General features: G+C 42.4%; 1 protein-coding gene across 1 annotated transcript; it reads right to left on the bottom strand.

Annotated features, from left to right (window-relative positions):
• Window positions 1-10,210: 10,210 nt before the first annotated feature.
• On the bottom strand, window positions 10,211-58,985 carry ABCD2 (ATP binding cassette subfamily D member 2). Its single transcript, XM_050907154.1, has 10 exons — window positions 57,964-58,985; window positions 56,414-56,594; window positions 51,969-52,090; window positions 48,691-48,859; window positions 45,439-45,533; window positions 43,917-44,062; window positions 25,330-25,475; window positions 18,082-18,166; window positions 17,268-17,393; window positions 10,211-14,652 (listed from the first exon to the last, which is right to left on the bottom strand). The coding sequence occupies exons 1-10, from the start codon at window positions 58,900-58,902 to the stop codon at window positions 14,442-14,444; spliced, it is 2,220 nt and encodes a 739-aa protein (XP_050763111.1). The 5' UTR covers window positions 58,903-58,985; the 3' UTR covers window positions 10,211-14,441.
• Between the last annotated feature and the right edge of the window lie 3,508 nt (window positions 58,986-62,493).

A 62,493-nucleotide genomic window follows, 5' to 3' on the forward strand; every position in this document is an offset into this window, starting at 1 on the left:
AGACTAAAATCCTTCTGCATTAATAAGAAAGTATCCAGCACTCATATTCACAAAAAAAAAAAGGAAAATTTAGATTAGCCATATCCTGAAGGCTCAGAAATCAGAAGCACAAAGATAACAACAATCCAGTATCTGTTGTTTTGTAAAAATATCACTATTTTTAAGCAAAGTTGCTTCAGGTGTGGCATTAGCAAATATGAAACCTTGCTCCATTCTTCTTCATGTAAGTATCAGAAATGTTTGAACTCTGTCATTGGAAACAGATTGTGCAAGTTGTCCCCAGCACGTAGCACCTAGTTTTAAAGCATGAAGAAACAGGTTTTGAATCGCCAGGGAAACAGTACTGAAATATCTCTTGGTAAGAACAGGCAGGGAAACATTTCATCACGTTCCGTAACTCGTAGGTCCAGCTGGCCGTGGCACATGTGGCAGCACTCCTCAGAAAACATATTTTCCACATTTATTTACACAATATATGTGGCATGCCTTGACAGCCATATCAAGGCAGTGTCTACTGGATGCAGAGGGAAGACTATGCCGAAAAGGCACAAACACAATAAAACTTTACCCACATATTTCCCAGGCTGCAGCAACTAGCAGTTTAGGAACATTCTGGTCTTGCCATCATAATCAGGACACATGTTTGATAATCACCAGGGGACATACCTAAAGATGTACGTGGGTGTAACTCAGTGCTGGCAACGTTGAGTGGTACTGCATCCACATGAGGCATAACAATAGCTCTTAAAAATCTTAATTGCAGTGGTAATAAAGAGTAATTTCACATCCATGCGAGCTGGCTGGCGATCCACCAACAGCCTTCACATACTGCTTTGTGTCTCACTGTCCTGGTTTCGGCTGGGATAGAGTTAATTTTCTTCTTAGTAGCTGGTGTAGTGCTGTGTTTTGGATTTAGTGTGAGAATAATGTTGATAACACACTGATGTTTTTAGTTGTTGCTGAGTAGCGCTTATCTTAAGCCAAGGACTTTTCAGTTTCCCGTGCTCTGCCAGCAAGCAGGTGTGCAAGAAGCTGGGAGGGAGCAGAGCCGGGGCAGCTGACCTGAACTAGCCAGAGGGGTATTCCATACCATGGAATGTCATGCCCAGTATATAAACTGGGGGGAGTTGGCCGGGAGGGGCCGGTGCTGGGGCATCGGTCAGCAGGTGGTGAGCAACTGCATTGTGCATCACTTGCCTTTTCTTGGGTGTTATTTCTTTTTTTCTGTTATATTCCTCTTCATCACAATTATTACTATTATATTATTATTATTATTCTTGGTTAGTAGTGTATTTTATTTTACTTTAGTTATTAAACTGTCCTTATCTCAACCCACGAGTTTTATCTTTTTTTTTTTCCCCTCCTCCCCATCCACTGGGAGGGGGAAGCAGCTGCGTGGTGCTGAGTTGCTGGCTGGGGTTAAACCATGACACTCACCCACACAACAGCCACCCAGTTTGGCTATTCTGCTACGCTGGGGACAGAGTCCCCTCCTCAGGGCGATGGGGAGCTGACTGCTGTGGGTACTTGTGCCAGCATATGCCACACACAAAGAATTAGGTGGCCCTTGCAGTCTGTCCCTGTGCCCCACACGCTCATCATGCTTATCACTGGACCCAGGTGAGTGGCCTGGGACAAGTGTCTTCTAGCATGACAGGAGGATGCTGGAAGTGCTGGTGTCAAGGCAGAGAAACCATAGCATGCCAGAAAGGCATTCCCATGGTCATGGTTCGATGTTGCCAGAGGTTCCTGAATGCATCTGGTGTCCCATAAGGACCAAGAGTTTAAAGATATTCTACAAATAGTTAAAAAAGCAGCATTTAAATTTTCTTCAGCCCATACAATGCTGGCTAACATCCCGTGGTCCTGAGGCTTGAAGGCAGCCTGGCTCTAACGATTTGCTAGAGGTGGGCACCAGCTCCCCTGGCTGTGGGCAGCCTCTTCTGGGGTGGGCATGAGGTCTCTCTGCAGTGGGAGGAGTGGTTTTCCAGCTGCTCCACTTCACCCTTTCGGTTGGTTAGGAAGCGGGTCCCTGGCTGGCAGTCCCACCCCTCTGCTCTAGCTGGGGAGCAGCTCCTTAGTCTCACTCTTGATTGACTTCATGGCAGCCCTTGCACAATCCCTGGAACTACTGCCAGACATCTCTGTTATGTGAACACCCCCAGAGCTCTTATGTACTCAGCTTGAAACAAACTTCAAAGATGCGCTGCTTCTGGTCTTCCAAAGAAAGTTGCTGCTGCCCCCAGAGGGGAAGCATTCCCTGGCTTCCCTCCGCCCTGGCTCTCCCTTTCCTCTGCCTCACTGCTCACTTCTCTCTCCTCTGAAGTGCAGCTGCCCTTTCAGCCTCTGAGCCTTTAACCTCACCTCACCAGTGTGAGACAGGGACTAATGTATTCCTCCTTCCCCAGTTGTTTCCACCACGGCAGGGGGCTTTAGCAGAGAGGCAGGGTGCATTGGCAAGGTTTCTTCACCCAGAAGCCCTGCAGAAGGACACCCCGCTATTGCTGCTGGCCTCGGCCCCGCTCTTTCGCTGCGGCCAGGAGGATGTGACGTTTGGGGAAGCCGGGCTGGCAGCTGTGTTTGCAATACAGAACAAACGATTAAGCTGGAAGGGGTCAGGGGGACTAAGCTGTTTTCTCAATAAAGCCAATTCTCACCCTTTTTATCACAAATCTCCTAAAGCAGCTGGATTTTCTCCCCGCCCTGGGAATTCCAGTTCTGTGGAGGTAAGTAAAGGAGAGAAAGCCACAGCTTTTTTAAAAAAATAAAATAAATAAAAAGCAACCTATTTCTAGCTTCATGGCCAGAGAGTAAAGCCTGAAAATATGAACCACAGGCAAAGCCAAATGCAAAGCGGTGTCGTGGGTGCGTATGCCAGCTAGGTACTGCCAGTGTTGTGGGGCAGCCCCCTGTCCCGGGGACCTTCCCCATCACCTCCTCTCGAGAAAGCCAGCCCAGGGTGTAAGCAATTGTGCTCAAAACTCAGTGAATAAATAGAAGCACAAGTACAAGGGGAAAAAACCCTAAAATTTTCCAAAAGATCTGACTCCCTTATTTCACCATGGAAGGACAGGGTTGGGAGCATGTCCCTCTAATCCTGTCTGTTGTCTTCAAATACTCTGGTCCACGGACAGACAGGCAGCGTCAGCGATCCCTGCAGAGGAAACCTGTCTGAAAGTGAGCTCTGACAGTCTCAGATCTGCTTTCTCTGGAAGCCCAACCTCTTCAAAGTGCAGGAGGGAAGCACCATCTGCCTGCTGGATCAGAGGAAGAGTGCATGAAATTTAATTAAGATTATTTTTGCCCTCCAGCCAGGTTGTTTAAAAGTTAATTTTAGCTCTCCTACCCCTTCAATTAGACTTGTAAGCTAGAGGGAGCAATGCACCCTGAAATATTGATTCTGCCTCTCAGATGGCGGTGACCTACATTTGCTGGTGCTCAGCCCATGAGCCAGTGCCCGGGATTGTTGCTGCCCTGCTGCACTGCACACGGGAGGAATGATCAAGGTGCTGATTTGGATTAGAGGCAGAGTTTAATGTGAATCCTTTAATTTCTTTTAAATGCATCATGATTCATTATCTCAGGCAGGATCCCATATCAGGTGCATGAAGAAAGCTTTGTGAAAGGCAAGCTGAGGTTGTCTCATCAAAGCTATGCCCCAGGCAACGTGAGAGCGCTTCCCAGCCTACTACAGCTGGTTTCTGTAAAGGCAGACAGCACTGGTTCGAGTGCTGGAATTGACTGGAAGGAAACTTAAACACGTTTCATTTTTTTCCCCAATATTTTTTCTCCCTCAGCTTATCAGTCATGTCAGTCCTACCCAACAAGGAATAACTAAAGGCCAAATTCAATTCAGCTTTCATCTACACCTGCAAAGCTTACATCATCTTCACTGAAGGCTTCCTAAGCGTGGCAGATGAGTATTCGGCTAGTAAAACGTCAGCCTGGCAGAGATAAAGTCGTGAAACTCTTGGGAAATGCTGTGGTTACTGAGCCCTGCCCATAGTAGCGCTGATCAGGATGCAGATCTGCTCCAATTAAGTAATGCAGCATGCAAACAATGGGGAAAAGAATTTAGGAAGGAATTTAGGATCTGTGAATAATTTTGACTTCAACTCTCACCAATTATATATTCCACAGTGTATTGCATAGTCAGTCACTCTCAGGAGTTGCTGAGCACCTTAAAATTATATTCATACAAAACAAACACTTAAGTGCCTTCACAGGGTTAAGGGTCATGAATGCAGTTGTTATTTTATGCGTTGTGCCTGAAAGTAATGGCAATTTCTTAGCCTGCTAATAGCAAAAGGAGTTGCATATGTCATCATCAGAACGCACTCACTGTCAATAATCTTTACAGAGGATGCTTGCCAATAAAACTACTCTAGGTATCCCGCGAAGGGAGCAAGCCTGGCTTAGGAGCAAACCTTGGCAATGCTACGCTGATATGAGTCTGCAGACTCAGCAGTAACGTGGCTTCTTGCAAGTTACTCTCTAATAATCTAATCAGCGTCATTAAGGAAACCTTTTAAGAACAGCTAGAGATGCCTGGTGACTCTAAGCCTCATGGACCAAACATTTGTTTTGTCTAGTTTCCCTGACATGCCCTGCGTTTCACTGGGAATAAATTTGGCTCCGCTACTTAACATGGTGTTCAACTCGGCATCACCTTTCTTTCCTGCCAGAAGCCCACTGGACTGGAGTTTTAGTAGCGCTTTCCAAACAGGATTCCTGAGGCTTAGCATTACACGTGGAACAGGAAATCTGAGCCTGTAAGACTGCACAAAAGCCTCTGTATTTGTGCCTGAATCTGGTGCTCAGCCAGCTGCAGGAGAAACTGATTGAGGTAAACGAAGCAAGACAGAGGTGATGAAGAGCTCTCCCAGGTCGTAAGTATTCCTGCATGCTGATGAAGTGCATTTGTAGTGAAACTCTAAGACCGTAAGGTCTCCATGGCATGCAGCAGAGCTGTGTTCTCACCCCCACCCCAGCCCGCTGTGGATGAGGACTCAACTTCAAGTGCAACAAAGCAAATAGCTTCTGCTCACACACGCCTCATTCTTCAGGAGAGTGTGCGGTCATGCCTCTTCTGCCTCCACCCACAAGAAATCCAAAAAAACTTGAAAAGATCGTGACAGTCAGATGGGATTAGAGCACAAACCCAGATTACGGCCAGTTTAAGACCTGTTTGGGCTGGTGGATGCAGACAGCAGAGGTCTTCTGCCCATGCTCCAGGATGGCACAGCAGGAGCCTGCTCCGATCTGGAGGCAGCCCAGTGTTGCATTTAGGGCAGCCCGGCACTGTGTTCAGCCCAGCACTGGGTAATGCAGGGCAGCTCCTGCGTGAAGAAGTGCCTTTTCAAGGTGGGCAATGCTGGCTAAGCGTGCTTTCGTGGGTGCCGGGGCGGGGCAGTTTGGGTCTGTCTGTACTTGCCCACCTACAAATGCAGGAAAAGAGCTGGAAAGACTCGTCCTTCATGGCTCCAGGTATTCAGGCCTTTCCTCCCAAACTCCCAAGCGGCTTTTCTCTGCAATGGCATTCAGCACGCTGGCTGAGTTGTCCATGAAAGCACAGAGCGCTGCAGCCCTATTGACTCCGGCAGCACTGGAGTTCCCGCTTTCATAATTACCCTTTGGCCAGGAGGGGCTGTTTTGGCACTGCCTAACACAAGCCATAGATGCCATCGAACAACACCCTGTGCCAAACAGGCACTTTCCGCTGGAGCACCCCTGCACCCATCAGAAGCAAAACCTGTCCTGGCTTCATTCGAGCCTGAATTTGTCTACTTCCAACTTCTGCATCTCATTTATGCCTTTTGCAGCAGCATAAGGCTGTGAATTAGCAAAGTAATCACTCGTCTTCAAGCATGGCTTTAACAAAACAAACCAAAACGCTTTGAACACGGCCTTACACTTCACAGCAGGCTAGGCAGGTATTGATGATACACCCCTGAACTATGTCCTAGCTACGAGCATGCTTTGGCCCATCTGATCTGGTTTTTCTTTAACGTGCCCCTGGGAACTCCAGCCTCCACTGGAAACTTTGACAGGCAGAACAGGAGTTAAAGCCAAGAGAGTGAGAAGATTGTTTTTTAGGAAATAATCCTTGGTTGGAGGGGAAGGGGTTTGGAAAGGTTGGAGCCCATGCCGGTGTAGTAACCTCAGGTTCCCAGAGGCACTCAGCGGGGCAGAGGAGCGGGCACTTCGGTGGTGTCCCGTGGGGAGCCGGGGCATGCAGCCCTCACCGGCACAGCTCCGTCCTTGCGGAGCAGCCCAGCCTCAGAGCAGGGCAAGCAGGTCACCGGAGACTGACAAAGCCAGATTGGATTGATTAAGGGAACATCTAGCAGACATTTTTTAATACCTTTAAAACTGATGATGCCACCAGGGGTTTTTTCTTGGTTGCTAATTAAAACCTCTCTCAGACAAGCAGTTTTCAGCCCATGACTTGAAAGGAATTGAACCTCCCTTCAGAAGTCCCTGGAAGTAAGTCCTTACAAAGGAAGCATTCTCCCAGGCTGGCATACCTTGCCTCCACTTTCATCTTGGAATGAAATGCATTAATAACTCTTTCTTTACCCATAATAATGTAAGCAAGAAGAGCCTAATAAACAGAGTCCTCATCCTCTGATGCTCAGCAATGAGCCATATGGCACATACGCAAGTGAAGATTAGCGATTAGACAGGGGTTGAATTCTCTGTAACATGATTACAGTATAAAAATGGGCTAGCAAGAGACTGCAACAGCAACTCCTTGTATGCTCATTTTGCACTAGCAAGGAAATGGGGTTTTTCATAATTTTGCTTCTGTGGCTGCCATTTCCTACTGGATATAAAGGGATTTTTGGTTGAACAGCAGAGCTCAGACAAGGCATGTCATTATTTAAGAACTGATTATATTTATGAGTTACCTATAAATACTCCAGAGGACATTACGAAAAGCAATTGTGTGCTTCTGATGACCGCTTGCTAGGGCTAAAAGAGGATTATTTGTTTTTCACAAATATGATCTGTATAACTTTTCCACCCTGGCATTGCAGGTATAAACTGATACTGGGGATGTGTTTGCTCAGTGCAAGAATGTTCTATTATTGTCAGCATACACCTAGCAAAACCCAGCTTTATCACTACTAGTTGTTGCACTTTAGTACCTTACATTAGTACCTTGTTAATTACTGATCACTTCAGTTGTGCAGACATTATTTCTTAAGACTTTTCCTACAAGTGTTTGCTGACTACCTATTAAAAAAAAGCAGATGCATTTGACAGTACCCACCACCCTGCTCTCTCTCTTCTACAACTTGCCATCAAAGGCAGAGCCCTCGTGGTGCCAACCCATGAGGATGCGGTCTGTCTCGCTGGGAAGCATCTGCAAAGTCTGGCCATGAGATGCTTGGGGACTTCTGCTCACATGCATGTTTGCGCCGTACATTTCCCGGGGAGGAGGGCACCAGCACCCAGATGTCTCAGCGCTGCACCCATCCTAGCAGGGACAAAAGTGGGCCAAAAGGGTGGGAAGGAAGACTTAGTGCAACCTGTATAATTGTCGTGGTTTAAGCCCAGCCAGCAACTTAGCACCACACAGCCGCTCACTCAGTCCTCCCACAGTGCGATGGGGGAGAAATCGGAAGAGTAAAAGTGAGAAAACTCATGGGTTGAGATAAAGACAGTTTAATAGGTAAAGCAAAAGCCATGCGCACAAGCAAAGCAAAACCAGGAATTCATTCACCACTTCCCATCAGCAGGCAGGTGTTCAGCCATCTCCAGGAAAGCAGGGCTCCATCACGCAGAATGGTTACTTGGGAAGACAAACGCCATCACTCCGAACGTCTCCCCTTCCTTCTTCTTCCCCCAGCTTTATATGCTGAGCATGACGTCATATGGTATGGAATATCCCTTTGGTCAGTTGGGGTCACCTGTCCCGGCTGTGTCCCCTCTCGACTTCTTGTGCACCCCCAGCCTCCTCGCTGGTGGGGTGGGGTGAGAGGCAGAAAAGGCCTTGACTCTGTGTAAGCACTGCTCAGCGATAACAAAAACATCCCTAAATTATCAGCACTGTTTTCAGCACAAATCCAAAACATAGCCCCATACTAGCTACTGTGAAGAAAATTAACTATCCCAGCCAAAACCAACACAATAATAAAGATGGAGATCTCCAAACACACTGGCACAGGAAACACCAACTGATAGAGAAGTCTTTCATAAACTTCACGTGTTTATAGCACAGTGTGGCTATAGTTGAGGAGAACATTTTATCTGAGATACAGGACAGGAATATTAGAATTGCTGAGTGCAATTTTTTTGGTTGCTTTAAATATTGAATAGGTTGGGTTTGCTTCAATATCTTGCTTATCATTTATGGCGAGAATAATTTCCACTTCCCAAAGACCTAAATCTTTATGAAAAGCATTATGAATCTGATCTATTTGAAAGGCAGCTCTAAAACACAACAAATACAAACTCTCTTTCAAAGACATTTCAATCTAAATAACTTTTATGACAATTGGCATGCTAAAATTGATCAATAAATGAACATTTTTGTTTCTCTTGTTGTGTTATCCTACAAATGCTGTGTCAGGGCCAGCTTGTCTCTGTATGTTTAATGACAACAGAAGAAAAGTAATGTGCTATTGCATAATTATTTTATGTCCAAGACAGGTTTCATTATTCCCTTTTTCCAACACCTGGCTCCTCCCATGGGCTCTTGTGGACTGGTTTTTCCCAGACCTCATCCCAGCCTGGTTTCTCACCAGGGGCTCAGCCCCAGGACCTAGCTGGCTCCTCAGCCTGCATCAGCCACCATCCCAATGTCTTTCTCCCTTTTTAAATTGCCTGTTTAAAACCAGATTGTTCATACACATCAAACTTGCGCTGGGTGGGTGCAGTACTTTTAATAGGTCACTGTTACCGTCTCATAGATGGTCCCACTTACATGAGGTTGAAGACACTAATTTAAAAAATACAAAGCAGGGGCTGCAGAATGAGCCATCATCAGAAATAAGGCCATAGAGAGACAGCCTAAGGTGTTCTTCCAGATATTCCCCACTTACTAGAAAATTTCACCTGTGGGAAGTCTTTGAACACCTCTGCTCTGAATATTTCCTGAGTCCTTTTTGCTCCCGTGATACGAGCCTTGCTGTCCCATCTCTTCTGGGAATGCTTAACCCTTGGGCAGAGGCTCAGGGCTCCAGCACTTCACAGCGAACACATGGCACCAGTCCTCTGGTGGCCTGATCAGAAAGCAGGAATGCTCTCCGAAGAGCAGACACCAAAGCATGTCTTACCAAAAAAAGTGAAACTCAAGTGCAACCTCTCAGCTCTCAGCTCACCTCCCCCACTACAACATAGCCTGTCTCCTCCTGGTCTGATGCATGAGCCCCAGTGTGGTCCTACAGCCCCCCAGAGGCCCCCAAAAATGCATTTCTCATGGCTCGTGTCCTGGACTTTGCTCTCTGTCAGTGCTCTCCCTCTGAGTGGGTGCAGTAGCTGGAAGTGAGGCATGGGGGACAGGCCTTCAGTCACCCATAAGGATCTAGTTCTCAAGTGACCACCATCGCCATGGGCTCCTCAGCTGCATAGTCCAGGTCCCGTACCACCACACAGTACCTCACCATCCCCTGCCACGCAGCTGGGAAGGGGTTAGACACAAGCCAGCTCTGGGTGCTAAGGAGTCAATTGATGTCCTCATACTCCTGGTAGTCTGAAGGGCTAAAGAGACTGTATTTTTTATCTTAATCCCTAAGAAAAAACTCCTCTCCTTTTCTAGGCCAACATGGGCACTTGCTTGTAATATTTGTGACATTGATGCTTTATGCATAATTTTATCTTACAAAGACCATAACAACAACCTTTGGGAGTGATGGTGCTGAGGCCACCTGATGTTGCACCACTGACACTGTCCTCTGGCACATTGCTCGGGGCCCAGCCTCCCCGCAGGACTCCCCAGCAAGTGGCGGCAGCTCTTGCCACCTTCCTGTCATGCATCAGGTCCACGCTGAAGTGGATGGGCAGGAGACATGAGAAACCTCACAGCAGCCTTTGACGCCAGCCTGATCTAGGAATGAAACACTTGTTTTAACTTGCAAACACGCAACATCCACCCCAAGCTTTCCTACCCCATCACAGAGGGATGGGAAAGGGCTCCCAGAGCACACACAGGCAGGTCCTGACTGCTTTGTGAATGATTCATAAGGAACACTGTAAACTCAAAGTAAATGCAACATGTTTTATTTGAGGTTGGAATAAATTACAACTGTAAAGCATCATTTATTGCTTTATAAATTGTCTGCTCTTAAAAGGCATTAATATCAAACATAAACAAAACAAAAGACACATTCGATTAGCAGTTCAGTTCTCTTAAGCTTCATGAACAGCTCAGTAGGGGGATTTCATTCTATATATGATTGAAATCTCTGATCACAGGCTCATAAACTTGACTTTGACATGCATTATCATAATTCAGCCATATTGAGGGGACTGTAGATGTGTTCATTTGCTTTAGGATATAATTTTTATTGCAATTTTCCCTAAAATATCCCATTGAATACCCAGTCCTTCATTCCTCAGTCAAATAAAAATCCTCCTGGTTTCAAAAAACACCTGTAAAAGATATGTAGGGTTTTCTACCCCTGTAGAAGGAGGGCTTCCAAGTCTAAACCAGGAATGAGTCTGGTCCCAAAACTAAGTGAAAAACAAACTCCTCCTAGGTTAAAATACTGAAATCCCATGCACAAAAAAATGTGTCCTCCCATTCTGAAGATTCTTGCAAAAAATCCCAGCATAATCTGAATGAACTGATGTGGATAATTCATATTTTTATTGTACAGTTACTCCATGCCTGAGACTGGTATGAATTTTGCTCAGCACCTGTACTCCTCTAGGATGTAGACCCAGGCAAGTCCAGTCTGCCCGGAGCCCTGGGGGCTGAGGGGATGCCCACAGGAGGCTAGGTGCATTGAGCACTTTGCAGTATCCAGCCGTGAATGCATAGATGCCATGACACAACGAGCTGGATCTGGCTAGCTCCAGCTAGATACGACAAGCAGAAGGAAGGCCAAATAGTCACTTCCTTGGCCTCCCGGGGAGTCACAGCTCCTGAATGCCAGAAAAAGAATGGACATTGATGAGCAGCTCTCACTGCACCACGAAAAAGGATTCCACCGAGGCATCCTGCCCTGCTCTGACCCTCTCGCACTGCAAGGGCCCAGTGCTCCCTGTGCCTCGGCTCCAGAACACCGTCTCCCTGAGCTATTCCCTGAGCAGGGAGTGTGCACCTCCGCTCTTGCTTTCCCATCTGGGTCCAAAGCAGCACAAAGTGAGCTGGCTTATGCCCTGTATTACACCAGAGGTGAAACGCTCCAGAAACAGAACCAGAGACTCCTGTCTCAATTAGCCCTTGGAACAACTCAGAAAGTTTGCAGAGAAAATCTCCAGGGCAGCTTCTCTTCCAGCCACAAAACTAACTTTAAAAATAATTAAGCCACCAGTACAGAAAATCCTTCTAAAACTGGCTCAGTATTACTCAGAAAGTTCCTATTTAGAGAAGGGTTTCTTCTCATACTAGCCTCTAATGTTCTTGTCATGCCTACAAGAATGTCAATAGCTGAGTGAGATGCTAGGATATTTTACGCTATATTACTGAATGCGAATGGTTAAGTCTATTACTGGATCCAAGAAATATATATCAAACTTCAAGGAAAATACTATTACATTGATCCTGGTGCAATTTCAGTTTTCATTAAAATTTCATCGGTAATGTACGTATCTTTTGTATGTTTTATGCATAATCTCATTTAAAAAAACAGCAAACAAACTTTTTTCTTCTAAACGCGGTTTCCTCAGAAGATGTGTTTCTGTTGTGCCATGAGGGATGGCCAGCTTCGATATCTGCAAGGTGGTACAGCAGATTTCAGGCGCTGCACTTGCCCATAATGGCTCCCAACAAGTCAAGCGCCATGGCAGAGCTTTGGTGGGAGGCTGGGAGCGTGCAGGGCCATACCTGGAGCTGTGCCGAATTGGGCCAATTGTTCAGCACTTTTCAGTGTCCTCCTCATTCAGGGCCTGGACAACCCTGGTTTAGCTCCCAGCCACATGGTAAAGTGCTTAAAGGAGGGGTGGGGAACACTAACACCCCTTCCTCCACCTCAGCTCCTGCCTTGGGAGAGGCTTGCGGAAAGGTGGCTTTGTGGCTGCTTTGGCTGCAGCTGGGACAAGGGCATGCATATGATGCATACCTGATTCATCACCATCTTAAAGAAACATAACTCAGAAATGTGCAAGCCTTTAAAATCATCAGTCATCTCATTTATGCTCACCGAGAACAGATTCTTGGCTGACTTCTTTTTTTCCTTAGCAGTTCTGAAATTTTCTTTGAAGATGAGAAGGAGGAAAGCTAGCCTTCAGGGAGAGGGACAAGCAGAGACACTTGCAAATTAAAATGCATGCACATGTCATCCACCACAGCAGTGACCTCCAGTCTGCACTTTACAACACAACATATTATCTTGAACCTTAATTTCTCATCTCTTTCAAAGGTTCCCAAGAGCATTCCTTTCTGTGTCAGTGAGATGTCCCAGGGGACTCTACAGAGAAAACTAATGAGAGGAACAAACTGTTGTCACCAGGACAAGTTACAGGGTTACACTCAAGCCACAGACTCTGGAGGAACAGGACAGGGAGCAGACTTATTCCATTTTCTGGTGCAAGTGCCATACCAAGCAGCAAGACGAGCACACAGTGAGAAGGAAGATGGGTTAGTGCACTGGACTGGGATTTGGCAGATGGAGTTAATTCACTGTCCCCTTGTTCTTGAAGCGATCAGAAAAAGGAAACAGTTTAAATTAACTTCAGGGTGCTCAAACGTTCCCAGCTCAGCAAACACCCCCAAAATATTTCTCCTCTCTTACCAGTTCTTAACAGCTTATGCATTGCTCCTCTCAGACTAAGCACACCAGACAGAAATCTTCTAAGGAATCACACTTCTAGGAAAAAAAAGAACCAACAAACTTCAGGCTTGCTACATCTCGGCTAAGGCTCATTTATCCATCTGCAAAGCCTCTTACCCCTCCTGATCTTCATTCCCAAGCTGCCCATTTGCCAGGCACTTGCATTCAGAGAGAGCAGGTCAGGAGCTCTTAAATCCATTCACACCTTTATTTCTAATTCACCAGCTTTTGCCTCTGGCAAGGCACTCAGGCCAGCACTGTCTTAGGGGTTTCTGTTTAAAGCACCTTCTGACTGACCGGGGACCAGGTTCCTACTGAACTGAAAAGCAGATGGGACAATCAGTGAGTGCATCTGAAAGCAAAGCTGTTAACTGGTGTGTTTACCCATGGGGAGGGCAGTGTTCAGCCACTCTACCAAAATATGGCAGGCATATTAATTAGTGGTTACAAAATGCTCTAACTTTTCACAGACCTTTGTAAGTGCTGAGCATTTTAATTGGCAGGACAGCCATGCCTGAGAATTCAGTGTATTGTTAGAAACTGACATTTTCCTCTCCTACAGTCCTTCATGTCACAAAGTGTCTCATCGAACAAACAAGCGTCTATATTGTGATTTTACCAACGGAGGAACTGGGTCAGAGATGGACACCGGCTGGATCAGACCCATGGAGCAGATGAATGACTTAGTCAAGCAAAAACTAAGTCACTTGATGCCAGGCCCAGTGCTCCATCCTGCCCCAGAGGCTACTAAACAGGGGACATAAATAATCCCCCAAAGGAACCGACATATCATGAAGAGCAAAGAGCCTCTGAAGCTATACATAATGGCATAAAGTACAGCACAAGTATATTACATATTTAGCTCTATCCCTGCTTCTCTGTCGCGAGGGCAGTGGGTTGCTCGGACAGTTGTCTTCTGGTCAGCCTACTACGCTATTTCCTATCGAAATGCAGGTAAAGGCGTGTATGCGATTCAGTAGTAGAACAGGAGTTTGGTTTTACATGGGCTGAAAGAATGTTTCTTATACCCAAATGAGATTTTCGCATGCATCTGCATACTCACCCAGATGCTGCCTCTGCCGTGCTCCATGCCTGAGTTTCATGCCAGGTTTGCTCTGCGTAGCAGGCATATCATACGCACAGTGACCTGGTACAAGAGCACATTCTGCAGGCCAAGTTTCAGGCAAAAATTCACCTACAAAACCTAAGTGCGTTGGTAGTTCTTTGCAGTGAATCGGGCTTTCACTAGGAATTAACATAAGCTGCAATGACTAATCTTATACTTTGTGCACTTGCTTATTTTCTTTTCACAGTTCAACCACTGTCTTCCTTAACACTAAAACGCTAAAGTCTTACATAGCATTTAGAGCATTATTTTCTGCTGGCTGTGTTTCTCTATGCTCTAAGCCTCTATCACAATGCATGCAAAGGATAATGGCTGAATTTGTAATGCTTTTAACTAAAAAAATACTTTTAAAAACATAAAACATAAATTATTTATTCTTCTTTGTCCATTGTTTTAAGCACTGAGTCTTCTCCCAAGATTTTACACAGTTCATTCAGTCTCTGCTGCATTTTAGGAATTCCTGCAAGTTGGGATTCCAGTCTCTGTTTTTCCTCACTCAGTGATAAACGGATAGCGGTGTCCAACTGCTCAAAACGCCAGCCACCTTGTCCATCAAACTGCAGCAAGTGAGTGTGGTACTTCCTGCAGTAGGAATTAAAACATTAGTAATGGCTCAGGGAACAGATGGTTCATTTTTGCACGCAAATTTGGATGTCTGTGTCTCTTTTCAGTGGTGCCTCTCAGGAAGCTGAGAGTTGTCCAGTTTTGGATCACTGGGTAAGACTTTTTTTCAGTGACTCATAATCCCAGGACACTCTTTTGTAAGGGATTTGGGTATTTCAAAGCCTGTCACCAGGACCTCCCTAGGCCATCTAGTGAAATCCAGCAGCAAGGTGCCAGCTGTAAGCTATCGGCACCACTGTGGGCTCCCCGGCTGGGGCAGTCATTGCCTCAAGCAGCCCACACGGCCGGGCTCGCCGAGGCGCTCACCTGCACTGATGCTGGTAGGAGTGGGCAGCAAGGCTGTGGAGGGTCCCCTCTTCATCTGCTGTCCCTGGCCAAGGTGGTGGCCTCCCTCTTTCTGCCTCCCTCTCAGAAACATTGTCTGTGGCTACAGTTGCCGTCACTGCAACTCCACCGGACTCCTTTTTCTCCAGGAGCTTTAACAGCAGCAGCAGCAAAGGATCCCTTCTCCCCCAGGAATGCTAGTCCCAGTTTATTTTATTTACCTCACTTTCTGAGAGACGTTTTACCTCCTTAGCAGAAAATACATTCAGGCAGGCACGGTGCACCTGATGCTACGGATAAAACTCTAGTTTGTTCAACTTACACCTCAGTTTGTTCCTCTGCATCTTATAAGGTTGGCTAAAGAAACATAATCATGGTCCTAAAACATGGTTTTGTTTGCAAGGGGACAAAATTAAAAAGTCTGTGTTGGAGTCACAGATCTTTCAGTGAGTATGAGGGTGTGTGCACCAAAAATATTCAAAGGTGTACATGTGGAGTTTGTCGAGACCTGACAAGACATTTATCAGGAGGTGCAAGAGGAAGAGCAGAGAGTTCCCTCAGAGCTGCCGGTATGACTGTGTAATTTATCACTATAAATTACAGAAGATGAGACGCATCATGAAACAGTGATTATAAATCCCACCCAGGGAATGTGACAGTTTAATAAACTCAATAGCTTATGACATGGGACTTAAAAGAGATTCAACTCCAGGCTTATATTCACCACTTCTTGCATATTATTCTTTGTGACACCAAATGCTTAACCTATCCCTCTATTTTTCCCCCACCAAAAAACATAAAAATCAGGAAACTAAGATAGCTGATGGAGACGTCCAATATTTGTGGTCTAGGAAAGTAGCCAATATGTTGATTAAAAGAGCAAATATTTCCCGGTATAATTTTGAGGAGGACAAAACAGCATGTGAACCCAGTTTTTGTCTATGCAGTGCAGTCCCTGTGGAAGCATACCCAAGTTAAAGACATTTGATGCTTATTTCTAAATACTCAGCACTTCCATTTACTTCTCCAGAACCCCACAAATCACCAGATTTCTGATAATTTCAGTAATACTGTGGAGGTTACAAGAACAATCCCAAACCTTCCTGAATAGCACTAGTACTAGGAAACAAGAAATGTCGGTAGGAAACTGAACTCAAAAGATCTATCTCACAAGTCCTTTTGCGTAACTTCCCTCTGCATCGTCATTATTTATAGGTGAGATGCTCTCAAATACCTGTTTTCTTGAGCAGTGGTTTTAAAATAATGCCAAACTTTAAAAAATTTAAAGACTACTTTTCTTTTTAAGTGTAATTTAAATTATTTTAAAAACAAATGTCTACGTGACATTTCTTTCTTATTAGAATACCCACTTTTTCTTAACATTTAGGTCCTAATCGAACAAAAGCCATTTCCACTGTCACCGTCTACACAGAGGAAGGAGGAATGCTGGGGAAACCATTCTTTTTCAGAGAAGCAGACACGGATACAATTTCTTTCCTTTGAGGCAACAGACTGCTAATGGATTTTTTGTCATCAGTTTAAAAAAACCAAACAATCTGACAGTAGAGATCAAGGAGTTCAGAACAAATAGTCTCTGCTAATGTCAGCTTACACCTTCTTGATCTCCTTTTGCCCTTTAAAGTAGTTGGTTGTTTTATATATTCAGTAACTACATTTTTTTCTTTTGAGGGACTCTTCCACACTAAGTACTCCCTCACTAGAATGAGGTTTCTCAGAATTCCAATATTTCTTTTTTTAATAGACAATCAAATTTTGAAAGCTCACAAACCCTGCAGATAGAGGACACAACTGAAGTTAAAACACCAGATGTATTATTCCTATGGAAGAACAAAGAGTAGTTTAACCACTTGCCATGTTTCCCATCTTCTCCCAAGCACTGGTAAACTCCCCCAGGACAGCTCATGTATCTTGTCACCCTTACAGAATAATCTGGTGATATCTGTTGTGGCTGCGGTGTGGTGGACTAATTAATTGCCTCTTAGATACCTGCATGTTGCTATTAATAGTTAATAACTGAAACACATTTAAAAAAATAAGAGGGAGGAATAAATACGTGTCAAAGAATGAAAAAAATCAATGCTAAATGCATTTACATCGCTATTATTGTAGGCAAGAAAGTGCAGTAGATATTGATTAAACAACTGCCCTAGTATGAAGAATAAAGGCCAATCCACTGCCTGTCAGAAAGCTAAAAGCAAGGACCGTGATAAATCCCTGAACATACTTACCAAAGAGAAGGTCTGTGTGTTATAGAAAGCAGGGATATCCCAGCAGCTTTTGCAGCTTGGAATATCTTTCCTTCAACATCAATGCTTACAGCACTCGTGCATTCGTCCAGCAATGCATATTTCGGCCTTTCAAAAGTAGATAAAGAACATTACTCTTCTATGTTTTGGACAGTGTTCCCATGTACGATGTTTAATTGAAAGAACAACAGAAAGGAGAGAGCTATTTCTGCCAGACAGTTGTCTCTCATCTGTGGCTGGAACTAGCTAGCAATAACATAAAGTTTCCATGCATTATTCAGGTGCAAAGCCAGCTTCCAGAAAAAATGGGTTTTATTTCCTGGTCCATCTGAGCACACAGTGATCTAACTTCTATGTTCTAGGTCGACCCAGTATTATTCTGTCCTGTCATCAAGTCATGCAGTAGCTACAGCTAACTCAGAAACTTTCTGTCCACTGCTCTGTATGGACTGGGCTGCCTTTGTGTGCTTGGCTTTCAAACTCCCATAGCCTCTGCAACAGTCCATCAGACTTCTGCAATATTTGTAGGACAGATGCAGAGAAGATGTTTGTGCCCAAGATGTTAAAGAAAGGAACATATGGATGTTGCCAAAAGCAAAGCTTAAGTAAGAAGCATTGCCCAAACTAAAAGCAGAGCTTGTATGAATAAACGACAAGGTCTGCGGTCCTATGCAACTGTCTAGCAGTCTTGCATATTGCATGGAGATTATAGTCTACTACTCAAACTATTACAGCAAACCTGCAAAACTCTTCCTCATCTTCAGATGCTACTTAAACAACAAATCAAAATGCTTACTTATGGTAAAACATTCGAGCCATGCCCATCCTTTGTTTTTCTCCTCCTGATAAGACATCTTTCCAATCCATGACGGCATCCCAGCCTTTTAAAAAAATGCAAACAAAATGCGTCAGGACAATTTAAGTTTATGAAGGAAATGCAGCTTCACTGGCAACATCTCTGCAATCTGCAACCAAAATCATAAAGAGCATTTCCATTGCAGAAGAGACAGCTTAGGGTTCTGGATCACATCTTCTGAAATACCTCAATGCCTTTCAACTGGCACTCAATTGGAAAAATGTCCCAAATATCATGTCAATTTTGAAAGTGGAATTTAACCTCCTTGGTCATGTAGGTATTGTCAAAAAACTTTACTTACCATCTCTTTGAAAAAACGTCTTTTACCTGTATATAACTAATCATTTTTTTCTGTTATGTTTGTTTTATAGAACAATTTGCTATTCCTTCTTGAAAGGTGTAAGTGGAAATTTAAAATCAAATTCAAAGAAATAAAGTGTAAAAAACATAAAGAGCAGTGCCTGACTCCACTCACTACTGTAGGCAAAGAATAACTCTGCAAACTCAACAGAAACACAGATGCAGACACATGGATGCATTCTGTGTACACAGACAAGCAGCTAACATACAAAACTGCACACAGACAGGAGGATTTTCTATGCAAACTTCCTGCTACCTTGTATGTAGAAATGACCCACAACTGTTACAACACTGTGTATCCTTATTTAATGTTCTGCATGGCCTCTAAATGATTTTTTTCTTCATCACTTTCAGATACTTGCAACAGGAACGTGATTCATTTTATCTGCGATCTCTTGGTGGACTGGTGTCTCTGAGTACTCTGGCATGATTCATTCCCACTAAGGAAAAACTTCAAATACCTAATTACCCTATTGAAAATAAGTTTTCAATCAAACAATGCAGATGGATAGAGTAGCAAAATAGATGAGTTTTGAAAAGGGAGAGTGTGGATGCAGAGAAAATCTGGTAAGATATTTGTCTCAACAGATCATCTATTCATGAGACAGGCAGCTGGAGCGGGGCTGAATGAGGAAGAGAACATTTTCCCAAATCAGCCCAGAAGCACTGTAACTAAAAAAATTAACAACATGACCAAAAACCCTTTTCTGCCACTGCCCAACTGAAAATAAACATTTGCCAGAAAAGATAAACAAGGTCAAGCAAGCAGGGTGGGCAGTGTCATTTCTGACACCTGACCAAAGGTGAGACAAGTGGGGCTTGTGAAGGTGCAGGAGGCTGGGGAGTGCTTGGTCTGTGCTTGGTGCTACACCAGGGCTCGGTAGGTCTGAACAAAACCTCAGTGAAGCATCTAGTGAGAGGCTATGTGACTGAAAACAGGAACTGATAATGCTAGAGACTGAATTCCAAGAATTTTCTATACATAAAATTGTAAAATGTCATGATTTTTTAATATATGTGTATACAGTTAGATTTAAAAAGCAGGGCTGCACACAGCAGAAATACATCACCTTTACTCATCCTATTGTTTTGCCTTAGTTTCCTTCCATTCTTGTTTAAGGATCCCAGTGGGCACCCCCCCGGGGGCACGTACAGTGCTTTCTATCAGCGGGCTCCCAGCAAAGATGGACTTGTGTAATTATTAACTGAATCACCGTTTGGATGAACTCTGGTAAAGGGAATAGAGACACAGAGGCTGCTGCTGATGAGCAGTCCTGGTGCTGGGATCACACAGAGAGCTGGAGTGCTGTTCCAGCAACACCTTCAGCTTCCAAAAAAGACTGTAAAATGCCTGGAGCATTCCTTTTTGGCAAAGGGTGCTACGGGCAAGGTATGGGAATGATCCTTCATGAAAGCCATAGAAACAACTGTGCTTCTGAAGACAATGTTCAGGCTGCTGCTTATATTCTGTTATTTTTAAGCTGAGAATACAGACAAGCTCCAGGGATCTGGATCTGAGCTAGGGGGTGGGGGGGTGTGCATGTGTGCTCATGTGCCTGGGGAAGCCGTGCCTGCATTCATACAGTTTCTTCCAGATCAGCTGGTTTATAAAGGCTTAGTAAAAGACAAAAAGTGAATGAAGTTCAAGAAGAAGCATCACCTTGTCAGTAAAATCATTCTATTATTTCCTCTAAAGGTATAAGATTTAGCCTCCGTTTACCAGGATACAATGGTCATCTCTGTGGTCACTTCAACTTACATTCTAACTGAATATTAGAAATGCATCTTGTCTCCTCCTGCCTTGCTCCCTCCCTCAACTTTCCTATTTGCCACTTGGAATGTCTCAAACAACAGATAAGGAAGGATCCATTTTAATATTATCCTTTTAAAAATAATTTTCTAATGTCTGAACTATTGCCTCTGAACACTTAGGCAGTGTAACTCACAATAAACTGACTTCCTATTGTGCATTAACAATAACGCACCTACTTGTTTATCTTTTCTTCCTGCTGACATGGCACAGGTCAGTGAAGGACCTTAGCGTTCTGAAAATATCAGCGAAGTCAGTGGCATATGTCACCCACAGCTACATTCACTTTATAAATGAAGAAATGAAATGGCTTGTCTGTCCATGAATGCAGCACAAATCTCTCAGTAGGTACAAACATAATTCTGGCTTTCAGAGTCCAAATTCCTTGCCCAGCTTCTTGTTACACGTAGCCTTCAATTGCACATGGTACGACGTAGATGTGATGAACACTGGATGTCACAAAAATGCCTTTTGCAACCGGTAAGACAAAGAGTATGTGTAATGTGCTAGGGCAGAGTAACAGCAGTAGAAATCCATACAGCTGCCAGCAGAAACTAGCGATAGCCTCATGATAGCAGCATTTCATTTTCTTGCATGGCTTCTTTTATGTTTCCTTTTACCTCAGTTTTCTGAAGGAAAAAGCAAGCTAAATTTGACAACAAAAAAGGGTTACATCTGGGGTCTGTAGCGCTGTGTATCCTTCATCCTTGCGAATCCTCACACTTACATGCAAGACAGAGCATTCAGCTGCCATAAAAAGACACCCTTAAAAGTTTCTTCTCCAGATCTACCTTCCAATACACCTCATCAGACATGGACTGGAGTGTTACAGCTTCATGACAGAAGAAGGGCTATTGCAGCAAACTACAGCCAGAGTCCACCCCTGGTGAGTTTCTGAACATGAAGGCCTCTTGCACAGCATAGGTCCCCAGGCAGTTGTCAAAATGGAAGAGAGCCCGGGTGCTGTGCAGGACGAATATGCAAGGACAATCCTTAGCTGAGGAAGGAAGAAAGAGACCATCAATTGCGTGAGCCCCAGCTCAGCATGACACTGCAGGGATTTGTGTCTCTGGACTTCAGAGCCACTGGAAAAGCCGGCGGAGCACTCCAGAGTTCCCGCTGGTACCAGCAACAAAAGCAAATCCAGGGCTAAAATGATCGGATGAAAAAATCTCGGAGAGAGGAAATGTGCTTGTCTGTGTGTTTATATGTGGCCTAGCACAAAGGTTCCCTGGACAAGACCCAAAGATATGACAAATGTGCAAAATAATGAGGAATAATTATAATCTGGGGTGCTAAGAAACCATAAACAGGTTGAACTTGTTCAGTAATGTCATCAGCCCCAAACTGACAGGCCCAGTCATGCATTCAGCATGCTGCTACACGTACTCATGGCCCCTTTCATGTGACAGGCTATCGGCAGCCTAAGGCTGCATCACAATTGACACTTGCTAAATATATACAGATTTTCAAAGCAGGTCAAAAAGGAACCACTTTATGTATATCTACTGCACATCTCCATGCTATTACCCATGATTTCTGGACATGCCTTTTCACCACCTGTGCTGAATACAACCTTCTTTGCTATCCTCATTTTGTATGAAATTATTGTTCTGGTAGAGCTAGCAATTTTGCAGGTATTGATGGGGGCACCTTATTGACAATATAAAGGTACGTAACAAAATGGCATCCCTCTAATATCCAGCAGGTGAGAAAAATATCGGTGTGGGATTCAGTGGGAAGGAAATTCTGCCCCTAGCAGCAAGGGGTGCTACTGTCAACAGCAATTGCACTGGGTTCTTCTAGGGCTTGGGTAACACAGAAGCTAAATGCCAAACTGGGCTACTTTGTAACTATTCTATTTACTTCTAACTGGGTCAAACCTTATTGCTAGAAAAAGAGAGGAATTTCTGCCATTGGCAGCAACAAGAACAATGTCAGGCTCTTGTTGGCTACTTTACACTTGGAATCTGGTGACCCTTGTACTTATGCAACGTGGAAGGAATTCAGCTAAAGAATAAAGTTACACCTGGACAAATACATTGAGTCAGAGTTGCGCACTTCTGCCTCCATCTGTCTTTTTCATAACTGCCCAAAGGGAGCAGAACACAAAACTGCAAAGCATCAAATTATACACGCATGACATTCATGGTCAATTAAAGCACAACAGGGTCATGCCCTAAGGAGCCCGCTGTCTTGTAGAGGCTTAATACTGCAGGGGATAGGTGAAGGGAAAAGACAGAGGTAAGGCTCTGAAGGAGAAGAGGATCTACAGAAAAAAGTATTGAAGACTTGTATCAGACTTCTATAACTCAATGATTGACAGATAGTTAGCTCCATTCTTAGAACAGTTTATGGAAATGGTTCAAAATAGCATGGACATATCCCATATATCCACAAGAATCTGAATAACTAAAAATGGTTTCATTGATTTTTTTTCAGATGTAGTACATTTTCAAAAAGTGTATATAATACATAAATAGAAACTTGCTGGGAATTTTTCAGCAAAACTTTTTTCTATTGGAAAATGCCAGTGTTTGTCAACCATCAAAGCAGTTTGCAAAAAGCAAAAAGAAGATTTGGGGCAAACCCCTTGTTCTACAAGGTTTATATGGGATTTTTCATTATTTTGCAAAGAGAAAAAGTTCAATTTTTAACAGAAATCATTTTAGTTTAAAAATCTGATTTTAAGTAAAAGAATAAAATAAAAATTGGAATTAAAAAATAATTCAGCTATGTATAAACAAAAATTTCAATTGTTCACTTTCAACAAGTACTTCTCTGGCTTGCTGGTTCAAAAAACCAGAATATGAGTCTTTGTCCCAGACTGGAGGAGCTCTAAAGAATACGTAAGCATATGAAATCCATGTAACGTGTCAAATCGTATGTCACGGATTTCCGCTCTGCTCCTACCTTGGCACTTGTCTCCTGCAAATGCTCAAGGAGAAAAGGGAACAAGTAAGTGTATTACTGTCCTAAAAACTTCCTGGTATGTGGTAATCTCTCCCCCTGTTTTCCGGCTTTGCCCACTGCTGTCATTTTAGATCGCAAAGTACCTAAGACACTTTTTTAACATTTGTTTGTGCAGACTTTTGCACAGTGTGCCCTTACCCTGAGTGGAGTTTCAATAGAGCACCAGTGAACATTAACGGTGTCCTCTAGACTTTTTTATAGATTGTGTGTGTCTCACATGCACAATCAGACAGGCAGAAGAGCAAGAATGGGGTCAGCAATAAATACGTTCTTTGGCACAGAAGGTAGAGCCAGACTCATCCAAACCTGGGTTTTCAGTTTGGCAATACAGAACACTGACCCTAGCCAACGGCATCTTGCACGTGGAGCACAGTAACTGCCCCATCATCAGTTACATGCTCCAGCTGCAGGGTTATAAAGCACAACGATGTGCCTTCAGAGACTGCTGAGGATATGGTTTTGGCCCCTGAGGGTCATGTGTTGTTCAGTACATCCACAAGTACCAGCAGGCTATGAATACACGCTCCACAGTGGCTTCTTGCCACTGACAATTTAACTGCTCCTCCTTTTTCGGCTCCCCATTCCAACACATCTGCTTGTTCTTCTGCAATCTGGGTACTTCACTTAGTGAAGTAAGTGACTCAGGAATACTAACAGGAATAGTTATAATGTCAGGGTAGGGAGTAGACGCCTTCTCTGCAATTATTCTGGTCACTGAGTTTAGCTCTCTGCCCGCTTTTTCAATCCTTGTGTCATAGTATCAGATCTGAATAATAATATGAATCAGAACGATGGCAGATTCCTATTTTCTATTGCAGCTTGAGGGCCAACAGTCATTAGTACATTCTTAACAAAGAAGCATTAACCCATGTAAAGATAAATCTATCATCAGGATTGTGAGGTGGAGAAGTATCTGTAGGTATACAATTGCTGCTGTTAATGATTACTACTCCCCACTCTAAAATGTGCAGAAAAGACACCAGATGAGTGTCCACGCATACTTCAAAAATAAAATACACCTTCTGCCTTTTGAACAGAGCGACAGGCTGCCATCCAGGAATGGGAATTTAGACATTGCCTTGGGATTCCCAAAGGCTGAAGCACTACTCTCTATTGTCAGAATGATCCTGAGAGACACCAAGCACACACATTACAAGGCAATGCACGCAAAGTACCCTCTCAAAAAGGAGCACTGACAGCTGGCAGAGAGAGGCAGGTTACATCCAGCACTCCCGACGTCAGCTCCTTAGATGGGTTTGACGATCCTCCTTCTTCTCTCTAAATGTTACCAACTTTGTCCTATGTCTGTTTTAAAAGCATAATGATGGGGAGGAAACTCAAACTAGAGATTAGTGGCTGGTGGGAACAAAAGGATGAAAATTATTGCTATGCTTGGGAAAAAAAGCCATTAAATGCTCTAGTTCCTTAGACACAAGAGAAGCCTTCAGCATCTTGACATTTACTGTGACACTGTATTTACACTGTCCTCTACTCTTAGGCCAAACAATGCTGAGAACACATGGCAACTGAAACAGCAAGTGGTAGGTGGCAACACTCTACTGCCAGCCAGTGTCATTTGGTTATTTTTAACTTATTCACCCTGGTGGTGTGGTATCAGACAGTCCTTCTCATGCCACATAGTCCTGCTGATCCCACAAACCAGGGAGGTGAAAGCAGACCTGGCTCTTTTTTCATTCACGTGCTTTCAAGTTGATATAGGCAGTGACATTACAAGGTTTTAAGACAAGGTTACGTTTTCTAAGAAAAGGAAGGAAGGTCAGTGATCTTACAATACCATGAAAAGACTGGCCATTACAAGAGAACAAGGATGTTCAGCTTGGGCATGGATTTAGTGGGGAGGAGAGGAGCACTTGGCTCTTCTCCCTCCATTAGCATCAGGAGCAACAACCATGTGGTTGCAGCTCCCACAACCACAAAAGATCTGGATCCAGTTTTGCCACTTCAGTAACTAAAGGTCAGTCACACTAAGACACACACACAAGGAATGGATTTTGTAAAGCTTTTTACAAAAATATGCCATTTACCTCCTTCTCTTTGAACTATGTGGTACAGATGAACCATATGCAGGATACACTCCAGATCTTGATCTTGGTAGCCTTTCTCGTGCATGTCATCCACTGAGTCTGGATAGATGACTTGATCACGTAGTGTCCCAATGGACATGTAGGGCCTGAGAAACAATACAGAGAAACCAGTAATCTGGAGCTGGCTCCAAGCGAGCACATCTTGCTGATGCTCTATCAGCAGAGTATAACGCTTTAAACACCATGTTGCTAAAACTGGATTTATCTGTGGGTGCATTGTGGGTTAATGTTTTTCTAAACCTACCCTAGGGACAATGTATTGTTTCCATAACAGCTGATTACAGGGTAGCAACAGGGGTAGTATTAGCATGAAAACAAAATGACAGATCAGGCAGAATAAACATCCACTTCCTAGCCCATTCTGAATACTTTCACTTGGAATCAGGGAAACTCTATGCTGTATTCAAGGTTTGGTATGCTTAGAGATTTAGAAATTGAATTAAACGCTCACATGTTAAAAGCAAATTGTAACAAAAACGTTGCAGCTCAAACTGGGAAAGACTTCCATGGTGCAGCAGGAGACACCCAAGTCAGGCAGGAGAGCACTGAAAGCCTCCTTTGCACACTACTATTCTGAACTGCAGAATTGGGACCGGGCATAATTTAGCTGGCTCTAGAAGCCAGTGTAACACTTCTGAATTGCAAAAAAGCATACAACAGAGAAGCTGATCAGCTTAAACCTCCCAGCACCAGCCTCCTTTTGCCAAGCACGAGGCTGAGCTGTATGTGAAGCAGCTTCTGAATCACGATGTTCCCAGACCAGGTAATACCATCCGTCTTACTAAAACAAGCTGTCTCCACTTTGGAGCCAGAGTCCTCAATTATGGCCATGTCCCTGGAATGGCTATGGACAGTCTCCACAATGTCATAAGCTGTGCCCAGCCTCCGGTACAGCCCAGGCCCCAAAAATCCTCCTAGTCTCTAAACAAAGTCAGCTCAAAGAACAGTTTTACAGCTCTCTAAAAGATACCAGGCCATTCAGGCTAGGATAACAAAGGCAATCTAAGACACATCTATTCAGCCATCTCTTTTGCTGCTCTTGTTCTAAGGATTTCTTGCAAAGGACAAATATCCATCCTGTCCCACAGGTACTGCTGATAGCCCTTGGAAGCTGGAAACACCCTGGGAATGATCTGTGAGATTTTGAGTTTGGAAGGGAAGGCCAGAGCCAAAGAACAGTCAGGCTCCAGGCTCTGTCCTGCTTTCTGTGCCAAGAGTTACACTAACTCCCTCTGGGGTCATCTGCCAAAACAATGCTAGTCTTATTAAAGCTGTGGTGCCAGGGGATGATGACAGAGAGGAGCAGTTAAAATCGGGCCAGCAACAAGGAGGCTTCCAGGCAGCTTGCTCTTGCCACTGAGAACTGCTTCCAACAACTTCACAGCGCTTTGATGAGGGGTCAGTTTTCTTCCCTGAAGAGCTCTGGACCTGCCTAGTGGGAAGGTCTCAGCCATGCAAAGGCTTTCGCTGACAGAGATGCATAATACCTCAGCAGATTTCTTCCCTTCCCTTGGAGGTGTCTCTGCAGAAGGAGTGGATCTATCCATTGTTACTCTGAGAGTCCCTAAAATACACCCAGAGTAATTTGAAGGAATTCATAATGCAACAGATGTAGAATTACAGAACTAAAGCTGCAACATGAACTGAAAGTCACATTCATGCTGGCCTCAGCTGCATTGGTTTTAGTGCTGCAGAAATCCATGGTGAACTGTCTGTACCCACCCGTAGTTAAACTACTTTCACCACCAGCTGGGTAAGGGTGGGAAGGGCAGGGGATCTGAACTGCTCACAAATATTTGGTCACCTCCCTGCTGTAGGCAGGCACCCAGATGGAGCAAAACCAGAACTGCAAGTCAAATACAAGCATTGCTGCTCCTCTTTGCTCATTATTCTGCTTTCTGCTTATTGTGGGAAGAGTGCCGCTCTGGGCTGCTGCATGAACACTAGCATCAAGTGCAGTGAACCATTTACATTAATGGGGATATTGCAAAATCTCAACTCTAAACATTATACAACTTCATGAAGTAATGATGTATTACATTTCCATAGTGCTCTCCATCTAAAATCCCAAAGGGCTTTACTTCTTGCATATGTAGAAATCACTTCACTTGCTCCAGACTGCTGCCATCTCTGGGACAGAAGACAGCAACTCCACCTGGGCTCAGAAAAGTTTAAATCAGGTTGTGCGTAAGACTGTGTAATTTAGGTGAAGCTGCAGGTAAGGGCAAGGAGGACAGAGTTACCTATCATATAATTTGTCTGGGGTTTAATACCTTACTCTTGTGAAGTATGATCCTGTAATGATTAGCTGCTCTGAGATTTAACCTACAGCACAACTGGGAAGGCAACGCTCAAAAGCACCATGCCAGGACACTTGTTGCCATGCTGTTTATTGAGTCACCAGCACCGCTTCCTGGTACAACTGGATTTTGCTTGTGGCCTCCCATCTAAACACACCAGTACTACCAAGCACGCCTCTCCCCACCTAGTTTGTAAAAATTAAAGAAAAGCCCAGCCGGCAGTGGAATAGCAAACCCCATCAATTACTGACTAACTAGCAGAGAGGAAGAATGGCTTATGGTTACGGGTCTGTCCCGGGAGGTGGGAGAGCACATTCTGCTTCCCCCATCCTATAGGCAGCCACCCATGTCCCTGAGGGGACACTTCATCTTGCTTGGCATGAGATGTCTCCTTTGGGACTCCAACTCTCGACAACAGAGAGGCACCTCTGTGGTTGGTTTATCCCATTTATTTTAGGGTGGGGATGGATTGCCTCCTGGGGGTGTCTTCTCCCTCAGTGGGGGACAGAGCCCAGACAACTAACTTGGATAACTAACTTCTAAAGTGCTAAAGTTAGATGAGATCTCATCTAACTCATACTCTCACAATCTCATGCTATATCAGATTTCTCTATCCGTAACTTGAAGACAATAACCTCCTTACCTACCATGGGTGCCACAAAGTCAAACACACTAAAACCTGATAAATATCAGATGTTACTGTAATTGAGGTTACATGTGTGTGATAGCTAGACATTAAGTAGTAAGAAGTATGGGTAACTGGATACAGCAACAGTGAAATTTTGGCTTTGCCAGTAAGCTCCTTGTTAAAATACTGTTTTCATTAAATTTTTAGCAGTTCAAACAACAAAAACAGTCTTTTTGTCCTGAAGTAATACTTGAGTTTAACTGGACTTAATTGATTTCTGATGGAGTTTTTCCTTTCAGCCAGAGTGTCTGGGTTCCAGCCTCAAAGAAAGCACTCTTACAGACTCCGAAAGCAACTCCTCTGCCGTGCAGAGGTCATGTCTTTGATGGTAATAGCTCTGCAATTGTTTTCTTTCTTTCTCTGCTCTCTGAAAAAAGATTCCTACACTGTTTTTGAGAGACAGGATTTAAGATCAGTAATCCTTTTTTAAAGCTTTGGTATCAAACCTCCAGAAAGCTAAGAAAACTTACTGATTTCTGCCTGGTTTTCTGGAATTTCAAGGCATTTATTGGAAGAGACATTTTCAGTTCTCAGAAACTGATCTTTTTCACTCAGTTTGATGGTTTTATTGCATCACCAATTTCTGTTTGGTGCACTTAGGACTTCACTTTGCAGAGTCGTAACTTCATTCTGCTGGTAACACGCCATCATCCCTAAGGCTTACAGCTTCCCCCTTGCAGTGCAGGCTTTAAAGAAAGATGATATCAAGACATGCTGCAATCTGAAGCCTGTGGTGTGGACAATTCCCCAGTGCCCTATTGACACATGACATCGTGTACAATGTTGGCAAAATATTAGAGAAATCATATGGGGAGAAAGGGCAGGTGTTGCTGATGATACGGTCTCTTTATTGCGGTTAGCTTTGGGGAGGGAGAAGGGGGCAGGTGCTACCAACCACATTGGAGTACATACCAGTCACTTGTCTTTCTAAACAGAGGACTTACTTACATGCTGGAGCTGTTAGGCATAAAGAGAGAGGTATAACGCCAATTCAAAGGGATTGTAGATTAACACTGCACACTGTAACCAGGCAGTACTAACATCTAGTAATTCTCTGATGTCTTGAAGAGCAGAGGGCTTCACTCTTTTGGGTAGCAAGTTAAGGAAGATGACTTGCTTAGATGTCAAGAAATTTCTGCTCCAAAATCAGAACAAGCCATATCCACTTGAAATGTTTACAAATACTTCCTGAATGTATTCAAAGGTGTTTTCCTCTTCCACACAAAATAAACTGTGCTGACAGAACTGGTAACTTGTTCTGACATCCATAATACTATTTTAAAGAATTATAGCAACTAATCAATATGCACTTTGAGAGTCTATAAAGCCATCTGAATGGTCAAGAGTCTTAATTATAAGCACCCTGGTATAAGAAAGGGACCAAAAATGTATCTTAATGAAGTGGCTGCTGTCAGAAGTTAAGCGATATTAGTCCAATGTAAGTGCCCAAGGAATCGCTTCCAGGTACAGTCTGAAGCTCACCTCACCTTCCTTGGCACAGGCTGTGATTAACACTTCCTCCATGGAAAGTAACCTCTAAAAACATGTGGCTTGTGATTCAGGAACCCGTCTGTGTGCCTCCGACTGAGCAATCAGGACCTGACTTGCCATTTGCTGTCCAAGTGTGTTTGCAGTTATTATTGCACTATAATTCTCACAGATATGCAAAGTTATGTGGGAAAATAATGTGTAATGCAACTATAAACTCTTGACTGACCCATCTTTTAAGTTTCTGTCTCTGGCTAACAAGATGCCTCTCTAATATACCCAAGTAGGAGAGAGAAAGCGGAACACTACACCAGGGATTCTCCTTTTCAGATAAATTGCAGCTTGGATTTTCAAAGGAGATTGGGATGGCTTCAGAGTGCAATTCAGAGGGCTTGCTTTGACATCTAAAATAAAATGTATTCCAAATTTAGGCACCTCTATTCAAGAAGATGATACTGGAGCCCAAGCTCCAGCCATGGAGGTATCTTCCTAGGAAACCTGGAAGATCTTAAGGAGTCAGTGCTTGCACTGAAGAATCTCCAGTCCAGAAAGCCAAGGGCACAGCTCACACCTACAGCTGTGCCCAAATGCTGTCTGATTCCCCAGAAGGTCCAGTACAGCATGGAATATGAAAGCAACAGTTTTAAATCCAGCACAAAATACCGCAGCTACTAGAGATGCAAGATGAGGGGCTGTATGACAAGCTAACAGTTAGCAAATCTCTTCCAAGAACTGGGTTCAGGCTAAGTTCTTCTCAGCTTGCAGGGCATCAGATTCCCATTTTTCTAGGCTAGCATCCAGGCTAAAGAGGAGTCAAAGTGAGGGCACCTTCTAATCTTCCCACTGAAGCAAGGAAACTGCTGCTAAGAGGCAGGAATCACGTGTCTGAAGAGAGTTATTGGAAAGAGCCTAATTATATACCATACCAGTCAGAGTCCTCAAATGGAAGGAGGGACATTTTAGTACCAGTCCTTGTGCCATATATTATGTTATTCCTTTTTTTCCCAATGCTTTTTAATATAAAATGCAGTAACCATCCTAATCCTTCAGTAGCATTGTAAAAAACATATTAAAGGGGGTTCTAATCTTATTTAGGTGCCTGCTCTCAGGAGAGGGCTTGTTATAGATAAAGGGGTTTAACATTTAGCTCTCAGTTTGGCACCTTGTCCTGGTTTCGGCTGGGATAATTTTCTTCTTAGTAGCTGGTACAATGCTGTGTTTCAGATTAAGTGTGAGAATAATGTTGATAACACACTGATGTTTTAGTTGTTGCTAAGTAGTGCTTATCCTAAGTCAAGGACTTTTCAGTTTCCCGTGCTCTGCCAGCAAGCAGGTGTGCAAGAAGCTGGGAGGGAGCACAGCCAGGGCAGCTGACCTGAACTAGCCAAAGGGATATTCCATACCATAGAACATCATGCCCAATATATAAATGGGGGGGATTGGCCGGGAGGAGTGGATAGCTGCTGGGGCATCGGTCAGCGGGTGGTGAGCGATTGCATTGTGCATCACTTCTTTTTTCTTGGGTTTTATTTCTCTTTTTTTGTTACATTCCTTTTCATTACAATTATTATTAGTAGTAGTAGTAGTTAGTATTATATTTTATTTTACTTTAGTTATTAAACTGTTCTTATCTCAACCAACGAGTTTTACCTTTTTTTTCCGCTCCTCCTCCCCATCCCACTGGGAGGGGGAAGCGGCTGCGTGGTGCTCACTTGCTGGCTGGGGTTAAACCACGACACACCTAAACTTCAGTAAGAGGCAGGAGCTCAGACATACTTTTATATTTAGAGACTCCTATGGATTAACTCTAGGTGGCTCCCTTTACCTACTACACAAATTTTTTGGCTAATTTTCCAAAAGCCCTAAATCTCTGCCTGACTGTCTAGGGAATCCACCTATATGTAGAACTTTCCATCACCCTGCTGGTGCCAAGATCCTAATTTTTAGGTGCTGTAATACCTCAGCTGGAATCACCTCAGCAGAACTCCAGCTCTTGCCATGCTCCTGATTTAGGTTAATAGTAAAAACTCCACAGTTTTCAACAGCAGCAAAGCTTGATGAACAGTGATGCTCAAGAAATGCCAACCTCCACTAAGTGATCTGGATTCCTAATAGTTCTTTGATGACATTAATAAAATAAACAGCAAAAAACTAATGATGGCACCACCACTACAACTTTGAGAAAATAAAATGTCTTGAATGAATGTGAATTAAGTTCTTTTTAAATAGTGTTGTATCCACTACTCTCACACAGAAGGTGGTATCACCAGAGTTAAAAAATAATAAATAGTATAATATTTAGCAAAATGTTAAAAAAGCACAGGCTTAGTTTATTGCATTGTATCTAGTTCAAGAGATTTTAGGGCCAGCTAAAGTTTCAGCAACCCTTCTAAAGATACAAATAATTGATCTCTCTTCAAAATACCCTACACTGAACTCTCCTCTCCACTCGTACAGAACTAGCCATGAACATCCTCTAAATATTTCAGATAGATCAGTTACCAGAGTGGAATGTAATCAGCTTATAGCCATTAACATAGTTAACAGGAAATGAAATGCACAGTATGAAAGGCTGAATTCTCAATGCATATAATTAGAATCTGATATCAAAGGCTGAAAAAACTCACAGTAATCACTCCATGGCTCTCTTTGCAAAGAAGCTATGCACATCTCTGCAAGAAAATAATCTGGGAGGAAATAATAACCAGAAAGGTAAAAGAAGCCTTTAATTTAAAGCGCTATTCATGCTCAGGTATCATCTCATCTCATGATTTACTTATTCACCATTACCAAGATCACTTACAATATAACTAGAACTGGTCAGATGGCATAAAAGTTTAAGGAGAACAATTCACAAAATTATCCAGTTCAGTCTATTTGTATCTTGTGATAGGCAGAGACAACAGAAAGAACACAAGAACACATGTATAATTAAAAACAAAACCCAGACAACTTCTACAAAACATGAGCAGCTAATGCAATCTGAAATAATTATACCTCCTGCAATGAATCAAATCAACCAGCCAGACAAATGAAGAAAAAATACTCTCCTTTTCTTAAACATCCAATTTTTGCAGGCCCAATCTTTTCATACCTCTGGCAGTCCTGATGATAAAGGGATTATTTGGATGGATGATCATGAAGATCAATGAATTGAAGAAAAAACAACGAGCTGTTCTGGACAAGAGTCTAGCCTGCCAGTCCCACCAGCCAGACCCCAGCCTAAGAGGTGTTTCTGATTTTTATCACAGCAATGTAACACAATGAGCAATGCAGTTTCCCTCTTTTATTCCCAAATTATTCACAGTTTCGCAGATGAGAGTGACACTTTACTTCACAGAGAAGAGGAAGTGTAGACAGTGAAGCCTCTAGAGCAGAGGCTGCTTTTGCTCTGGGTTTCTAAAATGCTTAGTTGTCCATGGCATCATTTTTCCATCCACTGGGATGTGAATATGCAAGTAATACTAGAGCAATAGTGTGTCTCCAGTGAAACACCCTGCCAACAAGTGAGATGTCACACACTGCACTGACTTCCCTCTCTAATCCTCTGTCACACACTGCATTACACAGGCCAGAACATGACAGCGCAGAATAGAGACACACCATGTATATGGATACATGGAACATTATAATAGCCATTTTACAAGCATTATATGTACCTGAAGTGGCCACAAGGGAGCTGTAGTAATCTCTAGCAGAAACTAAAATTGATAGGGTATAATTAATGCAAAACATTAGGCAGATAAACAAGCCTGGAAAAATCTTCCCTCTTGGGAAAGACACGCTCTCATCTAAGCTAGGCTAGCGCACACTTGCTGAACTGCAGAAAAAAACCCACCTGCTACATGGTCCCACGAGACCATGACATAATTAATGACTTGACTCAAGAACAAAGAACTGAAAATCCAGTGTTCTGGGGACTACTCAGCATTATTTGCAGAAGAGACTCATCTCACCTAAAAGTTACTCATCCAAGTCTGAGTTAGTCACCCCAGGCTCTCTTTGTAGTCAATGGAGTCCTCTAGTGAACTGGTACCTCCAGTAGGTCTCATGTGTCTTAGATGTTTGTCCTAGGACACAGGACGAACAGCTACAGTGATCTGAACTGGAAGACTATTGTGTACTGAGGAGTTAGCAATCCGTGGAACAGTTCACCTGAGTGGGCACGGGTCTGTGCTATACTTTGCTGCACCGTGTTGGGCTGTGCTGCACATATAACTTGGCCTTCAGGCCTGTGCTGCGCTGCACTTATCACGTGGCTGCAGGATAAGCTTTGCTGGCTAATCATAACAGAGGAGCCTGCAAGCAGCTCCCACTTGGCACCAGCAATTACACCACCTTGTAATTTATATGTGTCCTTGTCTTTATCTTGAAGTGAAGCAGCATGTTCTCATGCCAACATCCTTCTGTTTGACAGTAGAAATGATAAATGGAACTGTTTACTTCTAAGAAAATCCTATCAGAGCGCTAAAGACCATAATGCCAACGAACCTTAGCACAGATGGGATCAAGTGCAGCCTGCCATGCTGTGACTAGAGGTCTGTCTGATGCTGCGCAATGCTGGGTTCCTAGCATCTGATGATACGTAATTGCCACAAAGATGATGAAGGGACAGGAGCATCTTTCCTATGAGGAAAGGCTGAGACAGCTGGGACTGTTCAGCCTAGAGGAGAGAAGAGAAGGCTCAAGGGGATCTTATCAATGTATATAAATACCTGAAGGGAGGGTGCAAAGAAGGTGGAGCCAGGCTCTTTTCAGTGGTGCCCAGTGACAGGACCAGAGCCAATGGGCACAAACTGAAATAGGAGATGCCATCTGAGCATCAGGAAACAATTTTTCACTGCGAGGGTGATCAAGCACTGGAACAGGTTGCCCAGAGAGGCTGTGGGGTCTCAATCCTTGGAGATATTCAAAAGCCATCTGGACACGGTCCTGGGCAAACAGCTCTAGGTGGCCCTGCTTGAGCACAGGGGTTGGACCAGATGACCTCCAGAGGTCCCTCCCAACCTCAACCATTCTGTGATTTTGTGATTATCTATGCTATCAGCTTATTCCTTTCTCTAATAAAAGGAATTTTAATTAATGCATTACAGAGTTCGAATACCTTTCTTGCTGGCATCAACAATGAACACTTTCATTGGTGCATTGCAACAGCGAATCACCCTCCGGAGGTAGACAGTTCACTCATTATAAAGCTCACACAAGAATGTCTAACTTTTAGCTGCCTAAATGAACATAGATGAATTCTACCTTTGGTGTATGAGTTGACATTTTATAGCTTTAACTTGTTGGGGGTGGGGGTTGAACACTTGTATAAATAAATGGCTAATAGTCTTCTCTCTGGAAGGTGGATAGTTACTAGTGAATACTGCATTATCTCCAAGAAATGCAGAACAGAGTCACCGTGCTGAATAAAACTTACATTTACCTTGGAAACCACAGTGAGTTGGAGGAGGGACAGAGGGTGAGATACTCAGCCTGCAGGCAGGCAAACATGGGACTAGACCCTAAGAAATGTGTCTGAGCAAGCAAACCATGGAGAGGCTGGGAGAGGGCTGAAGGTCCAGTTCACCTTGGAGCCGGGACACAGTTCTGGAGCCGGGACACAGTTCTGGAGCCCAGGACATAGGGGCAGGCAAAAGGCAGAGCCTATAGTGCATGGGAAGGGCTACCACCTTCTCTTCAGGAGGGAGGTGTTGGCTATGTCTACTATCTGGATATTTAAAAGCATAGGGCACTGTAATGAGAGTTTCTGATTGAAAACTATAGTAAGAAAGAGGAGAAAGGACTTCTTCCCAGGAAAGATGATACAGTTGTTATTAGAGCTTCCAGCTTTCCTCCCCTCACAAAAGCCAGCATCCTTTCAGTCTTTTCATATCAAGCTTTATATGTCAGGCAAGTTTTGTAGTTTATTTTTCCCAGTGCTTCCCTGTGTTATGTAGCCAAGTTGCTTCTCATAATTTGATATGCATAAGGCATTTGAAGCATGCTTTTTGACATTCCTAGGTAAAATATTATTGAAATAGTAAACATTTGCCATTCTGTTCATTTGTCAAAGATCTTTTGTTGCACTGTTGCAATGTAGGGCATTAAGCTGGAGGTAACTGCTCAAGCTAGACGCAGTAATGGCACTTCTCTGTAGAAACTAGGTCATGTAAATGCAACCACCAGATTACTCCCTCACATGCAAGTTTGTGCATACCACTGCTAAGTTACAGAGCTATCTCAGTTAACCCGTACATGAATTTGTTCTCCTGGCACTGCTATCAAAACTAAATTTTAAAGGCAAGTGAGCTGTTTGTCTCAGCAAAATGAACCTAGCACAGATTAAATAGATTGTCAGTTGCTTTGCTGGATGGATCCTATAAATCTCAGCCACGTACTCAGTTCTTATAATCTATTTAATGACTTCATATTTATAAAATGTTTGTCAAGCTTAACCTGACAATGTACTTAAAAAAAATTTCAAAGCCTACTTTTCCCAGCTTTTAAATGAAGTTCCATAAACAGTCTGGCACACACATGAATGCCTGGAAAGGTGGTACAGGCAACATGTAATTATTGGTGCTGAATGAGGACTTTCGATATTCAAAACCTATGAAAAGAAGCAAGTGGTGGGTGGAGGCATTGCAAGTTCATGCTGGCAAGAACATGGTGTCCAAAATACGTTATGAAACACAGAGCAGCTGATTGCCAGAGATCCTAGTAGAAATATTCCTGTAACTGGGCATCCTCGCAGACAAAAACTTAGCTTTTCTGTAACATTGAGGAAAACATCTCAAAACAATGTAAATGGAGGAAGCTCTACATATTAGTGACACCCACTTTTGAGCAGGAGCCAAAACAAGATTTATGTGCTTAGTACTGAAGCAATACTCAAAATAGGAGGGATGCTGCTTTGATTACAAGAATGGATTTCACCTTTTAGTTGCATACACGTCATGGTATTTAATCAGACATGCAGCTGACCACTTTACATTATACCTCTGTGTATCTGCCATTTGGTAGGAATGCAATGAGTCACTGAGCGGATCTTAATTCTCTGAATGATCAAGTTTTTGTATGGATCACAAATAAAAGAGACTTGGCTTGCACCAAGTTAAGTGACCACATTGTGCTTTAAGTGAGATATCTCCATGAGTTTGGAGAACGAAGTCTCTCCATCCATCTATACAGAAGGTGGTAATAATAGAACCTGCTTCAACTGAAAAGACCACCAGTAGATAAGAGATGATACTGAAATCTCTGTACCAAATCAAGCCTGGACTTCCCTGGTGGTTCAAACTTGTCAACAAGAGTCTTCATCTGTATCAAGTATGGTACTGGCTTCTGTGCTTCAGACAACTGCCCACTAGGAAATGCACTAATCTCCATATGGAGTAAAAGTTGAGTATGTATCAACACGTCTCAATTCCTCACCCACGTTTAGTCCTCTTGGTATCTCCCATAGCCACAGCTTGCTCCAGACGTGCCCCTAGTCCGAATTGAGGGACCAAAACCCCAGAGCATGCTGAAGTCCTTCACAAACATCAGTTTAGCTGTAGCCTTTAAGATCGGTGTTGGATTTATGTAAATACATTTTAAATCTAAACTAAACCCCAAGGCAGCAAGCTGACTAAAGCCTTCAGCCTGGGATTTCTGCAACACTTTGCCTAATAACAGAAAAGACTTGTAAGCTGTGCTTTAATTAGCTGACTCTTGTGTCTGGCCAGTAAGGAAGGGACCTTGCATGGCTTGAGAGGGAGTAGCAGCTAATCCATAAAGCCATTTTCCACCTCTGACTATTAGCGTAGGTGAATCTTGCTCACAATGTGCTATCAAGAGGTACTGTCGTTACTTGTGATCAGTCAGCACATAGACCAAATTAAAAACCTTCAAACTTTACAGCTGTGAGTGAATCTGCAGTGGAAACGGAGAGGTCTCCCAGTGATCCTGGCAGGCAAAGCTTCAGCTAACCTACAGGGCAGCAAGACAAGAACTTTTCTGTTCTAGGCGAGACAAGACAGGACTTCTTTCAATCAGGAAGGAGAAGTGCAAGCATTTCTATATGAGTCCCAGTAAGATGAAATGGGAAAAGCTGTGCCGCGGCTGAGGGGATAGCCTAACAGCCCTCTCAGATGCAAGGCCACACTTTTTAATGAACAGCAGAATACTGAGTTAACCTGTTTTGAATTGATTCATTTCAAAAAAGAAAAAAGAAGATACAAAGTAGCAGCCAATTTGTTAAAGCAAACCTGTATCAAAATAGTATGCATAACTGAAGCATGTTATCTTTCGTGTTAACGCTGTCTACCACAGACCTTTTTCTCATCTGTCAGATAAGTGGTGAACTTTGGCAATAAACATATTTAAAAGGAGCACCATGAACTTGACAACAAGAAGTATGACAGAGAGATGCAGTGTGCAAGGGGTGTGTGCAACTATATAGCATGACATAAACTGATGGCAAAGTACTGAAGGAACAAGTCAATGTGGTGGTATACTATCAGCAAAATGCTGAAGGGCAATGACAATTGCTAGTGCGGTGTTGGCATGTGCAGAGTACAGTTTAACTCCAGCTGACCGAACTAAAGGGATCATAGTTAAAGACAGAGCAGTATGAGCTGACAAGAAAGTAGGATGTGCAAAATACTACATAGCATAGAGACATCTGAGCCAATTTAAATGAGATGAGGCAACAGAACTCGCATAGACATATTTGCACAGCACTTCATTTGGGCTACTTCTCTAACAGACCACATGCTAACGAGAAAGTAGTCTAATACAGAAGAACCATATATACATACTACATATGCACATACTTTCATATGTAATATAGGGTATCTGAAAGTGAATACAACAATTTTGCAAGATTAAATTGTTTAGGAAATCAAGAATTGTCTTAGGAAACAACCACATTTTAATGACAGTGGCCACTACTAACTACCTCCATGCTTAACATAACATTTGAATCATGCTATAATTGTCAAACTTTCATGTGCTTATAATGTAAAAATTACTTTTATTTTATCACTTTATTATTTATATCACTCAGACCTGAAATATTCTTGCTTGATTTCATCCACATGATGAATATCTTGGACTACTTGAGGCAAATCACATCAGACATTTGGATTACTCAATAGAGCTAAGGAGAGGAAATACATCTTCGTAGCTGATGCAATTTTGTTTAGTAGCCGAAGACATTTTTAGAATACAGAAGGAAAAACACCAGACAGGAAAAGACTTGTAAAGGAACCCCAGATAAAATATCAGAAATAGAGCAGACATATGCAAAAACAAACAGCTTAGGAGGGCCAGATAAACCTTTAAACTGTTATGTTCCATACTGTCCTAGCATTAATAAGAAGACAGCAAGATATAGGTATATAAATCTTACATTATGAAGAACAAACAACATTTGATACTAGTGCATCTTTGGTTGCCTCCACTTTAGCATCTGACAAGCCTGGTGTTGAAGGAAAGGAATATTAGAGATCTACTTGAATGAGCAATAGAAAGAGAGAGAGAATACAGAATTGGACCGTCACTGTGGTCACTGTGACCACTGAGAAAATGGTCAGGGTTGGTCTTCTACTAGAATTACACAGAATTACAGAGAAACTATTCATACTACTGCAGAAACACGTCACAAAAATACCCAAATTACAGTAGAAGCAAGCTGGAGAGAAAAAACAGTAACAATGGACCAGGAGAAAGAAGTACAGTGGATTAAGAATTACTCTGAGCTCTACAAATGTGAATCAGTCCTCAAGAAAGTCAGAGAAAATGCTGATGGACGTTTTAGATATGTGCTGTGCTAGGAAGACTCGAGAGTCATGATAGAACATTATGGAACCAAAAGAGACTGCATGAGACATTCCTCCATGCAAATAAGACAATAAGACACAGTTGGCAGAAAATTATTAATAATTTATATCAATAACCCAGTGGTGATTACAGCTTTACTGCAGCTTTACGGTGCAGAGACTTTGAGGAATATTCCTGTGGTGTTGTCAAGGTAACCTGCAAGTATGTAGGTGTGCAATTCTGCTGACGTTTATATCAAACGAGGGAGAACAAAGGAAATGAGAGCCAACGTGTGCAGAATCTCTGTTTCCTTACAATTGAAAAAGCTGAGACTTTCAGTTGGAGAGCAGGAAGAGCTGGAGTAAATGTTAGGAGGAATTGTATGCTAGAGCTCACTAATACCACAGAGATGGAGTCTCCTCCCATATTTAAGACCAACAGAGTAGGAACAGGGCACAGTCTGGACAAATCAGGCTACCTTCAGATACAGTGCTGATATACTATGAAAGGATTGACTGCTGCTTTAATTCCCTAAGTGCTACATATACGTCTTGTGGTCAATATCTTTAGCATCGGTACTAATGCTACCCACTATATATTTTTGTTAATTACTTATTATTGAAAATTATGTTTCTGAATTCTGATTTCAATCATGATTCCTTACCAACTAGAGCACCCACAAGCATTTATTTTTTCATTCATGCTACCCTCTTGACCAGTTAATTAAAAGAGGAATGAAAAGAGGTGGTCAACACAAATGAATTTTACTTTGCAAAAGAGGGACAGAGGAGTAGAAGAAGGGGTGAGAGCACACACTCTGCCAGTTACTGAGGCTCCAATGAGATGTGACAACTTGTTGAGCTGTTACCAGTTCCTAGCACTGATCCATCCTTGAAAATAAGCTGCTTCTGGCACCAATATGATGCTGGACTGCTTAAAGCCTCTTAAAGCCTCCCTCTCTTCTGCCCACCCTCCTCTTTTACAGGCCTGTCACGGACAGCGGCAGAGCCACACTCACAGAAATCCCTGGGCTTCTCTCTCCCTGCCCCTCAAAAGGGCAGTTTGTCCCATCAGCATCCACCAGAACTGTGACTGACTAAGGACAAATTCTGCATGGCTTGGCCCTACATAAGAGGAGGGGAAAAAAAAAAAAAAAATCTCACAGTGATTCACAGTAAAATCTAAAAAAAACCAGTACAATGATGCTAAGCAATGTAAAAAGATAAAAAGATAGTGACCCTTAAGGCTCCGTTTTAAAGCCTACATACTGCTAAGTAAAGCCAACTACAAAGCATTTGTAGTGCTGATGAAGTTGGGAGTATACAATGAGATAATTCACTTTTTAATAAATCATACTTCTGTGTGCAGCTTTTGAACTTGGCAAAGACGCATGATTTCCCACGCATTTCTGGAATACTACGCTGGAACATTACAAATAGAGATAAAAAAATAATCTTTTCAATGAGCTCCTATTTACTGTGGAGTATTTTGTTTCTTAGTAGTCACTGTATTCTCCACCATTCACTGGGTGCAGATGGGGTTCCTACATTTGACTCAAAGAGGGGTGATGCAGAATTAAATTCAGCCACAGGCATGCAGGAGTAAGCTCTTACCAGGCTCAATGGTAACTGTGTCCACTCAGGGAGAGCCGTCTCCTGTATTCTTAGACCAAAGTCATAATGTATACACTTAAACACAGTGATATCATTCTAACTTGCTGCTCTGAGGGACATCCACCAATTCAAGAGCCTTCTGCTATACCACAGTTTTCACCTACCCACCAAACAAAAGAGTGAGGTAGGTTGAATCCAGGTGATACCATCCCACCACCTTCCAGATCCTCTCAGTCTGGAACATAAGTTTTCCCTAAAGTTATGCTGAAATATCTACATGATGAAATGCAGGCAGGGCACTATCTTTTTGAGTCTGAAGTTTTAGAATTATCTCTAAAAAAATAAACAGAAGGTAATCCTGACCAAGCAGCAATTTGCACAGGGTTAATAAGCAAAATGGTTGTACCCCCAAGACCTTCCAAAATAAACTGCTTCAATTTCAGGACTTCAGAACAATTTGCAAATCACTACAGAAATTCTAAATGTATTCTAGAGCCAGGGACAGACAAAAAAACCCAACTGAATGTGTAATTTATTTAGGCCATAAATAAATGAACTGTTAAAGCACTCAGAAGTGGAATACAGCCAGAAAAAAAATGCCTGGACCACATAAGGCAATCCACACAAAAGCCCTAAAGATCCAGCAGATCTGTTGCAAATCTGGTCCAGAAATGTATAAACTTCAATTTAAAACTGAGTGTCCTTCAAGTCATTCCTAGTGTCTCAGATATTCATCTAAGACTCTGTAAGCCCAAAGAACAAATACATTGCGCAAAAAAGCAACTCAGAATCCTAAAGGACATCCTAACAAACAAATCTGATTGATTGCTGTCCTATATCAACCCCTTCAGCCACATTCAGCCACAAACCCCTACAAGACTCAGTCTCACAGTCCCTTTCCAAATACAAGACACTTATGAGTGACAGGCCACACTTCTGAGCCTACAGAACCCACACTGACACAGCTGAACTGTGCCCCAAAGTAGACTTCAAAATGTTCAGCCACAATCAAGGTGTAGCACTTTTGCAGAAGAGCCCTCTCTGTCACTCACTGTTGCCCCATTTACCCAGACACTGCTCTGTCCCTTGGGAAGGGAATACCTCTGTACTGCCTGAAAAACCCTCCAGGAGCGCAGAGCTCACACAGAGCCACTGAGCCGAGCCATGACAACATCACTTAGATGTCCCAAAGACATCACGGCAGCACCCTTTCTCCTGGGGGATGCTATTAGGACGGACTACATATGAGTGACACCTTCAGGGTACACTGCAAAGATGATATGCCAATCCCTACATGGCTTTGGTCACAGAGGGCTGCAAAGACGCTGGTTGAATCTCAGTTTCTGACCAAAAGTTTTGAAATGTTCCAAAGAAGAGGTCTGCTGGACAAACTCCCCCAGCACTGCAAAGTTAGGGGAAACAGCTAACAACCAACCATGTTTATGGAAATGAAAACCCAGCAGGTGCGATTCAATCCCCTCAACCAGCAGGTTCGCAAATCTGCCTGAACTCAACGTGAGTCTGTTTGCTTTCACAGAATAAAGGGGACATAAGTAAAGGGGAAGAGCTCTGGGCAAGCCAGCCTCAGTTGTTGATCCGAGAAGGGGCTGGGATTACACAGAGGACAGAAGTGGCTGAAACGCAAGATTTTCTGCAAGAAAAAAATTCAGAATAGCTTTTGTTCTGCCTAAGAATAAAACTGATTTTAAGAATGTCCTGCACAATGGGAATTCTGAAATATTGTTTTGAAAAGCATTTAATAAAGCATTTTGCTCCAAATTCCTGAATGAAACCCTCGAGTGGCTCAGAAAAATGACAATGGCTAGCAATAAGTTATACACATATTTGAAAAAATTACAGATAAATGTTCTTTGTTACCTTCACCTGCAGCAAGGAAAACCTACTCATCAGTTAATATTTTCCTTCAGTTTAATAGCTTGTACTTCTTAAACAAGACTACAAACTGTACCATGAATACCTCTTTGGCCCATGGGAAGAAATGAACTACAGAAAGCAATCGAAGATTCTCAGTGTTTGATTTTGCTTTTGCAAAACAATCTAGTTAGAAGTCTCTAAGGAGATATTCTAGAATCAATTGCATTAAATTATGTTCTGAGAGTCCAACAGCAAGTCAGAATACAAATGAAGCACAAAAAAGCCATGCTTCCCTTAGTAAAATGAGCACATATTATTAAAAAGGCAATTTGCAGTTAATATTGGATTGGATTCTGGTCTTGTAGTGTAGAAGTTGAAGTTTTGAAAATTATTTTGAACAATTCAACATTTAGGAACCAAAACACTCTCACTTGTTTTGATCTTTGATTTTAAAGTTAAATCAGAATTAAGATCTATTAGGTCCATTTCAAATCTCTTTCAGATTCTAGTCTGTTCCCATGATCCCAATCATCCAGGACTTTAGCCATCAGGGGAGCATAGGCTCTATCACGAGTGTATGTGAGCCCTTTCCAATGACTGAAGATTTGCATCACCAATGAGAAGGGATCTTTTTTTTTTAGCACTCTCCACACAGCTGAGGTTGTGCTTACCACCTTTTAACTTGGCTGTACATATCACAGATTGAAAATGAGAGAAGCAGGGTCAAAATTCATGTAACCAGAAAAAAGGTATCACCTTGAGCAAAACACATACCTTTGTGGTATATAAAACATGTGCTGCGGAGGGGGTTTGTAGAGAACTCCTTCATACACAGGCCACAAACCACTTAAAATTCTGAAGAGTGAACTCTTTCCACAGCCATTGGGTCCAGTGATTAAAAGATTCATCCCCTCCTGGACCTACAATAGCAATGAAAATGCAAAGATGTTACTATGCAGTATACGTGGCACAAGACAGTCTAAGATCCCTAGAGGGAGTTATGTGAGCATTTATATCAAATTATCAACCCATTGCATTAATTACCTGCACATATTTATGCAACTATTCCGGAAACAGTGGCATTAGATATAATATGTGGGCTGAAATAATGAAAATAATTTCTATAATGTCTGAGTATTTCTATAAACTACACTGATTATATTACAATGTCAATACACCACAGTCAGAATCAATTATTCTAATGCAGATTAGGTTCAAAGGTGTTAAAAAAAAATGGTGTACAGAGCAGTGCTATGCCCATCAGTGATATTAATTTAAGCTATGGGAGCCCAATCAAATGATTTGGAAAATTTACTTTGCCCTTTCCCGCTTAATTACCAGTGTTATTTTGGTTGTGATGCACTTGTTTTTACTCATTTGAATGTTACTCTGTGTATATACGAGTGTATATTTATGCATAATCACAACGTAATTGTCTATGCTTTACACAAATATATTGACTGTTACTTTTTCTGTTGTTTTTGTCTCTTGAGCCAAATAAATAAACATAACTGTCTCCTTGACCATAAAGTTGTAATTTCACAAATCTGACACTCCAACACTGAAGCTATTGCAAGTTTTGCCATAGCTAGGACCCTGTCCTCCTAGTTGCTAATTCCTATACCAACAGAGCTGGCAAAAGGAACACTCTGCTTTAGCTAAATTAAAGGACCTGCTGGAATTATTTATGTTAGTGTTCCGGTAACACCAACTATTTTTTAAAATAATAACATCTGCACTGGAACATAAGATCAGGATATATATGGGAGTAATTCAGTAAAGGTCATCCACTAAAATTGTGAGCAGGTACTGAGTGGTATCTGGAATAGTTTTTTAAAAACAATACAAGGTTTTACTGAGTAAAGACTCCACAGTTGGGCTTGTGAACTGTGCTGTCAACTATTAGTTAGTATTGCTCTTTGTGGTGATCAAGCAAAACTATAAAACTCAATTTTTTCACTGTTGCTGTGAACTCAGACTTTTAAAGGAGCCTATGTGAGTAAAGCATCCCAATTTCATTGAAATTAAGTAAAGATGGATGCAGACTCCCATATACACCTTTGAAAATCTCAGGTTGATTTTTCACCTGGCAACAGCGACCAGAAATCCTCTCTTCTCTTTCTTTGAGTAGGATAAACTACATATGTCTGCCTCTATTGAACTACTATGCCTACCTTTCTGGACTTCCCCTTTTATCCATATGCTCCTCCAAGTACTTAACATAAGGTACATGAATTCTGTGCTGTTTATGTTAATGTGATGGCAACAATCAGAAGATTCTTGCATATCATCTTACTTTGAAGTTTAGTCTGGAAACCACCACATCGCCATTCGGAGTAATAATAGGAACATTTTCACAAACAATTCCATGATCAACATCAATAACTTTCCCTAGAAAGAAAAAAAACCAATAATTAGAGTTTGTGAAACCTTCCATTAAGCAACGATATGTGACAGTCTCTGTGCACGGCTGAGAAGTATGAACTGGTGAGTTTCAAACAACTCTTTTATGTGCTCCAGGTTCCCCTAGTGGAAAATCTGGATAATAAATCTTCGCTCGTCAGAAAGACACTGTCAGCAGTAGCCAAGAGTGTGCAATGAATCCTACATTTGATCATAAATATAATGCACAGTATGCATCATAAACATATAACGCACTATAAAGACATGTTTATTCACATTCTACCTGTATTTACTGTATTTTGTTTTAAATAGGTGGTTAATATCAACCAGTAAAAAAGTTCAAGGACAGCCTTAGCCACAGGCAGACCAGTTTACCTTCTCTTGAGGATTTAATTAGAAAATGGAATCTGCTTTCACTACCAGCTCTGAAACTCGGAGCCCAGTTCAGTCTCCTCCAGCAACGAGAGCAAAGGAGAAAACATTTAATGGCTTGCTTCCATCTCTTTTTGAAGCCACAGACACTGTAAATGTGTCTTGTAAGTATTTGCAGAAACCCATATAACATTTCACTCCAGTAGCTACACTTACTATTTGGATTTCTGGCAAATTTAAATATACAATCTCAATTGGACATTGGGATATTCTGTAACACACGGACTTTGAAATAAATTCTTCTGAAAACAGTAAAAAAATGAAACCAACTCTAACTTCTCAGTTGCCTGTTAATGGACTTCTCTAACAGAACCCAAACAGCTGGGCTCCTCGACAAGTATCAGAAATTACCTTTACAGACAAGATGCAAAGGAAAGTGATTTCTCTTTGTATTAGAAGGCTGCTTATTTTATAACTTAGACTAATCTGAACAACGAAAAATGGAACTAAGGAAAAGTTGAGTTTATTACAAAAGGATCTGGTAGCATTTCCTTCAGTTAAGGTTAGTTTTACATTTTCCATTAAGAGGCTCTTTGTCCAATTGCTTCCAACTTTGCCAAACTATAACAACCTGGGCAAAAATTTCTGTGCCGTGTATCAGCCCAAGCATTCTTTTTTTCCTAAACTAAGTTTTATTTAGAACAGTTCCGTGGTGTCCAACATGACATTATGGAAAACGAAAGTGTTTTGCTGTTAAAAAAAAGTTACTTGGATACAGTGGAGAAATTCTAGTTAAAATAAATCTATGATAAAAAATAGTAAGCCAAGTAAGTATTAAGTAAACTTAATTCTCATTTCCTAACTTCACAGTGTTTGATTGCAACTTTAGCATGCTTTTAAAGCATATTTATGTGTCATCAGAAATACAATTTGACAGTATTTGTACAAGATCTACAAAATTCTATTTCAAGTTTAAAATTCTGAATTATTAGATACACTATGTATAAGGCAATATTATTATCTGTTAAAAATATTCTAACTTTTTTTTGTATTTTCACAATGCTCTTACTGACAACAGTAAATGCAAGGCACAAAACAGACATCCCTTAGTTACATAAACTTATATTGGATGATTCAAAAGGAAATAAGTAGTATGTGTTCAAAGAGCCCTTGAGGAAGCTGAATATTAAGATTTTTCTTTTCTAACAATGCAGAAACATATACGTATGTGAGCACGTGTACTTTTATCCACATACAAATCCACTCTACAGGGATTTCTGAAGCATCAAGACCAAAAGAAAGGAGGAAAAACAGTATTACAATGGGACTTGTCACAAAAAGTGTGGAGCTTATGGCCTAGATTCATCTGGCCTCAATTCTACTTAAGTCCTTGTGCACAATGCTTGGTCTTGGCTAGCTGCCTCTGAGAGCCTACAACCACTTAGGAGCAAACGCTAGTCACCGTGACTTAGGAGGAATTCAGGCTGGATGAAATGTGTGACTGTAGTGGAATCAAATCTTGGGAAAAGGCTGCAGAGAAAAAAGGAGTGGGGTATAAGTATACTAGACCAAAAGGGAACGTGAACAGAACGCTTGCATATCTGAACTGTATTTCGGTTTGTTTTTAAAACGGAGTTATCTAAAAAGAGCCCCCTAATTACATTGTTGCTCCAGGAACTACAAACCTTTTCTCTTGTACATGACAAAATGTAACAGTTATAAAATGCCATGTCTTTTAAAGTCAGCCAAATATTACCAAGCTCTACAAGATTAAGACATCAGCTATTTGCACAGCTATCCACCATGCTGCATCAGACTCTTTGTTATGAAGAACCTTGTCAGAGGCCCTTTGAGAAATCTGTGCTGAAGGGCAGCACCGTTGAAATTGCTGAAAGAAGTTACTTCATAAAGAGCACTTTGGTGCCTTCAACTCTACCGAGGTTTAAGTTTTCAGAAGCCAAAGGGAGGGAAGCCTCTGTGAGGCTGTTCAGCACCACAGAGGGGAGAAGCAGAAGGGGTCTGTTGGGAAAATTGGGAAAAGCCCATTGCAAAAGCTGCCTTTAAGTACCTCGGAGAGAAGCTGGATGCAAGAGGAAGGGAGAAGTGGCACATAATGGAGCATGATAAGAAATGGATGTACAGAGAAAATTCTCTGGGGAGGGTGGAGACAGAAAGATAGTGGCACCAGAAAAATACAGGATAAGGATGGGAGGGATAAGGTATATATGTATTGATCAGATCATTTGGGAGGTGAGGGAAAGGGTAAAGTTGTCAGCCCATTTTCAGTTGAAAATTCCCACTAAATTATAAAAAAAATGAGCACAGGCTGATTTTTAGTTGCTGAAAACGAAGTAGTATTTTTGTCAAAAACTACTGAACCAATCTGTCTTTCCCTCCTACACCAAACAAAATAATGTGGTGTTTGAAGATGAAAATGTTACAGTCTCAGTTTTCTGAAAAACATTAAGTGTCTGAGGAAAGCAGGCATTGTCCATGTAAGAATAATATCACCAACACCAATAATAGTACAGTTGAAATGCCTTTTTCATTGAAAGTTTTCACAGAAAACATTTGAGCAATTTTGTGTATTAGAAAAGCACTGCATAAGCACAGAATTACAAAATAGCAGGAGGTTAAAATGGAAGGCAACATGGTCTCCGGGGTATTAAGACTGAGAGGCTGATTTGTTGTAGAAACAAAACCTCTGTTCACCTCCTGTCCCACTGCACCAGCCACACACACAGGGAAGTAAATACAAATATGAATTAACTACCTTTGATTTCTAAGGGCCCATCAATGTGTAATTCTGCTTTATCTTCATTCTTGCTGTTGTTTTCAGACCCTTGAATAACAGCAGTTCTTTTGTAGATGCCTCTCTTCACCTCATCAAAGACTGAAAACATGTTGTAGACACGGGCGGTGTAGCCTGCTAGCTCAGTAACCTGAGAAACAAGAAATGCCTCATTTCAGTTATACTTCACAAATTCTATAAATGAAATGTTTGGCCAAACATTCATGAGAAACATTCGCAGCTATTCTGAGTCAGTGCTTCTCAAATGCTATTCTGGAAGGATCAATGATGCATCTTTCGATGCCTATCAATTTTCATTCCTTGAGATTCTGTGCTAACCCATATGTCACCCACAGCTCCTACCAGCCAGCAGACAGCGGCAGTTTGAGGGGGACAGATTTCAGCCAATGTAAGCTATGATAGCTCCAGTAAATGAGGGGGTTGCAGGGACTGCTCTTTTCTGTGGATTGGTAGAGTCTTCAACCAGCAGAGAATAGCTATTAGCATATCTGAAAACAGAGAGCCTATCATAAAAGAGAAAAACAAAATCTCTGCATTTGCCAGCAAGATAAAGGTCCACAGAAGTGAGAAAAATTGTCATCTGTAATTATTTATGTTTACTTCCCTGTATTCCTGAAATCTCCTGTGAGAAAGGTGTGCTTTTCTGTGTAAAACAGGCAGCACCAGGGCATTCTAATCTGAAATACAGTACAAAAAAGAAATGACTCTTCTATCAACTGCATGCTAGAGTACCAGACCTAAATCTGAGACCTTGGATTAGAACTGGCCATTTTTAAGATGGTGAGGTCTCTTAAAAGGCTTTCTCCTTTTTTTTTGGTCCTTTTGTCAAAATTTCCACCTGGTGAAGACAGAAAAAACAGATCTCTGGACCTGATAACTTCCTATTTGTGGGCAGCAACACCACCAAGAGCTCCCAAAGAACTTCCTCCATCTGCTGGCAGCAAAGAATTAAACCCGGGCATCTTATTATAAATGTATTATTAAATGGTTTTAAAAGGATTAATTTTTATACTAAATGCAGAGAGCAAGACAAGAATAGCAAGAAAATGAGTTCAAGATTATAAAATCATTAGCTTGCTGTGGTTAAACACATACACCCCATGACTGAGTTCACCTGCTATAGCATACATAATTCCAATATAAAATCCTCTATAAATTTCACTATTTGTGCCGGATTCAGAAGTGAGTGCTAGTTCTGGCCACACGGCCATCACTCCACTGGAGGTTAACAAGTATACAACATCTTGAAAAACTCAGTTTAAAAAGAGTGATCACTCAATGTTTCAATTCCATCAGCTGTACATTGTTTTGCACTATCAGTAATTGCATTAACAGCTGTGAAAAGTATTGGGCTAGCACCACTTGAGGCAGTAGGTAGCACATAGGAGCTGTAACATCATTCTCCACACTAGAGTCTTTCTAGCAATTTCAGCGGGAGCTCGTGCCAGCACTGAGTGCTCCACACAGCATCGGCAGTGGCATTTCATGGAGAGAATCCTGCATGTGATGAACGAAGCTTGCACCAACTGTGCCCCGGAAGAAACACAAATTGTAGTAAGTTTCTAAACTACAACCCTACAAACTTGCTTTGTCAAAACATCTAAACTATTGACCTGCAAAGAAAAGTTGAGCCCACCTCATCTGCACGCTGAATTACATTGACTGGAAGGAGGCTGCTTTGGTGGATCAGGTGAGCAAGAACCAGAACTTCACTACCACTTGAAGTGGATTGAAGTACACTGTCCTTTGGAAACTGCCTGAATCACGAAATGGGAATGACAATGTGGTTGAAGTACTGCAGTGCCTCTTGAAGAGAAGTATAAATGTAAAATTCAGATGGAAGTTCATAGAACTGGTCTTTGATCTCATGCTGTCTGGATTAAAATCTCACCATGTTATAAACAAAGTGAGTTTATTCAGTTGTTCCTGCTACTTTGTGGGTATTTTTTTTCCAAAAAATAAAACCACAATGTTTGTAAGTCCCCATGTACATTATATAAATGACTTAAATGTTGAAAATAAAATAGAAATTACATCAGTGTATAACAGGTTATCTGGCAGTATCTTTAGAGCAGAGGCAAAGCAGGGGAACAGCTAAAGGAGCACAGGTCAAAATCACAGTCCATTAGAAGAACTCCTTCTGAAAAAAGCATGGGCTCTGGCTTTGTCAGAGTCCATATCTGAAGGTGCCAAACTACCCCTCCTCCTCCAATTTACAAAGCTGTAGTTATTATGGCTGGATTCCAAGTAACAGAATCCATAGTCTTTGATTAGCTGCCTAGTTAATGCGTGCCTCCTCGCACTGCACTGGGAAAAGGGGTGAAAAAAACAATTAACAAATGCAGAACCAACATTCAGAAGGAAATGTTGAGGGGAATAATAGCACTGCCTCACTTTTCTTTTGCTTAACAGCCGGCACCTAGAGAAACCCCCAAGAGAGATCACAGATGAAAGCCCAACTTTACTGGAATTTGGGTAAGGACCTGAAACAACATCTCTGATCTTCCAGATGAACACCCTGTACTTCTAGACTATTTGCTGTCCCAAGGTGGATTTTTTCCTGCTAAAATTTCTCTACTTTGCAAAATTACTCACAATTTAACAGGTTCACAAGATACTGAAAACAGCCCTACAGTTTAGGTGGCCAGGAAATAAGTATTCAATTCTCTGTGTTTCATACAAAATATGACTAGAACAGGCTGCCCAGAGAGGTGGTAGATGCCCCATCCCTCGAAACATTCAAGGTCAGGTTGGACCTGGCTCTGAGCAACCTGATCTAGTCAAAGATGTCCCTGCTCATAGCAGGGGGTAGGACTAGATGACCTTTAAAGGTCCCTTCCAACCCAAACTATTCTATGATTCTATGACACTTCCAACAGAAGAGTCCCAATACATTGGAGGCAGACAGCCTGAACTCAGGTCTGTGCTCCAAACAGAGGAGGAATTTGAAACTTTATCACTCACATTCCAGGAACTTCTATTGCTCTCTGATGGCACCTGAACACAGGTATTAAAAATTACATTTACATGTTGCACCATACTGGCAGCTGTGCACTTTAGACTCTTTGTGGACTTAACTCTGAAGATCAAACTATCAATTCACAGATCTCTATGGGTTTAGTTGCAATAGAATTTGCCTTTAAAAATTGTACCTTTTTTTTTTTTTACATTTTATATTAAATGTAAATTGTTTTACTGTTTTTTCCTCTTCTCTTTCATGTATGACAGATGTACAGTACCTCTTTGTACGAAGACATAATCCTTTCAATAGCATCTGCTCCTGAGATCAGCAAGTTCCGTGATGTAGTAAAAGCTTCTGTTCTTTCACTAACCATTGCCTGTTTCTGGCCATCTTCCAATTCTAAAAGTGAAAAAAGTTTTCTGTTAAAGTATTCTTCTGAAAATTATCTCTACAAATTAAATTATGATTAGAATGTGAGCCATTATAGAGCAGCTTTTAAATTAAGAAAAAGTTAACTCTACGAAGACAACCTTTCAAAAAGAATTGGCGAATGTAACTAGCATGATAGCTTGGTAACAAAGAACAAGTGGGAGTATACAGAATTCATCTTCTTATGCAAAACATCCTATTCTTTTATACTATTTGTCTACCTAGACAATTTTCCATTTAATATATCATTATTCAACCTAAATTTTTCAAAATATGAAAAAAGTGAAACCTAAACAACGATCTGAAATAGATTTTTAATGTCATTTTTACTTTTGCAATTATTCATTTTTAGCCTTAACTTATTTACTGACTTCATGTAAAAGGAAACATTCACATTGATGGAAATTTGGCAACATGATTATATTTCTCTAAGAAAGCAGTAAGCTCTTTTATTATCAAAGGCATGGTTTCGGTAGGATACCTCTCTCTCACAACACAGTTTCTCTCTTCATCTGACCCCAGAACAAAGTTGTGATGCTTTGTTTAAGACACTGCAGCCTATTAGCAAGAAAACTCTTGCTCCAAAGAAAGGAGTTGTCTCATAAGAACATGTCAGCAGCACCAGGCAAGGAGAAAACAGCAGCAGAAATTACAGAAGATAGGTGAGAAATAAATATGTTTACATTTAACATATCTACATATACTCTTGCTACCATGTGACCTACAGATTTATACAGCATAGTCAACTCGCAAGGTTTGCTTCTTAAAGGCATCAAGATTTGAAAAGAAGCAGCTGAATATTTTAAGACTGAATGTTGTTGCAATAGTTGCATCTACAAAAAAGAAGACAACAATGTGTAGTAAACCGCTCCTAAAGATTTTTCAAATACAAGATTTAGAATGAAAGGTCTCAAGGGTTTTCTGCATCACATAACTTTATATGTATCTCTATATATTGCTTAAGTCTGTTGCAGAATGGGGTCTGGATATTATTTTCTTGCTTAAGTTTGTAAAGTTTTTTCTAAAGTTTCTTTTTTAAGCTATGCTGCTGCTAGGCATCAGGCTAAGCAGGATAATAGGTGGATCCAGTGTGGCAACTCCTGTATTAGCAATTGTTATTAACATCCTCTGTGATGTCTGCACAGTGCTGATGGTCAAGAAAATCTACGAGGAATTCCCTGCAGGCGTAATGCGACTGTAAATTTTATGGGCTAGCCAAGCAATGCAAGAGTATAGCAAACAATATTTTTTTACTTGGTGAGTAACTGTCTCACCTCCCTGACAAGATCAGATTCTAGAAATCTGCTGTCTAGAAATCTACATGCAGTACCAAAGCTAGATGCATCTTTCTGTCTTTATCAGTTAAATCTAAATGTTATTTTGTTTCCTTTTACACATCCATAAAGGTATGCCTACATAATTACATCTGAATCACTGAAATATACTATGGATAATTTAGGAAAAACTTTTTTAAAATTCTTACATCATAATTTTGAATATAGATACACACCATCTATATGTTACTCTTTCTGGCATCAGATGTTTTTTATAACAATTTTAATTAATTGAGATACATGTTCAATTTTTTTAGCTTAAATTATACAACATCAGTACACTGTCAACCAGTTGTACATAATCTAGCCACCTGAGACACAAGGCATGGTTTTTTTAAAAAAAAGACAGAAAACCTCTTGCAAAGGGAGAGATTACAAAATTCTTGCTCATGTAGTTTGCACTTATTTTAAAAAGTCATTTCCACTCCAAGAATAATAAACTTAAGGGATAGGGAGAATTCAGTTAATTCATTAGTAAAAACTAAATTGAAATTTGTTTCTTACTTCTCAGAGAACCATTTTTCGCTGATCTTGTTGGGATTATAGCTCATGCAGCCCATGCTATGTAGAACCAGAACTAAATCATTTAGGAATCAGGTATGGTTTAACTATATTAATGCAGCATTCCTCCTGTAAATAAATGCAGAATTTACTGACGGCTGCTTCCAGCACCCAGGCTAGCTCATCTAGCAAGAGTTTAGAGATCTCTACAAACCACTGCATCAGTCATTTTAGGGGTATTTGAAAAATTAAAATTATATAGAATTTATGAGCATTTCACTGTTCCAAAACATAAGCTCTTATATTACGTGCCTAACCCACCAAGATTACTTTTCATTAACTTTTTGTCCAAAACATTTTTCATATGGCTGGCCTCCTGTGTTTGAAGAAGTGGTGCATTGTATAACAGGGCAGACAGACTGTCTCTATTTCATACAGAATCTAACATTTCCCTTTTCATCTTCATTTATGTAATTGACAGTCATACTTGTTTTATAAACAAAGATAAGTGTTCACTGTGTTTAGAGAAATCAAAGCCTTGCTTCCAAAAATAGTTACTTTCCACAAACTGATGAAAGACATGACATGTGGAACACCAATGGTTTAATACAAAAAGAATGAGAAATATTATCAAATGGGAATGTTGGCTTTGCCAGTTAATTTCTTCCCTGAAATATCTAACAGAATTAGCAAATTTCAGTCAGAAATATCACCGTCATAGAAGATTCTTTTTTCTTTTTATTGCAGGATTATTTTTTACTTCCCCCCCCCCCCGAAGAAGTGTACAAAATCTATTGCTTTACGCCTTTAGTCTCAAGTCTGGTCATGGTACCAGTTTTGTGCATATCCCTGATTCTGGTGATTTATCCCAAAGTAATAAATCCACTATCTCCTCCTTCAGATATGAACAAACTTGCATCTGACCTGCTGAGGCACAAAGCACTGTTTTCCCAAGCAGCTCAATGGTAAATTTAGGTCTGCTTGATTCTTTGAATACCTGTTATACTTCGAACTGGTCTTGACAGTGTTGATTTGTCAGTATTATGTTTGCGATCCATCATTATGATATGCCTCAGGTCTCCATAATAAGCCCCGTGCTTTAACAGTTTAGGTTGCTGGTGGCAAATATTCTTCTGCTTTACAACATGAGCCATTGCTGCATCCTTCTTTTCTCCCACATTTGAAAAGCATTTATCAAAAGAACACTCATGAGTAACAGGAATGTTACTTAGTTTAGCATGAATACAAGTCTTTTTTTTATTCATGCTGTAATACCACGGAGACATTTACAATATATGGTTAAACAATCTTTTTCTTGACTGTACTCATTCACATCTTAGCAGAAAGACTCTTAGCACTTTTTCCGTTGTGCTGATAACCTTCACTGTGAGGTGAAATGGCTTTGTACAAACTCTTCTGTTTGGAATAGGACCTCCTGATATTTTTGAAGCTGTTACCAGGATGCCAGCCAGGGTCCTGATATAGTGCCCTCCTGAGCCATGTGATGGGCAGCGGCTCAGACAGCTGAACACCCAGCCATATACTGACACAATTGCAAGCAAGCTAAACCATGCAGGGGCTGCAAGAAGTCATCCTACAGGTCAAACCAAGCTTGTCCAGTTCGACAGCCCTGATTTGGAACATAACTACCAAGACCTGCCTGGAAAAGAACTCACTCATTCCTCATTAAATGTAACCAACTTAGAACTGATCCTTCCGCAGACATTGTAGGATCTGCGCTTAAAGAATCCTATGGAATTTGTAATAAATTCTATGGTTCTAATTGCACATAAGGAAGCCTGCTGAGGCAAACTTCCCCACTTGTCTTTCACTACCCCTCCTTAATTACCTTTCTTTCTGCTCTCTTTTTTTTTTTTTTAATAGCATCTGCAATAACAACACTACTTGAGTCTCGTTTCACTTCCTGGAAAGCTGTGATAAGATGTCAAAAATGATACCATCCGAGCCTGCAATCTGAATTTCACCTTCTCGTCTCCCAGTGAGTCAGGGAAAAACAGCAGTCCCTAAGAGGTCAACACATAAGAGAATAATTACCTATAATTACCCTATGGTTTATGGAAGAAGGAGATAAGCACTCTAGGAAAGTTAATAGTATTTTGTAAAGTAGCAGGAGATGCTGCAAAAATCAGCTGCCAAATGCTGCCATCCCAGCAGTGGCTAGTGAAAGAGGACTGCAATTATCACTATAATCTCATGTGACACGAGGATCCTCTAAGTCCTGAATTCATGCTGTTTATCAGGCTTATGTTCAAAGTTGGATCTTTTGCCTTGCTCTTTCCTCAGCTGACTTGCTATGCTTGAAAGTTACGCACAAGACATGGACATTGTAACAAAGTCTGTAAATAATAAATAAATATGAATGGCATTCTGAGGAAGTACAGTCTTTTGAGGACGCAACTTTAAAGAAGCATTTAGAAATTAATTAAAAATGTATTACCGCCATCTGCAAATCCCGTTGCAGTGATGATGGGCACAGCAACCATAATCATACCACAGCTACTCCAGACGTACTTCATCAGGAACTGCTCTATCATGATGTACCATAAACGTTTGGACAAAATGAGATTCATTTGATCTGCCAAAGCCTTGTAGCTTTTTTGCAGTTGTTTCATTTCTACCTACAGTTAAAAAATAAAACATTTATACAATGCAACAAAGATGCATGTCATACAAGATACGTTGACATATGTGCATGAAATAACCAGGTACCCAGAACTGTGACTTCTGAGTCACATCTGCTGTGTGGTACTTTATTTTCACAGTGCTGCAGTCTCACAGCAAAAGTGCACAGCTTTATGGAAGTCAGTGGACCTGGTTCTTATTTTTACACCATCATCCCTCGATAGCACATTGGCAGGCTTTCAGCTCTTTTAAGATCTCTGATAAATACAAGAACAACATACAAGGCAGTCACAACAGCTGATTCTAACAACCAAAATAAGATTGATTCCACGTCCTTTTAATAAGGCTGCAGCTGTAGAGTTTCACAGCAACTGAAACTCCTCATACTGGAAAGTGTTTGGGGATCAATTATCTCCAATGACTTACAGTTGCAGAGCTGATCCCTGAAATGCAATGCTGCTTGTTTTTGCAAGCAGCCTGGAGGAAGAGAGAACTATCCCAAGAGGTTTAACAAGTCAAAGACAGTTACAAGTCAATATGATATAATGCATTCAGTTCAAGACGGTATACGTGGGAATTGAAAAAAATGTTTAATTTAGCTGCACTTAAAACATTGCTATAGGCAGTTTTTGAGAACGATTGCTTCTACTAAAATAAACCATTTACATTACATAATCATTGCTTGGACTGAAAGAGTAATACTTCAGGCTGGTTTCCAGCTTTCATTTTCACCTTACATGAAAAAACTTCTTTTTCCAAATCGTGTTTGAAAGGTGTTACAGCCAAAATTCACTTCTAATAAAAATATGAAGAGTTCCTTAATGAGGTGGCTTTAAAACAAGCCATTAGTTTATGTAACTGTGACTGCTGAGGTACTGTACTTAAGCTATTTTAAGACACTGATGACTACATCTTTGCTTAGCTATGTAAAAGAGTGTCAAAGGTTGTAGTGCTCTCTGTGCTATCACAGAGTTTTCCCCTAGACTTTCTAGTGTGCCCTGGTTGCTATTTCTGCAGCATTAAATCTGGTAATTCATAAACATGGGTGGGAAAAAAAAAAGCCTGGAAGAGTTAAGCGGAATGGACTGGGTGGGGGAAAACCAGTAACGGAGATTAGCTTTCTAGAAAAGCATAGGATCCAGCTGCAAAACAGGAACATTGTCAGAGCACAAGGGAACTATGGTCCGCTCCCCCCAGATACCGCCTGTGAGACGGCATTTTCCTAAGAAACGGGAAGTGCTAGCTGTAAACAGGTTTAAATGTCAGAGGAACCCAAAGTGCTCAGGGAGGGCAGCAGGGGAAGCACGGGTCAGCGCCGGCACTGCAGGAGCCACCCCAGCACCCTCCGATTTCTCTCCTCCTTACCTTGTGCCCTCGGTAAAAGGCGATCTCTTCCACGTTGGCAATGATGCGTGAATGCATGAAGCGCAGATAGCCCTTCTTGTGAGCCTCCTCAGCCACCAGCTTGCCAAACTTGGGCGAGCAGGCTTTGAGCACGCGGGCCGTAGCGTAGACGACGAGCCCAGCCAGGACCGTGGGCCCGATGGGGTTAGCCCCCCGGGACCGTGCTGTGCGGATGAGGGTGTAGGAGGTGAGCACGACATCCAGGATTGGCTTGGTGAGGTTGGAGTAGAGATGCGCCACGGACTGTGAGAACATCATGATGTCCTCGGTGAGGGACTGGTCAGGGTTGGCCAGCCGCCCGTCCATGCTGATCACTCTGTAGTAAGTCTGGTTGGCAAAGTAGGTCTCATAGGCGTGATCCACCAGGCGCGTGCGGAAGGCGAGGGCCAGCTTGCACTCCAGGTACCGTATGGTGCTGTTCACGAAAGTGGCCGGGATTGCAATCATCAGCCATTTGATTAATTTGAAGACAAAGCTCCTGGGCTTTTTTTCCACGATGCTTTTCACAATCTTCCCATCGAGGGTGGCCACATAGACGGAGAGGAAGGTCCTGGAAACCAGAGCGACCGAGTGGAGGCAGAGCAAGCCCAGCTCGGCGCTCACCAGCTTTGGGAAGAACAGCTTGCGAAGTTCCAGCAGCTGCTTGAAAAATTCCACGTTCACGGCCGGGGAGGCTCTGCCCCGGCTGCCGGTGCGGTGCGGCGGCGCCTCCCGGCTCCCTTCAGCCCGGCCGGCATCCTGCGAGCCGCCTTTGCAGCCCGCCCGCTTCATGCGCCTGCGGATGACGGGATAGAGGATTTTGAGCCCGTACGCCGCAGCCAGCAGGCAGGCAGCCCTCTTCGCCGCGCTCGCCCTGCTCCATTGCACCCGCCGGGCCGCCGCATGCAGCATGTGGGTCATCCTGCCCCGCCGCAGGCACCGCTTCGCGCCGGTCCTAGCGGGGGCGGCTCATGCCCGGCGGGAAGGTCGGCCCCGCCGGGTCTTCATCGGGCCGCCGGGGGCTCCGGCTACCCCGCCGACCGCCCTGCCGTGACAGATGCCGAAGGAGCCCTGCCTCCAAGGCGTGATGGTTGCCTTCAAAGCGCGGCGCGTTGCACAACGCAGCCCCGCGCGGCGCAGCCCGCCCCGCCGACCACCATTGGCTGCGCCGCGCGGGGCGGCCCCGGTAGCGGCTCCGGCAGCGGCCCGGATCCCCCGCACCGCGGCACCGGCCGCAGCCGCTCGCTCGGGGCCCGGCGGCGGCAGCGGCAGCAGCAGCGGTGGCAGCAGCAGCAGCAGCAGCAGCAGCGCGGGTCCCCCGGCGCTCGGCCCCGGGTTCACAGCGGGTCCCCCGGAGCTCGGCCCGGTAGCGCCCCGGCTCGCCTCAGGCTGCGGCCGGCCCTTTCCTTCCGCCTGCCCTGCGGAGCAGGCACCGCCTCCGGCCCCGGCCCCGCCAGCGGCGTGGGGCGGGGGGAACGCAGGCGACGACGGGGAGAGCTCGGGCTCTGCGGCAGCCCCGGCGGCGGCGGCGGGGCACCGCGTCACCCCCGGCGCCAGCCCGAGCCCTCCCCCGGGGCGGGGGGGGGAGCCGTAACGTCGCCGCGGGTGCGGCACCCGGTGCGGGGCGAGCGGCGGCCCGGCGCGACGCGGGCGAGGGCAGCCGGGGCCGGTGGCCGAGGGGCAGCCTCGGGTCGGGAATCTGGCCGGGCGGCTGCGGGAGGGGCGGGCAGCGGCGTCTCCGGGGCAGCGCTTTCAAAACGCGCGTAATTTATTTCCTGTGCTCTCGTCAAAAGGAAGCCGGTATTGCGTTCTTGCAGCGTTATTAGACAAAAACAACCCCGACCGATTCGCACGGTCTCGGCAGCAAAACCAGGCTAAATTCGCACAAAGGAATTAACAGTAAAGGCAGTTGTGTTGATGCTTTATTTTTCTCTCTCCCTAATTTCTTACTTGTACTTCCTCACTTGTTTGGAAAAGGTCTTGTATTTGAAATTGCAGGAGGAGGATCAGAGTACTTAAAAAAAGTACGTTGGGTCCTTTCACACTTTGAAAATGAAGTAGTAAGGTAACTGCATCAGCTGGTATATGATAAAGCACTAGTTTAGGATGTGTGTGTAAAAGCAGATTTGAAAAATGTGCTATTGGACACTTACAGGAGTGCTGAGGAGTCCAGTCTTCCCCTAGAAATGGAGAGTGAGGCCACTTACCTCGCTGTAACTTGGCATACACAGAGTTAAATCAAGTCACGTTCCTGTTATAAAACAGCCCTCTTTGGACAGAGTGCAATGATGATGTTTAGATAGCTTCAGGATGAAGAAAGAATATATTTGATTTGAGAGAGAGAGAGCTTTGCTTTTAAAAATCAGGCACCGCTTATCAAAACATCCAGGTGCCTTCCAAAAAGCCCAGTAAGCCAAGACCAGCAAGACAAGACCAAGTAGGGTCTGTTTCTCACTTCTTCCTAGGAGGCTGCACAAATTGTGCCCACAATGGGCTGGACAGTTATGTAGAAATGTGGGGTAATCCTGGAGCTTATTAGACTTTCTGCCAGTGAGGACAGGCTAGAGATCTGGATAGAGGTCCATCTAGCTTTTTTTTTTTTTTTTTTTTTTTAAATACACAACTCAAAATAAAGCTAGGAGAATGTTGTCAAATCTGACCTATTGCAGTACAGCTAACATTCGGTTAGCAGGTAGGCCTGGTTTCACTGCAGATTATTTTGTCAGTAAAATAGAAAGGTTTTTCAGTGCACAAAGACACTGACAAGGTACACTGGCTAAGAAATTGCTTTGCTTAGGATTTGTTATTTCTTAATCATGATCTCCAGTTGGATACTTCCCATTCTGGCTTGTGTGTATCACAGCATACTCTTAGAGTTTGCCAAACCACAGTTATTTGCAATATTCCATTACTCTAGCATTTTCTTACCAAGAGGAAAGTTCACAGATCTCTCTCAGTTCTGCTTATCTGCTGACCTTTCACTTCACAAGATCCTGGAGGACTGAAGCTTTTGGTGACTTGGCGGTAAGTGCAGATGTACACTCCACAGTCAGATCTGTGGGAATATTTAAGTAAAGCAAATCTGACCGTGCAGTGTTTCAGTCAATAAAAGTGATGTATTTTCTTCTTTTGAAAGAATGGAGAAAAGCCTAAACTGTTGTTTTAAATACACCCTTTCTTCTGTTCTTGCTGCCTCGAGAGTTTTGCTCTGCCACAGTCCTGCTCTGTAAGCCATGCACAAAATCCTCTTTGTGGAACATGGCCTTAGGTGGTAGATTTTTTTTTTTTTTTTTGTGGTGAAGGCAGCAATTTTACTACATTTAGTCATAATAAAATTTCTCAATATTACTGGAAAAATAATTACCAAAGCTGCAGTAATATTGGTGCAGTGTTCAGTGCTCTGTTGTCTCCACAATTTCTACTGACTTTATTTTAAAACTTTTGAAGATAAGTGCAATCAAATAAGTTTGAGTAACTGAGGCTGTGGGACTGGGGGCATGTTGATACTAGAACGAGAATATTTTGGGGCTTATCCTCTCTTAAGGAGAACGAGATACTTTTTTTTTTTTTTTTGTGCCAAGTGATTACTTTTTAGTCATATGGTTATTTTTCATCCAACACATTAAAATAACTTGTGTGCATTTTCTGAAAATAGGAACCAATAACTGAGGAGGAAGAGTAAGAAGAACTGATCCTATTTTTATAACTATTTAATATTCTGTAATAATTTTTCACTATTTTAAGGCAATATTCCAGCAGAACAGAATGCCATAATTCTGCTCCCAACTACAAAAATAAAATTATTATCCAAACAGCACTTCTCTGATGACTGAAGTAACAGAATCACTGTCTACAGAAATGATTTGTGCTTGGATACAACCACAAAGCAGAAATGGAAACAATGAATATCAGGCTGACTAAACTCCATGAATGTTTGAACATGTAGGAACTGGAGTGTAATCATGGCAACACTGATGCCTCTTTTTTTCTCTTCTATTTTATGCCCATTGGCTCCCACTCCAGCACTCCGTCCTTACACAACTTGGTGACTGCAATGGAGATAGATAGTGGAATTGGAACATGCAGGTTATTATGTAAGAGGTATCAGTCAGCCTTACTCAATGATCTTTTTTTGTACCTTTTGATTCAGTGTTTGAAAAAATAAAACGTGCGATTTTTGAAGCAAAAGGCCGTTTACCTTATGTGTTGTATGCTCCTAACACAGAGTCCAATGGCTGCAACATCAGTCTTTGCAGTAAATTGGAATTTCCTTGCTGCTTATGGAGTTATCCACTATGCCATAAAGACATACAAAATAATAAAGGTACTGAAAAATAGATACAAATGATGCATTTTGTATCATCATTGCTATTTGGCATATTTAACAGATAAATGTACATCAAGCATAAAGTACATATAGCTGCTTATATGTGGATGAAGAATGTGTGAAACATTTAAAATATGAATCCACACAGTGCCCGTTGTTTTCAATTACATACTAATACTGAACTG

Source organism: Gymnogyps californianus, chromosome 1, assembly GCF_018139145.2.
Source record: "Gymnogyps californianus isolate 813 chromosome 1, ASM1813914v2, whole genome shotgun sequence".
NCBI lineage: Eukaryota > Metazoa > Chordata > Aves > Accipitriformes > Cathartidae > Gymnogyps > Gymnogyps californianus.

Coding starts and splice junctions, on each gene's coding strand:
- ABCD2 (XM_050907154.1), bottom strand. CDS start 58,902: ATGACCCACATGCTGCATGCGGCGGCCCGGCGGGTGCAATGGAGCAGG. Junction 52,091..56,413: donor AACGGGATTTGCAGATGGCG/GTAATACATTTT, acceptor TTTCACTTTTAG/AATTGGAAGATGGCCAGAAA. Junction 48,860..51,968: donor TTATGTCTTCGTACAAAGAG/GTACTGTACATC, acceptor CTTGTTTCTCAG/GTTACTGAGCTAGCAGGCTA.